The following is a 70,199-nucleotide window of genomic DNA, read 5'->3' as shown; positions in this document are numbered from 1 at the left end:
GACACGAGCAGGTGGAAAGCGTGACCGGTGGCACCGTCCCTGCGAGGGGGACGCAGAGGTGGCGGGGTGGGGGTCTGGCCACATTGCTGCCCGCCTTCGGCCAGCACCGATAGCTCCTGCCTTGTACATCGGCTTTCGCGTTTAATAAAGTTGTGGCCTCTTGGCTTTCACCACAACACAGTTTCCAGTTTTATTTCCCAAGGGTTCGTAGCAAGAGTAACACGCAGTAGTCATAATGTGTCATAAAATAAATATTAGCAAAAGCGCAGGCGAATCTCCTCCAGTTTGGAATTTGCTTGGCGTCGCGTGTCCCCTAATGCACATCTCCAGAAGCAGAAGTTGTCTGCTGATGGAGGAGGTTTGTTTGTTGCACTTAGTTTTGTTTTTTCGCCTTAGTTTTGTTTTTTCCTCAGTCGGCTGGGCTTCCGCCACTGTCACAGCTAATAAAGGTAAGTACCGGTACAGCACTACCTTCCACATTGCCCTAATCACATTGCTCTTGAAATTAAGTCTGTCAGCGCTTCGGCTGTAAACCCGTATTGCGAGAGCTTAATAACTCCACTGTGAACAAAACAAAATTACTTCTAGACTTAAACCTGGTGTGCAAGACTTCTGCCTATGGGGACACATTTTATTTGTTGCAGGGAATACGAAGAGCATGCCCAAAACGGTTAAATAGATCGAATACGCAACCAGAAACACAACGTATGCGTACATGTACACACAGACTAACGTGTACAGGCACACACGTGTAAGTAACCCCCTGTGGTATATTTTACATCCCTACCTACACTGCTTGCGCAGGGAGGAAGTAAGTTCACCAGGAGCCTCTGACTCCCCCCTACCAATCAATTTCTTCACATTTTAGACTCATCTCAGTCTCTACTTCTTTTTTGAGTGTTTTTTCTTTCTCCAAAGAGTAATAAATTTACACTCTCCCACCAAAAAATTACACTGGCCTGAAGCTGAGGCAGCCGAGGTAAAACTCCATCCTAGAGCAGCAGCAGTTGTTTTATGTATCAAAATGTCCCGTCTTTGAAGTTGAGCCTTAATAATGTCTTGCAGGAAAGCCCCAGGGCAGAGCCTTTCTCTGCCACAGACTTCTTGTACAACTTTGGGCAAATCCTTTAGCTCTCTATTCCTCGGCTCCACCATTGAAAAAAATGGGAATAATTAAATTTCTCTACTTCATCAAACAAGTGTAATGATAAATACGCTACAAAATGCTCCGAAATGTCTGTGATGAAGATTACCTGCTGGACGGAGAGATGCAGAGCTAGAAAGGGGACCCTTGTTGCCATTCCAAATTCACGGCATTTTTAAGTTCAGAAGTGGTGTTCTAAACCAGTTTTAAAGATTATCTTCTTAAAATGACACCAATCAAATAGATTCTTCTATAAAAACACTATATATAATTTTTTTTTCCCTTAAATAATAGTGTAGACTGCACGTGTGGTACAACACACAGCTTTGTCACCACAGTTTGGGGTGGCCATGCCAGAGCTGGTGGGGTTTACGTGATGGATCTGAACAGCACTGGTGGAGCTGGTTTGCTCTGTCAGGTCAAGACCTGCACTCCCAACTCAGACGCTAAGTCACACGAAATCCGTTCACCCTCACAAGGAGGGGAAGAAAATAACTGTACCTGGGGTTCCTGGCACCCCAGCACCAGGGTGTCCCCCTTCATCCTCATCTTGCCCTTGCCGGGGAGGCTCTGGTTCCAGAGCAGGAGGAAGGGGAGGATGCACACAAAGGCTCTGGGGCACAGCCCTGGAAGTTCATCCTGTCACTTAGATGGTTGGTGCACCAGGAGTTGACCCCCGCAATGACCATGGCTGTGGGAGTAAAGCTGTAGCTGCAGGAGAGCCTGGGGAAAGGGGTGCTGCCAGAGGCAGAGGATTTCTCTGCCGAAAGGGTGGGTGAAGTTGGGTAATGCTGCAGCCGATGACATGCACAAAGGGAAGGAAAATGGCCGGTGTTTGGATTAAAAAGAAATTAAACACAACATCAACACAAGGTGTAGTTATGCTGATGGGAGTGACCAACACAAAGGGATGAATTGTCCCAGCAGAAGGTGGCTCAGGTTTTTGCCGTCCAACCCACCACCCACTCACTTTCCCTTTGCTTTGCCTCCTTTCTTGGGAGGTCTCTACCCAAATTCTGAGTCTGGGGAAAGCTCACAGCATATATCTTCCTATTGCTCTGTACAAACCCTGCCTACCCTGATCTTGGTCCCTTCAGGACCATGCAATAAGCAATAACATTGGGATCAACCAAAAAGGGTTCCTACAGACGCCCCGACTCCATTTTGGCCAGGGATGGCCACAGCAAAGCAGCATGGTCAGATGGTGGCCATGGACCGAGACGCCTGTATTTGCCGTGTTGGCCATGTATGGGGCACCAGCTGGGAAAGCCTGGGGTGCTGGGGCAGGATCTCCCGGGTGCTGGCTCCTATGAGTCCTCCACGCATCAATCTTAGAGCAGTATGCCGTCATGGATAAATAGCAGCTGTTGCAGTAAGCTCATCGGATAACAGGCACATATATTAAAGTACCTTTAGCACACTTACCAAAACATATATTTAGCTAGGGAAAATAATCCTGCCCTGCCTATAAAAGTCAAAGTTTGCCTTTATAAATAACTCCAGGAACCCTGCACGCCACTGAGGAAATGGCGATGGCGTGCATGCTCAGCCTCCTTCCCCGAAAAGATCTCTGAATAAAATATAAACACGCTGAAATATAAAGAACAGTTTGGTAGAGATAATGAAATCTAGTGAAGCCAGTAATTTACTCTGTAAATCATACAGCTACTTCCTCCTTGCAGTTGCCTACCCTGATTTACATCATGAACCTTATTTCCGAGCTTCTCCCCACTTTGTTGCAAGCACGAGAGAACTAACTACAGCTTCTGTGTGTCTTTGTGACTGGTAAAAAGCATTTATTTATACCTGCAAAATGTCCCGCCCTAAATATGCCACATTAGCTTGATACGCTGCTTCTTTTTTCCAGTCTTCTCTCAGGTCTTTCCGAGAAGGGAAGGCAGGGCAGGCATCCAAAAATGCCAGTTTTGCACCCATTCTTGTTGTCACAGCAGCTGGGAACGGGAGCAGTCCGAGTGCTGGGTCAGTGCCGGCCATGGGGAGCTGCAGAGAGGATCCCCCCGCGCTGCCCGGGGACCGCCAGTCCCCCCCACTGACTCCCCAGCCTCCGGCATCACGCTCTCCCGTTTTATCCATGGCACCAAACCTCATCCCATTAGCACGCAAAGACTCCGAGCCCTCGAACTTGCCCTATATTGCACCGAATATCTTCAGAAGGGGCTGGAAATAACGGGGTGCTGTTGCCTCGCTAACGCCGCCCTGTGCGCAGGAGCCCGTGGAAACCTGCTGTGGGGCAAGCGGCGAGCCCTGCGGGCCAGCGGGCTCAACCCCAGCCTCATCTCTTATTCACGTCTCTCCTTTAAGCCCAACCGCTCCGAGGTGAGGCTGGGTCTCTATGAGTTCCGGCGGATTTGTCTCCCGGTGTCTGCACGTACATTAGGCAGGCGCATTATGCGGACGTATGGCTCTGCCTGGCTCTGCGCAGGAATAGAGACTGCAGGGAAAAAATTATATCTAGATGAGTCTTTATGATGTGTGTGCCTTCGGTATTAAGATCTCTTCAGGCTTTGTATATGCGGTAATATTGCTCTCATTTTAAATTCTCCTAGTAATAATTTTAAGAGAAAATTCCTTGTGACAACTGCTGTTCATTTAAAACTAATGTTTAGCCAGTAATGGGTAATTGTATTAGACTAAAAAAAGCTGCTGTAAAGTCGACTCCAGTCTGATTTTTAATTTACTGCATCATCAGCTACTTTTATGATACTATTTAATCTACTGAAATAAAACTATTGCTCTATAAATATCTCTAACATTCAAGAAAGATTGTTTTTAGCCGTTCTGCTCTTGGGGCTGAGGAGTTGTTAATTATTATATGAATAATTCCCGTGAATACATTTACTTATATTTGTTTTAATTGTCACAATACTCAGAGAAGTAAGGTGTTATTATTTCACCACGAACTCGCTTTTAACCCTTAAACGGGGAAAGGGAAAATGCCCCTCGCTACTTTGCGCCCATATTGAGTTCATAAAATGCATTCTGTGTTTCCATGGGAGGAAGGAAAGAAAAAAAAAAAAAAAGACGCCAAAACAATTTCCATTGATTTTTTTTTTTTCCCGTAAGGACCCACACCTCGCTCAGCCAGGATGCTGGTGCTCGTGGCCGCAGGCGGCACGGCAACCGCAGGGATGCAGGAGCGACCAGGGCGACTCTTCCCAGGAGCCTGGGTTGCGTTTGCAGGACCTTTTCCGAGCGTGTAGCAGCACCGGGAGCCTGATCCTGCTCTCTCCTCCCCGGAGCTGTATTCCTGACAAACGCAGCGGTAGGTTCACCTCCTCAAGTATTAAGAAATCAGCCCCCCAGGGCCTGTTTCAACCCACCCCCCGCCAGCATCGATAGAAAGACCCCCGCTGAGTCGAGTGGGCTTTGGATGGGTCCCCGTAGCCTCCGTGTGGGTATATTCATGCACAGAGAGGAGGTTTGTGAGCTGCCTTGGTATAAATCATAAAAAAAACAAAGTTACAAATAGGGACTTGTATGTTTTTCTTGCTTATTCACTTCCCACAGAAATAACGTGCATCGAGGTCATGCAAAATAGCCTCGGTCTATACCGAGCACCGGTGGCGTTCTCAAAACAATACACTACCAGATTAAAACAGCGTCAAAGACATCGTGCTGCTCATTTCGGATGAAAAAGAAATCTCCATTAGCAAAAAAAAAAAAAAAAATCTATCGCAAGAAGTAATTTGCACCCACCTAGTAACAAAAGGGTGGATCTTTTTTTTTTTTAATTTGCTACTCCTTTTAATAAATAGTAGGTTCTCTCGTAAAGATTACCTGGGAGATAAATGGATCTGTTGGAAGAAAAAAGACTCAGGGTGTGAGCAAAAATGTATATCTGTGGCATGTGAGTTGCTGATTTTTAATGTCCCAAACACATTTATATTATAGCTTTAGGTTTATTTACCCCGGTAAACACTTGATTACCTGCCTGCGACAACTGGGGGAGAAGGCTGTTGTCAAATCTATTATAATACCATCAAGTAATGGTTACAAGATAAAGTAAGGTAAAACAAATAATTCTTAATGCTGTGCAACCACCTATTATTTTATCCAAACAACTTCTGGTTTTGCTATCTCCTTATGGTCAAACGCTTATTCCCTAGAAAGAGAGAAGAAGTCTCTTTTTACCTTGGTAATTAGCTTGTTTGAAAGCTCCCGCAAATTCTTCCTATCATAAATTTTGCATTGCTCCGTGCACAACAATGCACATAAAATTAAATAAACAATTTAATTAATTTAATTAAAATTAAATATTAAACATATTGTGTATAAGAAGCCCATGTCTTTGATTTAATTGGGCAGGAGTACCCAAAGCAGTTTGGGTAACAGTGAAAAATAATTAAAAACAACAAGTATGGTAGCCTCTGGGTACGAAGAGTAGTTGGGAGCTTTCTCCTGAGAAAGGTTTATTTAATTAAAACTAAACTAATCTTTGGAAAACACTTGATAAGCATTTCATAATACAAATCATAATCCAAAAATGAAGCTTACACTTCGTCTACATGATACTGGAAAATAATATTAAATAATTCAATTCTGCCATGAGCTACTTTCCCAGCACACACAGAATAATTCAGCAGACAGCATGTTTACCACCTTTAAATTTTCTGTAACATTTAGTTCATCTAGATAAATATTAGTAAACTGTATGAAGGCATAATGGATCCATAAGTGATAAGGCTGAGAATTAATGCTTTATTTAGACTGCTTATTGCTTCTTGTAGATATAATACCAGACAAGGAAAGCGCAGCTAACTTATTTACAAGTCAAGCTGTGCCTGCGCTGGCAGGTGAGCCATTTGGCTGCGTTCACGTTTTCTAACCTGTTCTTCGACACCTTTCACTCATAATAGAGGATATTATTTCCAGGATCTCATACCAGTGGAGGAGGAATAGATTATTTTATAGGGTGGTGTCTCTATCAATACTTCACGTTGTCAAACGCTAGCGTTTCTGTACCGTCCGGTGATAATTTCAGCTCCCTGAAAAACTTGGATCCTGCCCAAGGTGGCAAACTATTCGCCTGGACATCAAACAGTCTGCCTTGCACAGCCCCTCGCAAGCTGGATTGCAAATGCTGACAGGCTTTATAGGTCATTTCAAAAACAAATGCTTCATTTTAACACCTTACACTGCAGCAGTTCCTACAACAAGCTGCTGATGCCAACTGGCTTTTTCAAAAGCGAACGTATCCAAAGAGATCCTAATTGACACTTTCAGGCAAGTGCCCAGCATAACTGAATGGTACTCAGGTTTCTGGAGAGCGGTTTTAAAGTGACCATATAATTTAAGTGACCTTTGAATATAATCTAAAATGCTACTGTAGAGCCCGATCCCTCTCTCACAGAATGGGCTCCGTCAATAGGGAAACTCCCATTGATGTTAATGAGGGCAGGAGCGGACACTTCCACCCCTGGCTCCCATTGAATTTTCCAGGTTGCTTTTCTTGTGGGAGCTTGTGTTTTGATACATTCCTGGGAAGATCCTGTTAACTGACTTGCAGTTACTTTGCTTCATATCATGCCCACAGCTTTTTAGTGGAGGACCCAGTGATTTAGCAGAGATTTCTGTGGAACAGAGGTACAATAGGGCCCTTTAGAGGGCGTGGGAATTTCCCGCATGTTGATTAACCTCATACTGTAAAAGACCGTAGGCCAAATCCTTCAGTCCTCACACAGACAAAAGTCCACATTGACTTATCCGAAATCTCCCTGCAAACGCTCATTAAAGTCAATGGCATTTTGCCTCCGTAAGGGCTGGGGATTTGGCCCGCTGGTTGTCTTTGCGATTGGGCATCACCAGGAGAAGGGGATTACCACGACACCCAGCCGGCAGCGGGCACTGGCTTGTCCCGGACCTGGGGCACTATCTTCCCCCCAGCCCCAAAAACCCATAACACAACCATACTGTCGGTGCCAGCCCGCCGCTCCAGCCTGCGGTGATGAGCGATGCCCAGCATCACCCCTTGGGCCACCACCTTGACACCCGCGTGGTGCCACCCCACGGAGCCCTGCCACCCAGCTTGCCCCACGGGGCAGGCAGGGTACAAGCCACCAGCCCACGAGGCTCCTGTCCTCCCCGCTGTAGCTGCCATCAAAAAAAAGTCTGGCTTCCACCCCCTCCGGGACAAGATAGCCAGTAATTTAGAACCACCTTAGAGGAGGGTACATCTATCCAGAAAATAATAGAAATATAACCCAAAAAAAAAAAAAAAAAAGGCAGGCTGGTTTCTATTTGTTTGGTTTAGCCGTATCATAGCTCAGACCTTCCTTGCCATTGTGGTTCAATATTTACTGATCGAAAATATAGACTAGCTGCGAGTCACAGCATTTGCCAGAAAGAACGATTATCATCAGAAAGAAATGGGCATTAAAAGAATAGCTCTTCCATTTCCAGCATATAAAACAGACATTCAGAAGAACAAACAGAGCAGAGAAGAAATGATGGTCATTTGCAAGTAAAATATTACTAAACAATATAACGTTGGATTAACTGTTTCATGTATTTATTGTGCAGGAATATATAGAACTTTACATGAGAAACTATCGGTACAAGCAAGAAACAATGCAGCCTTTTAAACAGCTTGCTTTTAAGTTTAACGCTTCTGCACGTATAGCACACGAGCTCGCTGAAGCCTGTGCAGCAACTCCTGTTAACTTCAAAGGGGTCAGGATCGGGCCCCGAGGTTTCCAACTTTTCTCCTGTAATGTCCCTTTCAATAATATTACAGCCCCCCCCGGTCTCGGTAACGTTCATGTGCTTCGGGTGAATGTATGGCTGAGAACGTGGCAAAGAGGCACCCTAAGATGTAATTTGGGGGTGGGGGGGAACGGAGGGGGCTGATCCTGAAAACTGTGGAGAGACTTTTTCTTTCTACATACACTTAAAAAAAAAAAAAAAAAAAGAAAAAGAAAAGGAGGGGATGGAGGGGCAGGATAAAGAAAAAAAAAAAAAAAGAAAAGGAGGCATATATTGAGTCCAGTCCCTGCATTCGTGTGAAGCAAACCATTGAGCCCGCAGCACAGTAGCGAGGGCTGACTGGACCGGACAAAACCTGACTCCATTTATTGTCTTTTGTTGTGGTGGGCCAGGAATGCAGGAGCTGCGGTTATCCTGAATTAGGGCTGGCTCTGGGGATGGCTCTTTGTACTCCCAGGACCTGTGGATTGCTGAAAATTGGCTCAGTTCTGATCTCGGGCTTTGGAGATTTTATTTTTTTTTTCTTCCTTCTAGGGCTATTTAAAATGGTCACGTAATAATTTCAGTAACTCTGTGGCAAGTAATTTATTATGTGGATTTGGAATTTATTTGCTACTCTTACATAAGCTTAAATTGCATTATTTTTATATTCTCTTACCCAAAATACAGCTCCAAAGAAGGATTTCTGACAAACGTGATATGCAGCTCTATTCTAGTACTTGTCCTGGTTTACCCAGAAATCATGCTAAAACATTTGCCACTCGACGCGTGCTTTAACACTGGCAAAAATCGGTACAATGTTAATTCTATTATTTAACTAAATATTAGGGAGTTACTGAGATTTATACCCAACTATTTTATTTTATTCTTTTTATTTAACTGATCTGTTAAATCAGATTTTGCACCTGAATATTTTCCTGGGTCTTATTCCAAATGAAAGAATCTTTGCAGAAACAGAAGCATGAAAAGAATTGCGGTGGCACAGTTGATCACTGCTTTTGATGGCAAGCACGGTAACTGCCTATGGAGATAATTAAAGCACCAGCCGTAGAGATGCATGAGATAAGAACGGAGAAGTTTAGGGCCGGATTAGTGCAACCTTTACTCTGTGTGATGCGAAGGGTTGGGCAGGATGACTCAAGGAGTGGTCTCCAAGTCCACCTTCTTTCCTTCTGTCTATGCACAGGGAAAAGCCCTACTTATTTTTAGCTCTTGAACTCTCCCTGCAAGTGCACTCCATCCAAATTAAATAAAACTCCAAGACTCTTTCAAATTGCTTGGAAACAGATCCCTGAAGCCCTGATTTTCTTTCAGCTTCATACCTGCAAAGTTCCTAGTGATTTCAAGGGTGATTTTGCCAGACGTACGAAAATGATAAGTTCAGTTCTCTGAATTGCTACTGCTGTAAGCGTGGATTTAACAGGAACCCAAAAAAAAAGGGAGTCCTTAAAAAAAAAAAAACCAAACACAATCAGGGTTTGGTCCCTAATATGTAGTAATAACAATAATGATGTCATTCATGTTCAGTCATGTACATGTTTTCATAAATCATTTTTAATAATTTATTGGATATAAAGAAGAGCTTGAAGTGTGACAAGCTTCTGTAATTTTTAATAAAGCTTTCAAGTAACTTCTCAAGCTCAGGGTAGTGAAACCTACTGACTGAGCAATGCGTATCTAAGTACAAAAAATCCACGGCAGAGGTATAAGCCTTCTTGAAAGGCAGGAGCATGGGCTGGATGCTGCCTTCTCCTCTTCTCTCAGCATCGACACTGCAGGGACTGCTCTGGAGCTGGTGTAACCCGGCGTGCACGGGAAGGGAGCCCCCGCTGTCTGCATTCACCTGGTCGCACAGCAGTGAAACCAGCAGAGCTAAGTCACTTTAAACCAGCTCTCCGTTTAGTTTGCTGCCTTCAAAACCAATCCTGCACTCGATATGGGGGGTGGCGAGGGGAGCACCCAGGAATTTCAGGCTGGGGTCAAGAGTTAGTGGATTAAAGGCGATCTGTGGGATCCTGAAGCTTTCTACAGCACCCTGGGTTTTACTCTTTTGGAGAAAAAAATCTTTCATCTGTGCTATTAACCTCCCTGGGATGTCAGAGGTTGTCCCTGCCCTGTGACTGACCGCTTTGCCCCTCGGCCAGTTAGAGGAGCTCAGCATCCCCACCGGGCTCAGCATCCCCACAGGGCTCTGTGCTCAGGAACAACCTCAGGTGGGAGGATTAAGTGCTCGGCACCACGAACTGCAACTGTACCTTCACCTGGACACTCAGAAAGGTACAATATGTAAGGCACAGAAGAATGCTCTACTTTCCGCTGGCGCTGCTGCGCGCCTGTTATTTTTGCCAAGCTTTATCCTATCTACAGCAATAGTCAGGCCGCTAATCTATTGTTGTAGCTCAGGCTGAGCTGGTGCTCGTTTTTAAATTAAACCTCAGGTGAAAGTTGGCAAATCCGCCCGTGTGTATGGTTTGTCTCTGCTCGCAATCTTGCGTGCGTGCACCTCGGCGCAGCGCAGCTCCCCTGACCTCTGCCTGGTGCGGTTTTACTCCTGACAGGCTAGATGTGAATAAAATCATATGGAGCCGTGTTTTTACAGTTCAGCCTTCTGAGTCTCATCCTCCTGCCATTGAAATCAATGGCAAAACTCCCAACTTCGCTAGTCATATCAGATTAGCTTTGTTCCACGGACTGAAACAATCTAATAGATACCAGGTGTCCTCGATAGAGCTTGTGTGGTCTACAAGTAAGTGGAACATGTTTTTAAAAGTCAAATATGAAACAGCTACATCACAGAACCTGTAATAACTCCAAACTGATATTATTATCTATGGGATCAGTAACTAAAATGTAACTCAATGTATATTTATATGATGCATCCTATAACAGACATGTTCTGAGGTAAACTCGGCTGCATGTTAAACCACTACAGAAACGGATCCATATTTATGCTCATTTCCACAAGAAAGCGTGGCCCTCGTGTGTTTTTACTTAAGGGAGAGAGCCCCAAACAACCTTAAATTAATCCAGAAATCCACTTTAAATATACGACCCTGCATGTAAAAGGACCTACAGAAGTTAAAGGCTGCATGTGAAACCTCCAGGCTGCTGCTCAACATTTAGCTCCCTCCTTGCTCCAAGCTGTGAACCTCGACTGCGAAATTCCCCACCTGCTTTTCCAGAGTCATGGAGCCTCACCAGCTCCACCAGCAGCATGGACTGGAGGAGGTGACACAGATGTCCAGACCTGGGCTGCACCAAGACATCCATCCCTGCACAACGGGTGTAGCTGGAAAACCTGCAAGGAATTTCCTTGTGCGTTCTCCAGGTGTGGAGGTGGCCCAGGAGCCTTGCCCAGCTCATAAGAAACTCTCAGTGCCAAGCTCTGCACCAACATGAAATCGCTCTGCCAACGCCAGGGCCTGATCCCAATTCACAGCACCGCAGATAGGGGTCTCAGGGCAGTTCCTGCTTGTTTTGCCCAAGGGAGGACCAGACCTTCCAGACCAGGACCCAGCAGGTCAATAACACAGGAACACAAAAACAGGGAGATCCCCAGGAAAAAATCAGCCCTTCCTGGGGAACAACAACAAAAAAAGATATTGGTCATTTTTCTAATTCAATTAAAGGTCCTCAAACATGGTGAGGTCTACCCCAGTTCCTAGCCAGAACAATATCTCCTGGGGCCAGCTTTTGGGGCTGTTTTCATGCTGGCACTTGAGTCTCCTGCTCTGCTCCTGCCTTGCAATTCCACATCTTGGGGGCAGCTTCCATGCTTGCCCCGAGTACGAGGTTGGTACAGAGCTCTTGTAGGCAACGCTAGCATCTCATGGATGAGGAGCTGGAGTCAGGAGGCTTGCAAAGTTCTTTTTCCCCCCTTTCTGCTAGAGAAGCAGGAGCAAGACTCACATCAAGCCTCTTCCATCCAAAGCACTGACTGCTGTCTCCTCAGGGTTGATGGGCAGCATGTGCTTCCCCCCCAGCCTGGCCTAATGGGAAGCACCTTCCTCAGCTGGGGTCCAGGTGCTGCTGCAACAGCCCGGCTGGAGCAGAGCACTCCAGTATCCCAGGTATGACACTCCTGAGCAACATTTTAGGCAGCTGAAGCTGCCGGTGGCAAGGGCCAAGCCGACAGACCTCTGCAGCAAAACTGCTGCCAGAGTCAGTGCCCAGCTCTGGAAGTCAAAGTCAATTTCTTTTAAAAAAGCTGCACCAGGGCATCAGGAAAACACCAAGCCCCATTAAAGAGGCGTGATCCAATTAGTATTTCATTTGGTATCTGAAAAATCTAGTCTTATCTGTAGTTTTATCTTTTACCAGCCATCCTCTTTCATTAGGGATTCGTCTCCTTAAGAGGCTTAAATACTTGTACTTTTCCAATAAAGATCTTGCAAAGTACGTTCAAGGGTAGCTTATTTTAACATACATCACATTTAACAAGACTTTTACCAGCGCAGAGAGAACGCGTAACTAATTGTTGGAAGATCTGGTCAAGTTTATTGTAACGGGTAACTGTCGGGCAATTATGATTTATTTATTCAGAGGGAGATAAGGCACGCATTGTTCTCTGGAAGAAAAAAAAAACACAGGGCTGACCTTAAAGTTAATATTATTTCCCATGCCTTCTTCAATCATTTCATAACTGAGGGGACCCACCAGAACACACTCCTCATTGGCTCCCCTCACTCCAAATTTTTGGGTTTAAACTTAATCTCTCCCCAGGCTGGCTCCCGGGCCCGGCAAGACCACCCTGCAGGTGCGTCTCCTCCTCCGCTTATTTCTGAAAATGCCTCTTGTCATGAGGGGACACCTGAGAGCGTCAGGGTCCCTCGCATGGTCCCGGAGCCTGCGGCCGGTGCTGGCCCGGGGCTGCAGCAGGGAGCCTGCGGCCGGGGGTAGGGTAAGAAGGGGGGTTCTTTTTAATCTGACAGTCAAAAAAAAGGAAGAGGGGGAAAGAAAAGAGGAAAGAAAAGTTCCCCATTACTGTCACTGTTCCTCGGGTCCCTGCGGTGCTCTCTCGGGGAGCAGCCTGCCCTGGCAATCGGAGAGGCCGGGGAGCGGGCGGGCAACAACTCCGTCGGTACCGGCGGCGGCAGGAGGCGCGGCAGGACCCGGCCCGGCACGGCCCAGCTCGGCACGGCCCCGCTGCGAGCGCAGCCCTTCCCCACACCCTACCCGGGCAAACAGACCCCGGGCCGGGCAGCTGACGGCTAAAATGGGTGGGAGGCGGCCGTGGCCCACCGACGCCAAGGGGGGCCCCGAGCCCAGCACCCCGGGGTGCTGCCTGCCCCCCCTCTTCGTCTATCCCTGTCCCCCCCAGGTCGATGCAGTACCCGGGTGACCGCTGGCAGGCGGGTCTGCCTGGCCACGGGAAACGCTGGGACTTTGCTGGGGACCGGGGAGGGCTCTCCCCGCCCGCCTGGGGGGTGCTCGGATGCAGATGAAGGGGAGCAGCACCCCGTCCTACCCCGGCAGCGCCCGGCCTCGGGGCTGCCTTTACTTCTGGTGGGACCCCGCTGTTCTCCAAGCCCGGCGGCTCCAAGCAGCCCAAAGGAGGATGAAAAAGGGAAAACCGGGGTGGGGGACCAAAACCGAAATGTGCCCCGGCCCGCCTGTACCCCCACATCGCCCTGGCGCGGCGGCTCCTTCCCCTGCCCGAGCCGAGCCGAGCCCAGCCCCGCGGCCGCAGCCCGGGGGCAGAGCGGGGCTGCGCCCGGTGTCCGCCCCTCCGAGCCCTCCACGACCGCCCCGCCGGCACCACCACCGCCACGGGCCGCAGCGGGCTCGGAGCGGTAGCCCCGTCCTCCCCCACGGCTGCGCTGCTGCCGCCGCCGCAGCTGACAAAGTTTTTATTCGCATCCTCGTTATCTCCAAACTGTCAAAGTGACCAAGAACAAACAAACAAGCTCTTTTTAACGTAAGGGTTGCTCACCTGGTGCAGTAAAGATCAGATCTCAGAGCAAAGGACTTCTACTTCCAGCAAAGTCTGGTTCACCGACTTACTCAACCGGAAGAAAGAGCTCCATTACCTAGTTTACATACACTCTTTTAAATCTGTTTCAAAGGCATTTGATGTAGAGCATAAAGATGCACCTTGCGCGCTGCTGTCAACAGCCAGCCCGAGGCTGGGGCTCGGGCGCTACATGTCCAACTCCCCAACACAGGGAAAGTTACAGATTTATATTTTTTTAAACTCAAAACGTATAACTTTTTCTCCTCCAAATTTCATCCCTTCGCCATTCGGCAAAGCTTTTTCCAAAAGTTCTTAGATTTAATCGGAAACCGTTTGAGTTGTGTTTTGATCCGACCGCCGCTCTGCGTTTATTTGTTGTAAGGCAAAATAAAAGTTAAATCGAACCGGTTTCACCGACAAGAAGTCGGAGCTCCGGGGTTGGGGGGGAGGGGGTGCTCCGGGCCGTGCCCCCGTTGCCGGGACCCTCCCGGGGCGCGGCGGCGCGGAGTGAGCTCCCCGCGCTCCCCGCCGGGACGGCCCGCCCCCCCGCCTCCGCCCCGGGACTCCACCGGCGGCTTCGGAGGCAGCTGGGCGGCCCGGGGGTCGGGGGGTAAATCCGGTTCCTACACCCTCCCCCAGCCGCGATCGTCTCCGGACAAACAGCAGCGCCTCGGACCTCACCCGATGGGGATGGAGAGGTGCAGTGTTTGGTAATATTCACTGTAAGACACTATGATATTCACTTGCTTAATTCTGGCGTGGCCTCCAGCACCACGGGGGGGGTGCCGAGGGAGCCCGGGGCCGGGGAAGGACCCCCAGCCCCCCCCTGCTCGGTGCCCGGGGGCAGCACAACTCCCCCCGGCTGGAGCCGAGGCGAGGGCCCCCCGCACCCCGGGCCCTCCGAGCAGAGGGGAGGGGAGCGGAGCCCTCTTGTAAAGCTTCCAGCCGTCGGAGCCCGCAAGATAAACATCATTAGAAATCATTGTAATTGGGATTGTGAAATCTGACCTCTGACCCGCCGGGCTACGTGTCACAACCGTGTCTGCTTTGATTCCTCGAAAGGCGGCACAAAGGAACAAGCTCCGTGACAGGAGGCAGCGGGATATGCGCCCCAGCCCGAGGGGACCGACGGGGGGGACCACGCGTGGCCTTCCCCTCCTCCCCCGCGCCTCATTTGCATATGCAAAGCAGCAGGCCGCCGGGCCGCCCCCGCCCGGGGAGGAGGGGGATCGTCGGGCCGGGGCGGGGGTCCTGGAAGCCGTGGTGATGGGGTCTCGGGTGCTTTGGAGGGAGAAATGGGCGTCGGTGCGTCCTTCCACTAGCGGAGAGGGGTGGGGGGGTCGTCTGTTGGGTGTTGGCTGAGATTCACACCCCACAAACGCGCTGCTGCCCTCCGAGAATCGGGGTATGGGGGGGGCCGACCTTAATTTCCGATGGCAGGGAGGGAGGGGTGGAGAGATACCGCTTTTCCTCCAGGGCTTTTCCTCCTGGGCTTGTGGGTGCCCCCTCCTGGGGCTTGGTCTCCCTGGTCACATCCGCCCCCTCCATCTCTCCGTCCGGGGCCCCGCTGCGTGTCCCTCCGCCTCCCCCCGCCGCTTTGCCCACACCTGATCCCTCCCTGACGGGGAGGACGATGCGGCTCCTGCTCTTCTTACCTCTCGGCTCCTCGCGGCCCACCCAGGGGCTGGTGCTGAGCCCCGGGGGGAGGCACCCCCCGACTGCCGGCCGGAAAGCATCCCCGCGGGGCCATCTGTCCCCGGCACCCACGGGGGACCCAGGTCACTGAGGGAGCCAGCGAGGGCGGACGGGCACCCGTTCCCTCCTATGCCCCGCTCAGCTGCTCTCGCGGAGAAATCCTAAAAGCATAATTACATTAAAAAGCCTGATTTGTTTAAATAATCCTCTTTAGGCTCCCCTTAATCTGTCCTATATTTCCCCCGTCGTCTTTATTCCTGACTTGTCCAGCTCAGCTGAGCTTGGCCGGACACCCCGCGGCTGAAGAATCCCCTCTTCGTCCTCCTCCGGAGCCCCCCACCCTGCGGGCGACCCCCGCGCCCGGGAGCCTGTCCCCGGCCGCAGGTAGGCAGCGGGGCCTGGGGTCTCTCGGTGGGGCGGGGGGGAGGCGGGGAGCCCCCGCAGCCCCGCTCGGCCCAGCGCCGAAAGCATCGCCCGTGTCCCGCGGGTGGGGAAATCAAAGAGGGTCGGTGCCCTGTTCCCTCGGCAGGGCAGGGCCGGATCCGGCTCTCGGGGTGCGTCATTACCCGGTTTTTGAGAAGAAATGACATTTTTCGCCTGAGCAGCTCCAGGGGAGTGCGAGGCGGCGGGTATATGAGAGAGCCAGAGAACTGAGTTGAGACTGGAGCTGGGAGAGGAGCCCAGTCTCTCCACGTCCCCCCGATAACAGCAAGTGAAGGGCGGTCGGGGAGGGCTTTGACCGTGCCCCCCGAGCGCTGCAGCTGCCCCCCCGGCCGGGTGGCCGCTTTCCTCCTCGAGCAGTGCGGATCGCACTTTGAAGGACGGTTTCTTTTCCTCGATGCGGAAGATTTAAGTTTATGTTTCAATTCCATCGGAAAGAAAAGAGGGAGAAAGAAATGCAGAACTTTAGATGGCGCTGTACAACATTTATTTAAACCCTCCGAGTATTCCCGGCTCCTCGGCCTGCAGAGAGGAGCGGAGCAGGGGTGGGATGGGGAGGAGGAGGGGTCCTGCCTCGCCGGCAGCGGGTGCGGAGGGCAGGGGGATCTCGCCGGGCAGGGCAGCCCCGGCCTGCGCTTCCATCCGCGGTCGGTGACAGCTAACTGCAGCGCTAAGCAGAAATAATTAAAAAGCAAATAAAAATGGCAGAGGCCATCTCCCGCTGCCGCTCTGCTCCCCTTCTCCTCGAATAAACGGAAACCCCCAAATGCCTCTGACGGGGCGAGGAGGTGGGGGGAGCTGCGGAGTTGACAGGAGCTGCAGGCGGTGCCGGCCGGGTGTGCTGCTGCTCGCCCACCTCCGCGCCCCGGCCCGCCCGGGCCCGTTCCCCCGGGGCACGGCCTCGGCGTTGCCCCATCCGCCGGGGCAGGGGGGGATGCAGGAGAGGAGCTCCCCTGGCTCGGTTCTCACCCCAGCTCCAGCTCTGCCCGCTTCTCCCCTGCGCCCCGCCGGCTGCGGGCGTCGGGGAAGGATTCGGAGGAGCAGAAAGAAAGAGAAAGGAGAGGAAAAGCCGACAGACGGCCCCGTCGGGGGGCCCGGCCGCTCTCCACCCGCTCCGGCGCCCGGTCTCCGCAGGAGCGGCGGTGAGAGGAGCCCCAGCGCCCGCCCTCGGCTCCGCGGGGCCCCACGCAAGGCCCCCGTGGGCGCCAGGCCCGGGCACGGCGGCCCTCGAAGGCCCGAGGACAAAACCACGGGCACGGCCCGGCCCCGGCCCGTCGGTGCCCCCGGTCCGACGGCGAAGAGAGCCGCTCCCGGGACGGGAGGCAGCCGAACTGAAGCGGGGTGGGTGGAAAAGCGGAGCGGGGGCGGCCGGCTGGGGGTCCCGCCGACCCTCCGCGACCCGGCGCTCCCCACGCACACGGGCAAACGCGAGAGGAGGGCAGGGAGCGGGGAGCGGTGGCGGCAGCGCCCGGTACCGAGCGGCGATCGCTCCGGTCGCCTCCTCGCCGCGGCCCGGACGAAGAGCTCCTCGCCGGACAGTCGGTACGGGAGCAGACCCTCTCGGAGCGAGGCAAGGAGCTGTCAGGCAAATCCCTTTTCAACACATCCCGGAGCTCTGAACGTCCAGACGGTTTCAGGCATTTTGTTCCTGCAGGAGCTGGTGACATATTATTACCATTATTACGAGGTGGGGTTTTTTTATCTCTAGTTGAAAAAGGGAAATGCGGGAGGAGAAGCGCGACGGCAACAGCCAAAGAGAATTAATTTTTTAAGAGGGTAGAAAAATAAAAATGAAACAAAAAAAATATCGAAGGTCTCGGACAGGGTTTTAAACAGGGAACGAGCGCTGTGAAAATTGCTGCACTGATCCATCGAAAACAAAACCTAATTACGCCACCGAAATGGCACTATATACGCAGCATATTGTGTATGTATATATATATTTATTTTTTATATTTATGTATATATATATATACACGCAAACATCCATACACTAAAATAAAGAATTAGAGACAGCCTGGATCCTGAACACAGTCTACACTTTATTTCAGACTACAGATTTCTGAACATAATAAAATCTTTGGCTTGTAGCGGCGGGTTCAGTCTCGCAGTCTGTGGATCAGAATTAATTTTTTTTCCTCGGGAAAAAAAAAATAAAAGAGACAGAAATTCACACACAAAAAAAAATAAGATCAAACGAAAGATCAGGAAAGTCGGACATTTACTGTAAAACAAGAGCAACGGACATCGAGAAAAAAAATGAAAAGGAAAGCAAACAAAACGAACAAACGAACAAAAGAGACTGGAAGAGAGAGAGAGAAGGGGAGAGAGAAACTGTCCAGCAAATAGAGATCGCTACACATATTTCTTACCTGAAATTAAATATATACAAGGTCATATGCTGTTTGGCTATATAGAGATAATTTTTTTTTTTTGTAAGTGTTCATATTTTATTTTTTTTTTCTTAATCGGAGTCCTTATACTATGGATAGACAATAGATCTGCTTTTAAATAGCACCTGTCCGCCTCCCGGCCGGCGGGCCGGCGCCGCGGCGCAGGGCTGGGGGGGCCGCGCCGCCTCACTCGCTCTCCTCTTTGTCCTGCACGGTGGTGGTGGAGTGGTTGTAGAGTCCCTGGGCCATGAGGTGCAGCGCCAGCCCGTTCTTGATGCCCGTCGCCTTCTTGATCTTGGCCCGTTTGTTCTGGAACCAGATCTTGATCTGGGACTCGTTGAGGCTGAGCTCCTGGGCCAGGCTCTGCCGCCGCTGCTCCGTGATGTACCGGTTCGCCTGGAACTCCGCCTTCAGCCGCTGCAGCTGCTCGGCCGTGAACGCCGTCCGCGGCCGCTTGTCCTCCTTCTCCGTCTTCTTCTTCTTCAGCTTCCTGGTGCGGGGGCCTGCGGGCAGGGCACACACACGCCGCTGGGCAGGGCCGCGCCGCCGACCGACCGACAGACCGACCGCCGCCCCCGCCCCGCCGGCCGCCGGAAAAATGGCCGACGGGCGAATTTCTGCCGGTCCCGTGTGTGCCCCCCCCATCCCACACACCCCCCCCCCACCTCAACCCCGGCACGGCGGAGGGAAGGATGGGCAAGGAGAGGGGAGGCCGGGGCCGAGCCGACACCCGCATCCCCCCGCCGAGCTGTCCCCGCCGAAGGGAGAGGCTCGGTCCCGCTCGCCCCCCGCCCCGACACACGTCGGGGCGCCGCTCCGCTCGCCCTGCCGGGACGAGCCGCGCTCCCGCTGCCCGGCCCTGGGCCGGGACCTGCGGGGTGGGCAGCGGCTCGGCCGGGAAGCGCGGGGGACGAGGGTCCCCGCGGCCCGGCACCGGCGAGCCGCCGGGAGCAGCAGCCTGCCCGGGGGCTGCCTCGGTCTCTTTTTGTGGGGGCAACAGCCCCCTCCGCAAGGCCAGCCCAGCCCCGGGGGGCCTTTCTACGCCGCCACCCCGGAGCCCCGCCGCTGCCCGGGTCGTCCGGGCTCTCCGGCGGCCGATCCTTGCCGGTGACCCCCGGCCCCGCCTGCAGCTCCCTCCATGAACCCCCTCCGAAAGCGGTGCCCCCCATCCACCCCGCCTCCCCGTCCCCAGGCCGGGATGGGGCCAGGTGAAGTGCCACAGGGCTCGCCAGGGGAAGAAGCCCGGCACCGGGGCGCGTCCAGGGGGGACAGCGCCCGGTCGGGGGGCTACCCCCGGTCCTCTGCACGTCAGCCCGGCCCGGGGGGGAGCGGTGAGGGGAGGCAGCGCTGGAGAAAAGGATCTGGCAAAATCCCCCGACAGCTGCCGGGCTCGGCGGGCGGCCCCGGGCCCGCAGCCCCCCGCCAGCAGCAGCCGCAGCCGGCGAGGCCTCCCGGCCGCCGAGTAGGCCGAATGCTCTTCTCCCGGCGCAGCCCTTCCCCAGAGCGGGGGATTTTCCCCGCGGCTCGGCGGGGAGAAGGATGGGGCCCGGCGGGATGCTGCCGGGCTCGGCCGGCGGAGGGGCGGAGGGCACGGGGAGTGAATGGCTTTGCCCCGGCACCTTGCAGCGGGGAGCCGGCGCCTCCGACCGCCGCAGCTCGCTCGTCCCCGGAGCCGGGAGAAGCTGCCGGGGCCGGGTGGGCAGCTCTGAGCACAACAAAGAGAGCGGCCGAGCCCAGCTAGCCTCCCCTCGCCCTTCTCCCCTCCGAGCCGGGGCGAGCAGGGAGCTTCGGGGAGGATGTGCAGAAATAATCCTCTGCCCGAAGAAAGGGGAGGAAAAGAAATAAAGGCGCAAGTGTAAAACGCCTGGCGCACGGCGGCCCTGGGAATCGGTAGCAAAACACCCGTGGCCGGGCCGGCCGGGAGCGAGGGCCGCGCCGTCTGACAGCTCTATCACTCCATCAATCACCCGAGTCAATCAAAGTGGCTTTTCTGAGTTTCAAGTCGCTGGACGTGTCAATAACGGGGGATGGAGATGGCTCGAGCCGATCGCGCCGCGTTGACCGCCAGCGGGGAGCAGCCAGGCCGGGCAGCGCGGAGCGGGGCCGGGCACCGCCGCCTTCCCCGCGCCCCGTGCCGGCACCGGGCAGCCCACCCACCCCGGCCCCGGGCCGCGCCGGCGGATCCCTGGCTGCTGGCCTGGGGTGTCGCGGGGGGAACCCTCTCTCCTCGCCCTCCGCTTCTTTCAAAAAAAAAAAAAATTACAATTAAAAATAGAAACTAACGGTGATAAAATAAGGGGCTGCCGGGGTCGCTTGGGAGAGGGGAAACAGCGTGGAAAGGGGCGGCAGAACGGGGCCGGGGGCCGGCAGGGCCGAGCAGGCGGCTCTCACCCGGGCGGCCCCGGGCAGAGGCACGTCCCCCCCGCCTCGAGAGCCGGGCCCCAAACGGCGGCAGGGAGCACCGGCTCCCGCGGCAATGCGCGGCCTAAGGGCCTGCCCGGCTCTGCCTCACTGCCGAGGCCCCCATGAACAGCCCCTCCGCCACCTTCCGAATAAAAAACCCCTTTTTCTTCACCCTCCGAGAAAACACGCACCACCACCACTCCCCGCGCACCTCCAGTAGCCGCTCAACATGTGTCTCAGGTCTCTTCCCCCTCCCCCGCCACCCCCGAAAGGCCACCAGCACCCAGAAAAAAAATAAAAGAAAGGGAGAAAAAGCCCCCAAACGAGGGAACGGCCGAATCCACTGCCTATTTTTTTTTTCCTTTTTTTTTTCGCAGCGCTCCCACCCCCGGCCGCCGCGCTGCGGAACACCCGGGGCTGCGGCAAAGGAGGGGAGGGCAGGGTGGCGGGGGGGGCACGGCAAAGGGGGTCGCTCCGCATCGAAACGCGGCCGAATCGGGGCCCGGCGTCACATTCAAATTTGGGAGAATCGGAGGAAGGAAGGAGGGGGGGTGGTAGGGTGGGGTGGGGGGGGGTGGGGGGGGACGCGTTTCCTCTCGCCCCGGGTGACCCAGGGCACCCCCCACACACACCCCTACGCGAGGTCCTCAGCAGGCCGGGAGCCAAAGCACGGGGTGGGGTGGGGGGGGAAGGGAAGGGGAGGAGGGGGGGGGGGGCGACCTTGTCACGATTTTAACAGCTCCCAGATGCGCCGCGGTTCCTTACCCGAGGACGGTCTGTCTGAATACCTAGTGCAGTAGACCCAGGCAGGCCACACCAGCGGCTGTTGCGAGTCGGGCTTTATAACAGGTCCTCCATTATTAGAGCCCATGAGGAGGATGGCGGGGCTGCCGTGCTCCCCGTACTTCGCCGGGTGAGTCTCGCCCCCGTCGGCGGGGGGCTTGGCCGCCCCCGACGCCGCCGCCGCCGCTACCGCCGCGGCGGGGCTGGCTTTGGCGGCGGCGGCGGCTGCGGGCGGCGGCGGCGGCGCGGAGCCGTCGGGACGGCAGTTCGAGTCCGGGCAGAGGAGGGAGGGCGGGTTGGGCGGCCGGGCCAGCAGCGGGTTGACGTTTTCTCTACCTGAGCTCTGCCCCCGGTCTCCGTCCCGCTCCCGGCTGCCTCCTCCTCCTCCGCCGCCGCCGGCCGGGGCGGGCGGCTCCTTCTTGCAGCCGAAGTCCGGCCTCAGGATGTTGTCGATGAAAAAGTTGGTGGTGCGGTGGGGCGGCGGCGGCGGGGGCGGCGGGTGGCGGCGGCGGGGCAGGGGCAGGGGGCAGGGGGCGGCGGGGGAGGCGGGCGCGGGGCTGGGGGAGACGGGGAGGCTCTCGCCATCGCTGCCGCTGCCGCTGCTCGCCGGGCCGGGCGCCGCGTCTCTGTGGCCGTGCCCCTCCGGCGGCTCTTCCATGCTCAGCCCCCGCCACGGAGATCGCTGCCTCTTTTCCCCCCCACCCACCCCGGCTTTTACGCCCACCCCACTTTGCCGGTGGGTGGCGGGGTGGAAATGGGGGAGGAAAAATTTAAAAAAAAAAAAAAGAGGAAAAAAAAAAGACAAAAAGAAAAAAAGAATAAAATCCACTTGTTGGGCTGGAGCTGAGATATTATTTTTTTCCTCTCCCCCTCGCACGGCTGGATCCAAAACCAGGGAGACACTCGAGGGCTTCTTTCCCCCTTCTCCCGATCAGCTTATATTTCCACCACCAAAAAAAAAAAAAAAAAGAAGAACCAAAAAAAAAAAACCCACCAAACCCAAAAAGGTCTGCGGCGACACCGCGCCTCCCTCCCCCCCCCCCCAAAAAAAAAAACCCAAAAAAACCACCAAAACACCCGCCCCCCCGAAAACCCGTCAAAATCTGCCCATCTCCCGCCGGCGCGGCGGCTCCGCGCTGCCCCGCTGTCACGCTGCGCTCTGCCCACGCCGCGGGCTGCCGGAGCCCGTCCCCGCCGGCCCCGGTGCTGCACGGCCCGGGGAGTAAATTTATTTTTTTAAATATTTTTTTTTCCCTTTTTTTTGGGGGGGTGGGGGTTGGTTTGTTTTTTTTCCTTCTGAAAAAAAAAAATAAATTAAAAAAAAAAAAAAAAAGGCCAAATCTCTGACAGCTCCGGTCCGTGCAACAAACTCTCCCTAAAAAATCCCTCAGCCACACTTTTTTCACTCGCACCGGAAGCACGTGAGGCGGCCCCGCACGTGGGGGCGGCCAATGGGGCGCCGCCGCCGCCGCTGACGCCCCGCCGCCGCGCCCAATGGGCGCCCGCCGGGCCGCCGCCATAAAAACCCGCGTGGGGACGGGACGGGGCGGACGGGACGGGGCGGGCAGCGGCGCGACGGGGCGGGGGGGAGCCGCGCCCGCACCCCCACGCGTGTCCCTCTGTGTGTGTCGTGTGCTCCCCCCCCCCACACACACCAGCCCCGCAAGCAATTTCTTCCAGCCGCCCCGTGAGCCGCCGCGGGTGGCGGGGGTTCGGTCACCGGCCGCTTTCCTTATGCCCCCCCCCCCGGACCCCCAATAATACCCACCCTCCCCTTAAAAAAATAAAATAAAAATCAGTGGGTGCTCGTTTTCCTCTCTCTTATTATTTTCTCTTCCCCCGCGGCGGGGGAGATGCCGGGGGGTTGCCCGGCATCAAAACTTTATTTTTTGGACGAATAAAAAATAATAATAATGAATAAATAAATAAATAATAATAAAGGCAGGAGCCGCTGGCGGGGTGAGCTGGGCTCAGGGCTGCAGCCGCTCGGCTGGTTTATTCCTTTATTGGGGTTATTTGTTGGGTTTTTTTTCGGGATATGAAGCAGATCAGCCGCCAGCTCACAGCTGAATTCGTATCGTGTTTCCTCGTCTGCTTTTTGATGTCTGTTTGTTTGTTTGGGTTCGGTTTGTTGCTTTTTTTTTTTTTCTCCTTTTTTTTTTCCCCCTGGTATTTTCTTTTCTTTCCCCGGCAGAGAGCGAGCACCTCGGGACGCGTGTTGAGCCAGAAGGGAAAATTTAAGGATTGTAAAGGGTGGGAAGAAAAAGGCACTTTTTGAGGACTGCCGCGGCTTTCTAAAAAAAATAATTTACAGGGAAAAAAAAAATTAAAAAAATAAGACTGCGTGGCTGCAGTTTTGATTTTGTTGGACTGCTGGGGGCCGCAGCCCGGCGCCACAAGGCGGGCGGCTCTCCCGCCGCCGGTGCCTTCTCCCCGCCGTCCCGGGAGCTCCCGGTCTGCTCCGTGGGAGGGGAGTGTCGGTGCTCACACGAAGGGCCACGGTGGGGGGTGAAGGGCTCCACGACACCTCAGGATTTGCACGACGTGGGGGTCCCGGCGGGTGCCCGGAGCCACGGCCGCTGCCCGGCCGGCCGCAGGCACCTGCTCCGGGCTGGAGCCGCACTCCAGCCCGCCGCCCTTTCCCAAGGCTGCGGGAAGGGGAGTTCCGGGTTTTTTCTCCTCCTGACCTAATCCAAACCCCTCGTTTTCCCCCGTCAAAACAGCGGCCGGGCCGCGGGGAGGCCGCGGGGCCCCGTGTACCGCTCCGCGCCGCTCCGCGGGGCCGGGCCGCGTCACGTGCCGCCGCCTATATCTCCTCTATATGCATGGGTGCGTGCTCAAAATAAACCTATAGATATCTATCTGCACGTGTCTATATCTGCGCCTCTCTTTGCGGGCTGAGCTGCGGTGCCGGCCGCGGCGGGGTGCGCTCCCCTCGGCGGGAGCGGCCCGGGGGAAGCGGCCGGGCCGGCGGCTCGGCTTTCGGGAGGCCACCGGCACCGGGAATGGAAGGAGACACCTCCGGGGGTGCCCGGCAGCAGCTCCCCGTGTGTGTGCCAGCACCTCCGAAGCACGCTCGGTTATTTTCCGTACCGGGGAAACGTTACCGAATTGTTACCTTCAGCCGCACAATAATCCCCTAAAATAATAGCTGGCGGAGCACAATCAGCCCTGGAATCAAGAGCTTCATCCGCAATTAAATGAATGTTAAACCCCCCCTGCATTCACAATATCATATCATTTACTCGCACCGAAATTGGGTTTATTTATATTTAAGTTAGCAAAATTGAAATCTTTATCCCAAAAGCGAGCGTGGGTACTTAATTAAATTCTAATTAGGACACTATCAATATCCCATTTAGCCACGTAGCCTTTGTGAGCCGCGGTCCCTTTCAGAGCTGTAAATGGGGGCTCGCTGCCTTATCTCTCCTGCAAGAGACGCCTTGAGAAGGGCTGCAAAAGATAATTTATAGGTTTTAATTACTCTTCATTCCGCCTGATCAGCTTGGCGTTCATCACAGGACGGCGAATAAAACCTGGTCAAAAGCACTGTCACTATTCCCTGGCAAGACGCTTAATCAAAGTAAGCAGGGCCATATTACACGCTGCGAGCTTCTTCACGTAATTTCCCAGCTGCTGATAAAGCTAGTTGAATAATGCTGCAGTCCTTCGGAGACACCATTTACAGAAATGACTTTATTGACGGCTTAACGTCGGTAATTCATTTTACCTTTCATGTATTGGGAGCCCGGATTTGTTACAGTAATAGGATGATAAATGTCCTGGCGGCCCTATAGCTTTTATTATTGAATACAATACACACACCCATCCTTAAATGTTCCAAAATTGGGTAACAAAAGGGAGAGAGAGAGAAATCGAAGCCTTTAACTATTTAATTTGCCTTCCTGAGCGCGCGGAGAGGGGGGGTGGGGGGGCGGGAAGTGTGTGTATATGTGCGTGTGTGTGTATGTGCGTGTGTGTGTGTGTGTGCTGGGGGGGGGGGATTATTTCATCCGGTGTCCTCCCTTCTTCTAGAAACTGTTCTGGATTTTAAAAGCTTCTCTATAAATTGAGTAGGTTTGTGTACGGAGGGGGTGGGGGATCGACTGGATGAATGAGGAGGGGTTAAAGGAAAAGACGATGTATATTTCCAGGCTGGATATTTTTTCCACCGCGACCCTTCCTATCTAAATAGATAAATATTACTCGCCGGCTAGCAGATAGTTACAGTAATCGGGGTAATATGTCTACACCGTGTCTTAAGGACGGAAGCTTAAATAAAAAATAAGCCTTTCTTAGGAAAAAGTTCCCTCTGCAGCTTTTGGGTGCCGCTGGGTTTGGAGGCGCCCGTCGGGGGGGCCCGACCCTGCCGAGCCCCTCTCACGCTGCCGTCGGGGGGTCCCGGTCCCGCCGAGCCGTCGGTGCGTCCAGCGGGGCCGGCGCACCCAGCTCTCCCCGGGAAGGGCTCCGGTGTCCGGGGCCGGTCTGCGGCGCTCGCTGCCCCTCGAGAGTGCCCCGGTGGGGTCTCTTGCGGGGTGATGTTCCCACCGGCTCTCGGCGCTGGGGCTCGGGTTCACCCATCCTGGCGTGGGGAGGGAGAAAATGAAATCCGGGAGGCGGAGAGCATCCGAGGGCCGGCGGGGCCGGGGAACCGTGCTGGGACCCCCGGTGCCCGCCGTCGAGCTGCGGGGAGGGCGCCCGCATTGCTCCCGCCGCACGACAGCAGCTGCGGCGCCCGCAACCTCTTCGAAAATCGGGGAAATAATTGCTCCGATTTCGTTGTATTTGCTGTCTTTTTTTTTTTCTTCCTTCTTCTTTTTCTTCTTCTTCTTCTTCTATTTTTCTTCTTTTTGAGGAAGGCCACCGAAGGGAGGAAGTTTTAAAATTGAAATTAAAATTAAAATCGGATACAAAATCCTTAGCAATATTTTTTTTTTTCCTCGGCGCCCTTATAGGAAGGAGGAAGTATAGAAACGTGGTTAATATACGCTGTGGTAATCCTATTTCTAGGTCTAGATCAGATCTCATTGGGGCCTTTGCTGAAGGACATAAATGAGTTGTTCTAATACAATAGATTTCATCCTTCCTACAGGGACTGGCTGACCAGAGGTTTTGTTAAAAGTGAATGCGAATAGATTTCTGCTACAAGTGCAGCATTATTATTATGAGCTGTAAGGTCAGACTATACATTCCGGGTCCCCAAAGCCTATAGACCCTGGGAAATGCGCGGGATATACCACGTCATTGTACCTGACAGTCTCTTCAATAGACTAATTCAATTATCGCTTGGGGATTCAGTCTTCATTGAAAGCAATAATAGCAGTGTAATTCGTTGGTAAATAGGTATTGGAAGCAGCCCCGCTCGAAACTTTTTTCGGGGCACAGGTTTACATCTCCGGGATTCCAAATCTCTCCCGCTCCAAGCGCGGGGAGCGGGGAGGGAGGAAGGGGAGGTTTTTATCGAAGAGGAGGGACGGGCTGTGGGGGGACCCCGGCGCGGGCGGCGCAGCGGCAGCTCCCGCACCCCGGCCCGGGCGGGCAGCGCGGCCGCCCCGCTCCCCCGAGAAGTTCCCGGGGCGCCGGGGATGTTGTGCCCTGGTGTCCTGGTGTACAGTTATGAATCAATTACCATCCAGGACCACCCCCACCCCAGCCCGGCAGCCCGGCTCGCAAGTCACAGGGAACTGCAGGAAAGATTTAGTTTTATTTACTTCATTGTCTGTCCCCACTTCCCGAGGGGGACGGAGGCGAAAACACCCTGCAGAAGTTTCTGGGGAGGGCAGAGAAAACTGTCTTTCTTATTCTTAGTGGTATTATTGGTTTGTTTCTTTTCCTACAAGGAAAAAAAAAAAGAAAGAAAGAAAGAAACGAAAAGAACGGGAGAGATAAAAGGAAAAAAAATAAAAGGAAATACAAAAATGAAAAGCAAAAGAAAAGAGGAAAGGGAAAGAAAAAAGGAAAAGAAAAAGAAAAAAGGAAAGTGAAAGGAAAAGGGAAAAAAAGGAAAAGAAGATACAAAATGGAAAATAAAAATAAAATGAAAATAAAAAAGAAGATGAGGGAAGAAAAAAGAAAAAGGCAAAGAAAAAAGAAGAGGAAAAAGAAATAGGACAGAAAACCAGAAAAGACAGGAAAAATAGATAAGAAGCATAGAAATCAGGAAAATAAAAATGAGAAAGAAAAAGAAAAAAGAAGCAGGAAGAAAGAAGAAAAGAAAAGAAAAGAAAAGAAAAGAAAAGAAAAGAAAAGAAAAGAAAAGAAAAGAAAAGAAAAGAAAAGAAAAGAAAAGAAAAGAAAAGAAAAGAAAAGAAAAGAAAAGAAAAGAAAAGAAAAGAAAAGAAAAAAGAAAAGAAAAGAAAAGAAAAGAAAAGAAAAGAAAAGAAAAGAAAAGAAAAGAAAAGAAAAGAAAAGAAAAGAAAAGAAAAGAAAAGAAAAGAAAAGAAAAGAAAAGAAAAGAAAAGAAAAGAAAAGAAAAGAAAAGAAAAAGAAAAGAAAAGAAAAGAGAAAAGAAAAAAGAGAGAAGGAAACAAGGAAAGAAAGGAGAGAAGAAAGGAGAGAGAAGAGCTCGCTTCTTTCCAGTGGCCTGGCTGCAAACCCCTTTCCATCTGCTTCCCAAGCCCCCTCCCGCCTCCCACCCACCTCTGCAGCCCACCCTACCTCTCTGCGAGCAGCACAAGTCACCTGGATCGGCTGCCTTAAAAACGTCCCGGCTCCCGGAGCTGTTTCTGGCTCTCCGGCCGGGGGAGGAATACATCCGAGAAGGGCAGCGACATCCTCTCGACAGGCGAGCAGTCCGAGCGCCTTGCTCCAGCCCTGTCTGCCTCCTGACAATCTGGTTTAAGTTACAGTGGATGTTTCTGAGCGCTGGTTTACCCCACTGCGGGGCAGATACTCCTGTCCCCTCGCTAAAGACGTTACCAAAAGGGGCTGAAAGTTTGTGGCAGGGTCGGGGTCCGCACCCGGCTCCGCTCCACCGGGCTGGTCCCGGCGTGCGCCTCCTTCCCCCCCTCGCAGGGTGTCGGGCTGGCTCGAACCCCATTTACATTTTTAAATATGTTTCCAATTTCCTCCGTCTCTCTCTACCTACGTCTCGCCCTGCTTCTGTCTCCGCTCTGGGAGCCGTGCAGCCCGGGGAAGAGTCGGGGATATTTTCGCCGCCCGGGGCCGGGGCTCTGGCGAGAGGGAGCGGGGCGGGGGGGGGTCTCCCTGCCCGGGCAGGGTGCCGGGGGTCGGCGTTGGGAACGGCCCCCCGAAGACGTTCCCCACCTCGAGTGGGTGCAGGGTGCTTCATGGCGGCAAAGCCTTGCCCTTCCCCGGCTGTTGGATTTTTGGCTGACAAAGGGGCACCCGCGGGACGGCCGCCCACCCGTGGGTGTGGGTGCTGGGAGGGTGCGCGTCCGGCTCCACGCAGACCCGCCGTGTCTCCCAACCCACGCGGTGTAGCGCTTCTCTGCGTGTATTTGCGTGCGAGGGTTTGTGCGTGCAATTCTGCGTGGGTGCAGCGGGCGTGTAAGGGAATATTCCCCTGCACACACGCGTGTGCAAATAGATGTAGTTGTTCGAGGGTGCTCACGGCCACGACACCCCCCCCCGCCCCCGTCCCCGGGTTCCCCATCAGCCCGAGAACCGCCCCGAGGGGCTCCTCCTGCGCCCGGGAGCAGGGGGACAGTCGCCGTGGGAAGTTTGCTCAACTCTCTGCGTGGAAGGAAGGATGCTCCCCGGGGTCCTCTCCCCGGCTTTCAGGTGCACGCCTCCAGCAATGACTTGTGCAGATACAGCCCCGGGGTGGGGGGGAGGAAGAGGGAAGAGGATCCAGCCTTTATTTTTTTTACTCCGAGGTCTAAACAGCAGCACCGGGGCCGAGGGACATGGGTGTCACCATTTCTCCCCTCCCAGTCTGCCGGCAGATCAGGGTTTTCTCCTTACCAGTGCCTCGGAGGAGAGTCGGGCCCCGTTCCCCTCACCCCAGCGAGCCCTCTCTGTCATTTCACACCCCCGCCATCTCCGGGACATGGCTCCGGGCCGGGGCCCGGGCCCGGGAGGCGATGCCGGGGTGTGTGTGGAGGTCCCGGCCTGCGCCGGGCCAGGGTGCAAACACTGGGGAAGTTTAAGACAGGGAGAAAGAAGGGGGGGGGGGTGAAGAGAAATCCTTTGTGTTTTTGTCCTCCTTTGTTCCGGAATTAACTTGACCGGTGGGGCTGGGAAGCAGCACGATTTCGATTTGAAAAACCAAGGGAGCGGGGGGCTCTTTTGATGCTCATCGGGGAAAGCGATGCTCGGGGAGGTGGCTGGAGGCGCAGGCACCGGCGCCGGGGTCTCTCTGCCGTGGCTCACAGCAAAAATTCGTTGAAGGCACTATTTCTGCCTTGCACGGGAACTTTCGGCGCTAATTAGCCATGTTGCTCCTCCGAGCCGGGCTTGCTCCTCTCTGCTCATCCGTTCCCAGGGAGAGAAAACACTGTGTGTAGGGCTAAAACGCAGCAAGACAAAATAATCATCTTTAAAAGTACGTGTTGGCTTGTGGGGGGGCAGGGAAAGGGGCAGAGAGTAGAGCAAAATAAGTCTATTGCCTGGAGAAATGATGCAATGTTACTGCTGCCCAGTGGCAGTAACCGGAATTGGGTCATTTTAGGGACAAACGTCGGCAAAATTCAAGTCACGTCCACTTTTGATATAAGGATGTGTCCTCTTTAAAAATTGTTATGCAAAAGAGTCTCGTACGTGATCTTCTTGCGATAAAAAGCGGCAAGCCAAATATTGGAGCCCGAGTCAATAATGTATGAACAGATTAAGCAACCTTTCTCCCAGGCAATTATTTCAGCAATTGAAAACCTCGCTCGCTCCAAATTTCGAAAATAATAATAACAATAATAGCAAAAGTAAATAAAGCCCAGCGCAAGTGCTATGGTCTCTTGCTCTTTGCCCCTTGCTCGGGAAGGGTGGGCGGGTTGGTTGTTGGTTTGTTTTTTTTTTCCAGTTGGGGAGAGTAGCTGAGAAGGTATTTAAAACAGCAGCAGCCTGAAAATCACAACAATTCATAATAATCTATGGATCGCGGGAGTAAATAGGCATATCGCAGGGACACCGGCCTGCCTGTATTTATTTGTCTTTAAAGCTCCGGGTAAATTAAGTTTCCGGCTGTGTAATTCTAACAAAAGGTGATAGAAAACGCACTGGGGGAGTAATAGACGGTGGCACCAGGGATCAGAGGGGGAATGGGTTTAATGCTGATTTATCTGCCGAGGGCCGGGGCGCGCCGCCGCCTCCGCGGGAGCAAGGCGAGCAGCTCCGCGGGTGCGTGGGCTCCGCGGGTGCGCGGGCTCGGCTTGGGGAGAGGGGGGCGGCCGGGCCGAGCGGAGCCCCGGGCACGGCCCGGAGCGGCAGCTTGTGGAGGAGCCGCTGCCGGGAGGCGGCTTGTCCCTGCGCTCCTCCTCGGGGGGCCGCTTCCCTGCGTGGGGAGGGACGCGCGTCCCGTCCCCGACCCGTCGTCCCCCCGGCCCCGGCCCGGATCGCCTGGAGATCACGGGGGGGAAATTAATTCGGCTACAGGAGGCGAGCGGCGGGTGCGGGCAGGGGGGCTGGCAGGAGGGAGCCGGCTGCCTTTGCCCTCCCAGCGAAGGGCAGAAGGCAAAGAGCTGGGAGGGGTGGCCCGGAGACATCCTTGTCTCTGAAGTCGCCGCAAAGCTTTGAGAGAGAAAACGCTCCGTCACTTGCTGCAGGCTACTTTTTTTTACCCCTCTTTTTACTTTGCATCCCTTGCCCTGTGGCTGCCGGGCGCTGCTGGCCGTGCAGCGGGCAGGTTTTCCTTTGCCTGCTTATCTCTGGCTGCATGTTAAAAAACTTTCCCCCTTCTTCACCAGTTCTGATCTTGGTCTTGAATTTGGCCGATGGTGCAGTGGCAACACCTAGCCATTTGTTTCAGTTGCACAAAAGCAGAGAGCGGGTCAAAAACAAATAAACCCAACTTTCTGGAGGCAGGCTGGCAGAGACTGGGGTCTGCACCCTCCAGGAGAAACCATTCCCAGGACTGAAGCGAGGGACAGGACTCTGGACCCATTTGGGGTCTGGGTGGCAGGAAGATGAAAAATTATTTTGGGAGCAATGATTTCTCCTGCTGCGTACAACTGAAGAGGTCTTGAAGAAGGACCAAGATGTAGGAGCACCCAGCCCCACCGACCTGCTACAGCCGAGAACCTTTTCCAAGACATGCCAGAGTACAATAGAAATACTCTGCTAGCATGGCACTTCACCTGCACACCCAGCCCTGCAGCCAAATCCCACATCCCTCTCCAGACAGCAGCCTTACATTCCTGAGCTAGACAAATGATGAAAAAGTTCCAGTTACCGTCTAATGAAAGGCCTCCATCTCCCTTCCCCCAGAGGTTTCCGATGCACATATAATTAGCTCTCAATATTTCATGAATATGGGGTTTTACTAATTCCTTTTCACTCAGGAGATTTCGCATTCGCCGTTTTACCCTCTCTGTCATTTTGCACAAAGCTGTGGCTGTGGGAAGGGTGGTTATGGGTTGGGGTGGGTTCTTCTAGCTGGATACACAACATCCCTCAGCTGCCCGAGGCCTCAGCCCAGACATCCTGAGAGACACAGATCCCAAATGAAGGACCACAGCTTTTTTTTTTTTTTTTTTTTTTTGTGCAGAAAATTAAATGTGCTGTGGGATTTCTTTCCTTTGGGGCAAGCATTTCTTTGGATGTGTAGAAATTCAGGAACAGGCCTTCTGCTTCTGAGTTATAGCGTGTTTTGGAACGAGATTGGTATTTTCTGACCAAAGAGAGCAGTCATCTTAGACAAACCAGGAGGTAGAAGTCAATATTAATATCATCAAGAAATGTCCCACTAAATCTTGGTGATCTTCCACAATAACAGCTCCAAATCATCTGATTACTACACAATCATATTAGTAAGAACAACTCTCAGCTCCCTATCTGTGTAATGAAGGGAAAAACTAACCCAGCATCATCTTCTTTAGCATCATCTTTTTTTTTCTTTTTTTTTTCCCCACCTGGTTCACTGGCAAGCAGTGAGGTAAAGGTTCGTGTGTTCATAGTCTGCATGGAAAAAAAATTGGGAGTCTTATCTGCCTCCTCCAGTAGCAGACCTGCGACTATGAGGAGGCTCTGGGCGCAGATGCCGAGGATGCCCTTCGCGTTCAGTGCTGCAGCACGGTTGGTCGGGTCTGCCACGAAGCCACCCTTTCCATGGTGATTCCCCTACTAGAGCTGCCTGGGTGTTGCAGAAGGTCTGACCCTGTCACCCACGTGTCACCCTGGCATCCAACATCCTCTTGCCTCTGCAAATAGTTGCACTAGGCAGAAATCTGCTGGCCTCTGTGTGAAAAAAAAGACTTTAATCTTGTTCTTCAGAGGCTGAAGAGGACCTTCAGCTGCCGCAGGGCAGGCTTTGCTGGGCCAGTTGTGCAGCAATAGCCATCCTTCCTCTAATCATGCCATAGATATTGACTACATCTTTCTTTTTTTTTTTCTTGTCCTGCTCGGTCCGAATGTACGTGCCGCGAGTAAAGTGATGTAACAATAGCTTGGTCCCGTGGGAGTTTTCCTAAACACGCTGCAAGAACAAAGTTTGGTCCTTTCTGTTCAAGCAGATTTAGACTAATGGGCTTTTCACCACACCGCCTTAGTGCCAAACACTGGCATTTGCAATGCAGTAGACGAGTTTCTGTAAAGGCAACCCCCCAACCAGAAACAGCTCATTAAAATTCCCATTATCCCCATAACTTGTTTATTATTAATTTAAATGACTGTCTTGTGATTTGTAAGAAGGAAAACAAGTCCTAAAACAAACGATACTTAGAATCACTGAGCCTGGTGGGCAATGGATTTTATTTGCCACACATTTTTAGTTGGATGTTAAAAGAGGTTTCCCAGTTTACAGTAACTGCTGTCTCTCTATGTGGTCCATTGAAGGATAGCTTTGTTTTCTCACATTAAACTTTGTGAGTCACTAGTTACTGTGCTTTGCCTATTTCTTAACAACAACTTTACACTTATATGGGCCTTTTCCACCCTACAATTCTCTAGTCGTTTACTAGGAAGCCAAGGGGAGCTGGTGAAAGGCAGAGGAGTTCCCTGAGTGACTGACAAGGCTGCAGGATCAGGACCTGCAGGCGTTTTGCTGAGCTCTGAGTCACGTTCAACAGGATTTTTCCCTGTGTCAGGGACAGCCAGTTCATTCCCATAATGTCTGTCTGTGGGTGTGCCACAGCGGGATTTTTCTGTACTCATCAATCCCTGGGGGTGTCAGCACAGGTAGTGAAACTCCATAGGAGTCAGCACGTTTGGAAGTATCACTTCCCAGGCCTATGCTGCCTACAGGGAACATCTCCGAAGCTGAAAATATCTCCTTTATCTCTCTCAGGAGTAACCTGCAGCAGAAGCAGGACCCTAAGGGAAAAAGGGATTATCCATGGCTGCTCTGGGCTGAGACGGCCAGCGCTGAGACCCTGGCCAGCTGCGGGCACCGCTGCACTGTGCCCCATGGTGCCCACGGACCCCGAGGGATCCAAAACCACGTAGACACTGCTCTGGTGTGCTGGGAACATATGGCAGAAGGGCTCCCAGAGACGACTGCTCCTGTTTTTACTGTTTCCTGCTGCGCTGTGATTATTCTTTAATCTGGTTTTCAGTGTGCACTCTTTGCCGTTTGTCCCACAACTTCAGAAGCCAACACAGTTTTTAATCCACTGGTGATTTACTGATGCACAGCTCTCACCCGTGCGGTGAGGAAATGCCACGGGTGCAACCTCACGGGCCAGATTCTCACCTGGAGTAAATGATAGCGAAGAGGGGGCTTCGGCAAATGGGTCCGTCCCAGCTCCGGTGCCCGGAGCACAGGCTCACCGGAGCGCACATCGCCGGGGCTCGGCGCTCGCTGCACATGGAAAGAGCCCGGCCCCGTTCCTGGGGTTATTAATGCCTTTTTTGTCCAAATGCTGGTTTCCAGAGACATCTTGTGGCTCTCGCCAGCTATCACAGCTGAACTGCTCCACATCCCAGCACGCTGCTCCTCCCGCAGTGCTGGGTAGCCAAGCTGCTCCCGGAACTACTTGCTGTTTGCACCCTGATTAGACTTTTTTTTTTTTTACTTTTTTTTACTCCTCGATGAGTATTTTCGGCTTTGTGGGACTCCCCTTCTCACATACAGCTCAGGTCAGGGTACGGGCGTAAGCATCAGTCTTGCAGAAGGGAAGACCTCTGCAGAAGTGTCACTGGTGTGAGAGCCCTCCCAGGCTGGTGTCACCGCAGGAGATGACTGTTTGCTCCCTACGCAGCACCCAGTGGTGCTGCATCAGCAGCTAATCCAGCACAGGGTTGTTTTTGCTAGCTCCTTTGATGACAATGCTACAAAGGCAAAGAATTATAAAGCAAAAGTACTTTCTGTGAAAACAGGGGAAGGGCAGGGGCTGCGGGTTGGCTGTGCATCCCTGTGCACTGCAGATGGGAGGGCTGTCTCCAGCCCTTGCGGCAGAGACTTCCAGGAGCAACTTCTCAGCTGAAGTTGGAGGGACAAACCCCATGGGTGTGTGAAAGGTGATCCTTTTCGGAGAGGAGATGACAGGAAGCAAATCGCAGGGGTTGGAACCCATGACCATGAAGGTCCCGTCCATCCCCATGTTGGCTGCACAGGCAGCGGTGCAAAAGCAAAGCGCTCCCTGACAGCAGAGAACGAGGCACTGCTGGGCTTTTAAAACCTTTCCAGAAATAATGCATTAGCAATAATTATTCACTAGATAAAAAAAAAGGGCATTTAAACCAGTCGATGTCAACAGAACTTTTCCAGACCTGTAAAGGTCTACTTTAGCCAGCAAGCCCATCATTTTGTCTACCAGGGTGGCTTGTACCAGCAAGCATGGGCAGCCTCGCATCCCAAGCACATGCAGTGCTGCCAGCCAACTCCTCACTCACAGCCACACGGCGCAGGAGGGAGCTGCCAGGTTCAGGCAGGGAAATGAAGGCTGTTCCTCAAGCCTCAGGCACCCCAAGGATCGCTGCAGTGCCACGCTACGCAGGATCTGTCTGTCCAACACCCAGTTAACCCTCTTTCCTTTCGATGGGGAGATAGCAGCCATGGCTATGGTGTCTGAGCTGGCAGATTTCTTGTCTCCATCTAGCCGGGGATTCCCTTCCCATTGCACAAAGAAACCTTCATAGACGGGGGTGATTTTTAATGTGTATCCCACAGCCACACAGGCTCTTGCTGGGTCCAAGCCATCTATGCAATCTTTCCCACTGGTGTATAATTTTCTTGGCACTTTCCTTGCAACAGGTGGGCTGCAATATAAGGAAACGTAATGTGACTGCTTCACTCTTGACTAAGAAGAAAGATTTACTGCAGAAGACACATTGCTTACAGTTTTATGGAGATTTCTTATCTAAAGCCATGTAACACCCTATGGCGGGGGTCCACAACCTTAAGAAAGTCTCAGACCATCCAAACAAATGTTTTCAAGCAGGAAAGGAGCCAAGTTACCATGTCTGTGTGCAACATCAGGACGCTGGGCTGGGAACCGTAACTGAGATCACATGGTGTTATAACCCTGTTTCGCCTGTCTGAGGTCCAAGGAACTTTACGTAATTCATCCAGCCCTGGAGGAGAGGAGATATCGCAGATGAAAAATGACTTCCCAGGTGCCCTGGACAATGTGCTGGCTGTGCTGGCTCAGACACCCTGCTGCGCTCTGTCCTCAAGCTAATCATCGGCGTCTCCATCCAAGAGGTGGTCAAACCCATAGCGCAGCCTCGTAACAGCAGCTATGGACTTGAGCACGGAAGTGGGTGAAGAGATCTGTCTCCTGGCCTCTTACGGATGCGAGACACCACATGGAGAGGAGAAGCAGCCTGGTAGAGACACGGATGACCTGCGTTGCTGCTTGAGATGGTTTTCCTGCAGGGGGTCACAGTTCGGTACAGTGGAAACGTCTGCAGCAAGAACTGGCCCCTCCGTCACGGCTACGGGTGCAACAGCAGCGCCGCAAAGCAACAAGCACGTCGTGAGTTACGACCACTAAATAGCAAGGCAACACTAATAAATCTTAATCCGAAGGCTGATAAACTGTAAAACACAACATAAAATATGATGCATGCGTTGGGCTTGAGCTGGCGAGCCTCTGATCTCTTCCCACGGGGGCAAATTCTGGCTGGGTTTTACTGACGGAGCTCAAAGCGGGCCAGCTGCAGTCACCCAGGCTAAAGCCGGCCCCATGGCTCTTATGTAAATAATTCCTAGTTATTAATAACTTTTATAGTTGATACATGGGACTGAATGGCGTGTGCTTTTTCAGTGAGGATAAGCCATTCAATCACATAAAGCCTTGCCTAAGAGATGTTGCTAGATGAATCATTTAGCTTGATTGAGGGCTGTGTAAGTGATATATTAAAGATGTGCCAAGCAACATTCCTTGATGGGGAAAATTATGTGTTTTCTGGCAGATTCATAAGCTGAGGAATTCATCTGTGGGTTGTTAAGGAGATTATTGTCTGGTATGTGTGTATATACGTGGGAATGGGAATACCAGTCAGTCCAGTTTAATAGACATCCGAAATAATCTGATATTCCTGAAATGAAACCGTCAACCTGGGCTGATGCTGGGTAAACTTTTGACTCCTCAAATCAAACTGATCCTTTCTGTAACTCTTATGCCAAGGAAGAATTTTGTCCGTGGGCTTCAGAGACTGGAGCTGGGTGGGACACAACCAGCAGAGCTGACTCTGGGAACATGTTCCCCTTAATGTCAAGAATATCGCTTGCTAGGACCGCTTAAAGAAATGCTAAATATTTCTATAACTGTAGCTAAGTTTAGGATCAAGCAAAAAGTGCAATAGTCATGGCGTCCAGTTCAATTCCTCTTATCTTGATCGATACATCAAAAAAATTCCAACAACAATCCTCTTTCATTTAAGGTGATCCAAGCCGGGACTTAACGCCAACTAACTCCAAGGAGGAAAAATTAATTCTAACTCCACAAGAAATGTTTGGTGCTTGTGATGCCATCCCAGTGCAAGCCCAAGTGCCTCCAGCTGCTCAACCATTCTTTCAGGAAGGTGTCCATCCAGGCTGGCAGGGCTGGGGACAGGGTCTGGCCGGGGGTGACATCCAACCTCATGCTGCCACCAAAACAGCAGCTTCCCGAGGGAAGCACAAGACAGCTGAACTGGTGGCAGTTTGCCATCCGCCAACACTTGCATCAAGGGCAGCTGAAAGGAGAAAAAAACATGATCAGAGAACACATTTTTCAAAACATACATCTTTTTAAACCTTTTTTTTTTTCTTTTCACTTTGCTGGAAATCCAGTGTGTCCCTCTGCCCCTTGCTCCCACGCTTTGCCTTTTCTGCTGAATTCTTTCTTTCTCTACATGCTCAGTATGGTCACGGTTTGGGTTTCCATTCAGTTCTTTGGGCTACCTTTTAAAAACTACTTGTTTCAGTTTTATGCAAATCTGTATCTCTGATTCTGAAGTTCACGTTTTAGACATTAAGACAACACTGAAAACAGCGGTGTGCCGTACAATCTGAGCTTTGTGTTTATCGCTTTCATCAGTGACCTAACTTCATATCACTTCCAAAGCAGAGTTGATTTCTTGTCTTGTGATCTGTTTTTTTAGAATTTCCTGGTTTATAGTTTTTACTTTTCCATGCCTTCACATCGTACTGTAATTTTACCATCCTCTAGTGAAGGATTTTAAGTCACTGCTTAGTTTCTGTCCTGTATCCTCCATCCAAGGACACACGGCACTCGTGCCTCCCCTGAACAGTCGGAAAACGAGGGGAAATCCCACCTTGGCGTGTTTCTCCCTAATATTTTGCCTCCCTGTTTTATTCTGCTTCTGCCCCCTGTGCCCGGGCTGCAGCCGATGACTGGAGGGGCTCTCCTCTGCTCTGGCTTGGAGAGTGCTGTTCTCCCCGGAGATGAGAGAGACAATAATTAATACTATTAACCATGTGTCACGGGCAAACCCAGCTTAGGAAGAGCCCAGAGAACTTGCAGATGGGGAGCTTATGGTCTCATCAATCAGCTGAATAAGCAAATGAGAGAGGCAGGCTCTTAAGCCCATTTACTCCGTGACTCGGTACTCCGCAGTACTCAAGTACTTTGGCTGTCTCTCTGTGTGCTTTATAAGGTTATTGTGGCCATTATGTATCTCACCTTCATATCACCCATTATGGCTTTGAGAGATTTTTAAAATGAACTTCAAAGAATGCCTAGAGTTGCTTAACGCTGTTGAGGAAACTTTAATAGCCTGTAGCTTATGCGAGGTTTAATCCGCAGGGAAGCAGGCTGCGCTCGGGTACGGCTCCCAGACATCTCGCCTTACGCCAGGAGGATGGGCATGGTTTGATACTGCTCCAACAGAAAAACAAATCCTGGTATGGATGCAGCCATGGCCACCGAAGGGAAATTTTTCTGGCTTATGGCATGGAGAGGACGCAAGGTGCAGATAACAATGTTGGATGTGCCTGGCTGCGGGCTGTCTGCACAGGGCTCTGCCAGCTGGGGGTGAACAAGCCTTAGGTGACAGGTATTTCTTTATGGCGATATAAATATAAACATACTGATTAAAGGCTTCATGTCTGGAAGGCTATGACTATCTTAATGTCTTCCCAAGCGATACTTGGTCCTTTTCCACCATCACAAGGGTGATGATGCTGATGCTCCCTGCACCTCTCTTCCCAGCAGAACATAACCCAAAGGACAATCAAGTTCAATTAAACATATCAAACTGCCCAGCGTTCAACTTGGTAAAGAAACTAGTAGTACTGTCCCAGCTAGTCTCCAAAAAGCCTCTGCTGATCTAAGGAGCCCGAAGTCCTCAGCTGGCTGAACCAGATAATATCTTTCAGCTACTTGTTGGGAGCACGCATTCCTCGGGAAAGCTATGATAAACCCAGCACTTAACAAGGCTCACAAACCAACTAAACAGCTGTGGGAGACATTTGGTGCGTTCGACAGTAAAGACAGGAATGCTTTGAAGACTGGGCTTGTAAGGCAGAGCTCTGTCAAGTAGCTCCGGAGCAACCCGGCAAGCGGCCGAGGCGTATGGAGCAAGCTCAGCCTTTACGACTCCGCAGCCCCGCGACTCCCCTCCCGGCCGGCGTGCCCGTGATTTATCCACCCCACACCCCCGGGCTGCTTTGCTCCTTCTCGCTCCCTGCATTTTCCAGGCCTCTGTTTCACATTAACTCATCAGCAGGTTGCAAAGTCAGCGTGCCCGGGGAGAAGCTTTTTAAGAGAAACCCTGCAGATCGTCATCTCTTTGCCACAGAAGGAAGCGGGAGGGAGGAGGTCGCCTCCTGCTCCTTCTAGCCTTCAGCTTCTCCATCGAGTGGATGAGAACAGCCTTCTTTCCTTGATACACACGGAAGAAGCACAAGAGAGAAGGGGTCTCTGGGCTAGTCAAAGTCACTGATGGCTTTATGTTTTTATAAATTGTTTCTGTTATTCAGAGAGTGCTGAAGAGCACGGGAGACAATATAGCCCCGGCGATACCAGGCATCTACCTGGATCTGTCATAGTCAGTGAGTGCAGCAATACACAATTTTTTGTATTTTTTTAAATATTTTTTTTTACAAGATATAGTATCATGCCACCTTCCCTCAAAGATCAAGGACTGAAACCGTTTCATCTTAACACAGGGCAGGAAGACGCTGGGTTCCCACCCACGTTCCCACCTTGCCAGGTTTCCATGTCTGCTGCTGGGAGGTGATGAGCATTTTCTGTGCCCACGGCCACGGGGCACGTGCCAGGGAACTTGCAGCATCAGAGCCGGAGGGGAGAGGCTGGGCTCGGGTTATCCTCCTGCAGAGGCTCAGAGACTGAAGAACATCCAGGTCTTTCAGAAAAATATCTATGTTTCTCTGAACTGTTACCCCTAAAATGAGGTCTTTCACTCTCACCTCGTTAGAGGTGATGGATTAGTTCACTGAGCCGATTAGTAATCAGTGGGGTTTAGAAATATCTGTTTTTTCCGAAGACTGGTGGCGACTCACAGCACTAACTGGAGAATCACAAATGGCTACACCTTTTTCGTTTGCAAAATACACTTTCAGTAAAGCTCACGGATCACCTCTGAGACCCTTTCCTGCAAAAGCAGCAAAGAACGAGGTACTGGTCGGCTGTGTAACACCTCTGGGAAATCTTTAGCAATATTTGGAATTCTCATGATACATAGTTAAGCATCAGAACCACGAATTTCATCTTTCCAGAGGGAAAGATTTAAGCAACATCACACAAAAAAAAACAACCAACAAACCTTTCCTCGTCTATCCAGGACTTTTTCCATACATTTCAGCACCTGTCTAGCGGAAGAGGCAGGGCACACGCTTATGTACCTGTTTGCAACGAAGGTCTACGGAGGACCTGAGGTGGGTCCACACTGCAGCCTGATGGCCAAGTGTCCCTAAAGCCCCGGGGGACCGCAGAGGGGACGGGAAGCTGCGCAGCTTGCAGTCAGTCCGGCGCCGCACCACAAGGTGGGGATGCTACAATGCGGAATGGCAGGCGGCTCCGGGCAGGGCTAATTGCATTCATCTCTGTATGATATGAAGCTTCTAATAGCCAAAAGCCAAGCCGTCACTCCGTCACTTAGCCCCATACACCTTGCTCCGCACCCTGGGAAGTTACTTTACACAGCATCTCCTGCATAATCACAGCAATAAAGGCTTTAGAAAATGTTGGTGCAGGTACAATTTGGTCCTGGGGGCCCCCAGAGCTTTTTCTATCGCCTGGAGAACCAGCATCAAGGCTGCTGCTGGGCTGGGGTGAGCCGGCAAGACACAGCAAGGCTCAGGGGAGAGAGGGAAAATCAGATATTCCTCCTTTTTTTTTTCATGCAAGAGCAAGGTGACACCACCGTCACAGAAAGGTGATGGATTTCAAGCAATTAAGGGAACCTCTTGCTGTAGAGGCTGAGCTGGGCTGGAAAACTCAGCGCTTCGTGCTCCCGCTCAGTTTTACCCGGTTTCCAAAGAGGCAGATGCCACAGTGAGAGGAATTCCTGCACAGAGGCAGTGGATGATTGCTCCTTAAAAATTGTAAGACAAGTTGTGGAGCCCTGCCCTGTAGGGCAGGGTGCTGCCAGCGGGTGACAGGGAGGTGTTTCCCTCTTGTGCATTGACCGTCATTGACCATGCCTGCTTTCAAAGACCTGCTGCTGGGACTGCCAGCAAAAGTGAGGCAGGTTCAGGGCTCTGCCTGGGATTTTCCCCAGCAGCGGTGGGCACCCTGCCCTGCCTTCACCCCCACAGGCATCACGGGCTCCCATGGATTTCAGACTGGGCGAGCATACTTCCCACCAGCTGGGAACGGGACGTCTGACATAACAAACATGGGCAAACAGTAGCTGCGATGCTTCTTGGATCTAGCAAAGTATTTGACAGCTTAGAAAAGCGAAGTGGGAACCTGATTATAGCCTTCAAATAGGCAAGAGGTTATTATGAAGAGGGCAGCAGTCAATTGCTCTCCATAGCTACCAAGGGGAGGACAAAAGGAATGAGCTCAATGTTTAACAGAGCTCAGTCATAGGCATTTGGGGAAAAATATATCCTCTCTAACCGTGAAGGTAATTACACATTAGGACAGGTTATCTTCAGACGGCTGGAAGTCTTTGAGCTTTAAGAGTAGATCACACAAACGTATGTCAGGAATCATCTTAAGACCTCCCCAATATTTTTTGCTTTTGTGATTTTAAGGTTGCTCTGCCCCAGGTCTTGCCTTCCCATCTCATATCCCCGGGGACAAAGCTTGCCAGAGAGGATCTCTGTGTCTGGGGAGGGTTTTCCCTTGTCACCACCCATCTACACATGGTCCTGGGAGCCTTTTTGACATCACTGGAGGTGTCTCAGCCTCTCCATCCAATTCTGTTAGTTCATACATTGCCCCAGCCCATCCTCACTTTGCTGCCCAGGAGTTCCCTCTGCTCGGAACATCCCAGGTCCTTGCCCCTCTACCTGCAGGCGCAGGCTTGGGTTTCATTTCAAGGTTTCTCTGTACAGACCTGTTCCTTACTGGACTAGGAGTGCATAGGGGAAAGCACTAAGCCTTCGTCTTGTCTTAGTGCGGCCAGTGGGGACTTTGCTTTTGCTATAAAGGAGCACAGGATGGGGCATGGCCTTCCCCAAGCATCAGTTTAGCATCAGCCTTGGCCACCCCACTAAAGGTGTGAGGGCGAGCATGATCCCCCAGCTCTGTGTAACCAACTGATTTCAGCCCAGGGTTAAAACAGGCTTAGGAACAGTGAAAACTTTCCCCGAATCAGGGCTTCATGGAGCAGATGGGCACCCCCAGGACCATGGGGACAACATCACCCTGGGGCAACTGGACTGGGATTGCTCAGCCAAAGGAAGTAGATGGTGAAAGCTGGCAGGATTCAAGCAGTGACAGCGTGAGTTCATTGAAAAAAGAAATATGCCGAGAAACAGCAGATACCTGTCAGTAACATCCAGCCAGATCAGGAAATCCCCGAGCTGAGAATGACTAGATGTTCAGAAAACGGTTAGGAAACATCATAAATACATTTTTATAGCCCAATCTTCTACTCTTTCCTAGGCACACGCTTTTGGCAAACCTCAGGCAGGGTAGTGGGCTACCTAAGGCTTTAGGCCAATGTGTCCACTCATATCCTTCTGTCAAGAGGGGGGCTGAATGGGACTGACCCCTAGTCATCAAGTTACAGGATTTATTCCTCTAAATGAGCTGGTTTTCCTCCCACAGGCCCCAGTGGGAGGTGGCTGTTTCACCCTTCTGACAACACATGATCTTTGCTTAGTTGCCTTTCAGAGATGGTAGGACGTGGTCCACAGATCCCCAGGCTGAACTCTGCAGGAAAAGAAAGTGGATGAGCGCTGCAATAATTTACTACTGTCCCTGGCCATTTTTAACCCAGCCGAAGAGCTGGCAGCTGACATTCGACAGTAGTGGCTCTGAAGAGGAAGGCAGTGCTCTGCCGAGGGGAAGCGAGCAGAGTTACAGCCCAGAGTGAATCAGACGGGGTCAATGAGGAGAGCTTGAAGGCACAAGAAATAGGATGGGGGATGTAGCAGAAAGGTCATGAATATTTTCACACTGATAAAATGTCCATAGTTTGGGTTTTTATTGTTGGGATGTGATAGAAAAGTTGCATTCAAACAGCAAGGAAGAAAGTTAGCTCTGCCTGCAATTTTATCTATACACAGCTGAGGAGATGAAGGTGTTCGTCTGTGACTGCTTTATCTCTGGGTCCATCCATCCCCAGATGAAACATCATGTTCAGCGGTTTATTCTTTATCTCTCTATTCTTTCTCTCACTTGTGTGGTATGAAACAGTAACGTCATGGCTGGAATTAGTGTCATTGGCAGGAGCTGGAATTTCTTTGCCATATCGCTGTAAAGCTATCCCAGGCAATTTATATAGGTCAGAAAATTAAAGGTACTTTTTCAACAGAGAACTCTGCCAAGGAGGGGCTGCTGTGAGCATGTACAAAGAAAGGGCACCCTCAGGTTGAGGGGCACTGGCAGGTCTGAGCTGCACCTGCCTGAGACGGTCGCCATCCCTGGGAAGTCCTGTCCCACCCAAGGCCAGACATTGCCACGAGGGGCCACAGGGCTACAGCTCATCCCCTCCAGAAACCTGGGGCTTGCGCAGATCCCAAACAGCCTGGTTTCCCCCAGCCCTGGTTCTATCCCACAGTGAGCAAATCTCTGAGGAAACCTGACAGGAGCGGTAGGACTTTGCTTCTGGCTCGACTTGGCCAACTGAGGGAAGAGGATGCTGAGGGCAGAATGAACCCATTTGCGTGGTGACTGCTGCAGGGCTCTTGTCATTGTTATAAAAGTTCAATTATTGCTCCCTTCCTTCGAGCTGCCATGAGGAGGTTTTATTGTTAAATGTACAAAAAATCAATAATGGAAATATGTCAGGAAATATGTCCGCTTGCACAAAGCAGAACATGACTTGATGTGACTTCCTTACAGCTGGGCTGGCCAAGAGACCAGCAGCAATGTGGTGGGTTTGAAGAGCTTCCTCACAGCGGCCGGCCATGGCCGGGCAGCACGTGTGGGTGGATGTGAGTAACCACCACTCACTGCGGCAGGAGCGGAGCTCAGAAAGTCTTTTTCACTGAAATGTCCCTCATGCCTCTATGCCAAACGTGGCCAGGTCCACTGTGGCTTCGTGGCTTCATGCCAGGGAAACCCCAGCCCGTGGAAAGCTGCTGGGATGTTTCCAGCCTCCGTGTTGCAGCCTCCCACCCTGGGCTGCAAGATGCGGCAAGTGAAAGCCACAGCTTCAAGCCATAAACCCAGAGCAAATCTCAGCATGGCAGCTGCGCGGACACGAGCAGGCAAGTCATTTGACAGAGAGCATTTGACAGGGAAAGAGACAAGCTGCTGCTGAAAAACAACGGCAAGTTCAGTTCTCCTTCAGCTCAGGCCAAGTGGCACCGAGCTAAATCGCAGTTAGAGACCGTGCTGTGGCCAGTGCTTTGAAAAGTGCCTGGCTGTAACTTGTGCTCGTGCCTGAGTTTGACCTAAAGGGTATAAAATGGCAAGTCTGAAGACTGTGCCTCAAGGCGGCCATTTGCAAATGAGCCCAAGTTGTCACCTATGGCTGAAAGCAGTTGCTGGTGTTCAAGAGTGTCATTTATGAGGGAGGATTTATGCTATGAGGTCACCTTTTTTGGTTTGGGGTTGTCTTTTTTTTTGTTTACAAGACAGCCTCAAAAAGCCAGAAAATAATCCTTCAACTGTGCTGCTAGTTTATTTTCAATTCTTACCATTGTGGCACTGCAAAACTTACCAAATTCCACTGCATTGTGGCAAAGAGCTCACTGTGCGTCTGTGGATTTGTAAACCTGCGATGGACTTTCTCAGGTGTCCTGGTTTCAGCTGGGATAGACTTAATTTTCTTTCTAGGAGCTGCTCTGTTTTGGGTTTAGTAAGAGAATAATGCTGATAACACATATTGTTTTAGCTGCTGCTAAGTAATGTTTACATTAAATCAAGAGCTTTTTCAGCTTCCCATGGAAGCTGAGAGGGAGCACAGACAGGACAAGCTGGCCAAAGCAGTATTCCATACCATGGATGTCACGCTCAATATATAAAGGGGGGTTGGCTGGGGGCAGGAATCCACAGTCACTGCTTGGGCTGGGCAATCAGGTGGTGAGAGTGACTTGTGTTGTATCACTTTATTTTGTGTATTATTCTTACTATTATTGTTATTTTCCTTTTCCATTAATGTTCTATCAAGCTGTCTTTACCTCAACCCATGAGTTTGGGTTTTTTTCTTTCCTCTCCTTTTCTCCCTCTTCTCCCTGTCGTTCTGGGGGGGAGGAAGGGGGAATGAGTGTGGTCCAAGTTGCTGGCTGGGGTCAAACCACGACACCAGGGAAACAGCGTTCCAGAGCAGCCGCTGCGCTGGTGGGAGCCTGGCAGAGGTCTCCTGTGCTCCCAGCTCACGCCTCGGACACTCACGAAAACTTAATGATGTGAAGGAGCACAGAAGGAAAACGAATCTTAATTGCTCCAAAGAAGCAAAGGGCTGCAGAGCTGCTCAGAGGAGCCACTTACCCGGAGGTAGCACCAAGCAGGTGCCACGCTCACCCCATGTCCCGAAAAGAGAACTGTTTTGTGGGTTTTTTTCCTTACTTCTCGCTATCTCTTTTTTTCTGACGGAAAACAAGACTTTAGCGAATGTCCCACCAGTGACTTCTGCTCATCTCAGCTCTTTTTCTTCCTCACGCGGGGCCCGAGGCCGCTCAGGACAGTGATCACAGAGGGTTTCCTCCTCTATCAAAACTCTCAGCAGCTAAACGGGGAGAGAACAAGGAATACCGGCAAAATGTAAATTTTACTTATTTCTTTGCACCCCAAATCCTTGTCCTTTCTGCAGCTCCAGTAGAAATGCTTTTCTCCTACCGCCTTATTGATTATCCCTGCAGGACTGAGGGATACCCAAACCGCAGCCACGATCACCCGGTCAGCATCGCACTCTTGCTGTCCAGTGACAGACAGAAATGCCCATCAGACAGACCTTGGTGTTAGAAATCCAATGGGACTTGCTTTGTCTTTGCTGAAAATTGGATTATAAGTTATACCCCTTTGTAGCCAGATTTTTCATGGTGTGCCTGTAAAGGTGCATCTTCATCCCTTAGCCTCTTTGTGCCCTTTGCACCTAACTAAAATGTATTTCAAGGAAGTTTTCTATTTTGATATTATTTTAAAGCAAAAAGGGTCTTGGCAGGGCAGGCAGTATAAAAAAATAATAGTGTACTAATGAAGAGTGGGAGGGAAGGTCATTCGCCTGTTATTTGTAGCACAATACTTGATAAGAGGTCGTTAGTCATTCAAAGCCACTGAATGACTTTAATTAAAATTTGAGCTTTAAGAGCTGGGTACAGTCTACTGAACAGCCTTTCAGGGCAAAAAGACAGAGACAGGGAGGGAAGGAGAGCGGGAGTTGACCAAAATGACAATGAGCTTAATTAAAGCCAGGAGGAACGCTGGCAAACTCTCATTTCCGGGCTCCCCGGTTGTGTTTTTATCCTGATGCTCCAGACCTGCATCTTCCTCTGGTCCACCTGGCGCAGAGGCCACGGGTCTGGGCACCACAGGCTTTGGGGGCACGTTCCTGGGCTCTTCCCCATGGGACTGTGTGATTCAGCAGTCTGTGTAAGACACATTTTTTTTTTTTCCCAAAAAAATATTCTGTATTTTTTTAAAGTAATTGCATTTTTTAGAATGATTTTTCATTTGGAGACTTTATGCTATGTCCTCAGCCCAGGACAGAGCTGGGAGGTATAATTGAGCCTTTCACTGGGGAAAAATAAAGACAGGAGAACAGGAGCGTGTGCCTGGGATTCTCAAGGTCAGACTTCACAAAGGTGTTGAAGTTTCCTGGCATTTTTCCCTTCATTGTCCACATAATCCTGCCTGGTGGCCATACAGCAGCTGGTTCTCCTTGCACCGGGTCCAGGATGGTGACAGGGCAGAATCGGTGCCAGCGCAAAAGGGCAGCTGGTGCAGTAGGGGGAAAAACCTTGCGAAGAACTATAACCAAATTTAAGTTTAAAGAGAAGGAAATCAGCTTTTGAAAGGAAGAAGACAGTTCTGCACTGTTCAAGGGTAAATTTGGGACTTCCCCGCCCCAGCTTCTCTCTCTAGGGTCACATCTCCAGCACCTCTGCTTGCACTGGGGTGCTGAGACCTGTGGACATCTGTGCTCTGAACAGCCGCGAGGCAGACACGGCCGCGCTAGACTCTGAGAATAAAGCAAGGGGTTTTGTCCCCCGCTATCTGGTATATTCAACATATCATACTTAAGTAACGTGAGCTTGCTGCCAGCCTGGGGCACTGCCACAGGACTGGGATGTGTTTATGTCCTAGGACAGGAGATATTTCTACATGTTTTTTCTAAATATTTCTCCTTTGTGTGCGTGTGTGTGCGTGTGTGACAAATGAACCTCAAAGGCACTTATTGGTACATCGAGAACCCAGTCTTTGTGTGGAGGCTCCACACTGCATCACCCACCGTGAGCTGCCAGCTGTTGTCTTCTCCCCGCACTGGGTCACTGGTGTGACGGAGAGCTTTCCAGGGATATCATTTATGTGTCAACAAGCTTTAGGGCTCGCTGAGGGCTTTATCTACACCAAACAAGACAAAAGGGCCCATGTCTTGCCCCATCGCCCCTGTTGGTACCAGGGGACAGAGCCGAGAGCCAGGTACGGTGGTGTCCTCCCTCCTCCTGCCACCAGCTGCTCAAGCTCATCCCCAGCTAGATGCTGCGTGCGGACCACCAAGGAAGAGCTTGTTGGCGTGATGTATCCTCTCCTGGTGAGGCCATGCCACTGGAGACATCACATGAGACATTGCCATGTACCAATTTAGGATTTTCCTTGCCAGCAGTTATATCATCTCTACTAACAACGTTGCTAGGCTGACAAAACACTATCTGAAACAAAAGTTTTCTTGGCTCAGGTTTCCATCAGGAGGTGCGATGGCTTTTTGCTCTCCAGCCAGCATATCTCCACCAGAAACACATTGCACTATAGACCAGGCCCTACTGCTATTGCAGAAAGCAGCCAACTTAGACCAGTGCCTAACTTTCCATCTGGTTGTCATTAGTCTGGATCTTCATGCTCTCAAGCTGGAGAATGAAATCTGTGACCTTGATCCACTTTCTTTTCATTTTGCTTTAGGATTTTGCTATTCTTGTTGGTCTGGGGAAAAGTTTTGGGACAAATTCTCAAAGGCTGCTTCTAATTCAGAGTTTCAGGCTCCCTAGGAAGGGAAAGCAATGGACAGTTATAGAAAAATGTACACCCAAGTCTCTACGCAGAGTTGAGATCCCCCTTGGATCATATTCATCAAATATCTGGCCCTTGACTGGTTGAGGGAATGAACTCTGAAGGTCAGACGACATTCGGAAACTTGAGCTCATTTCTGCTTTGGTCATTTTTTTCCTTAATGATGTGAGCTACCGGACTGTCTCTCTCCATAAAAGAACACCTTTCTCTAGCTTGCCCTGTCGGGCTAACATATAATGCATTTATTTCTGGCACATACATTTATTGGCATGTTGACCTCTTTTTTAATATTCTTCCCACCTCAAGCCACTCCATCAATCCGCAGTCCTTAAGCAGAGACTTTTCAATGCACCACAAAAGAGAAGTCAGGTTATTTTTTTTTCTTTACCTGAAGCGGGGCCATCTCTCCCAGGTTTCTTCAGCCCTATTCAAAGGTTCATGCCAAGCCAATCTGAATTCCCTTTCAAAACTCAAACTGTGTTTAATGGGAAAGGTATGATTTCATAAGCAGATCTGTGCAAGACTGATGCTGTGCAGACAAAATCCTATAATGATTAACATGTGGCACCTTGGTCCAATTCTCTCAGCTATGCGCTTACATCGCAGTGAGAACTGCTTCACCAGCTTGCTTGCTTGGTGCAATTTAATTAAAAAAATTAGGATAGCCAGAAACCCACTGTAATTGTCACATGCTTTTATTGACACCGGGATCTCTAAGTTTTCACTTCTTTCTAACATTTTTGGTGAGGGAAGAGTCTTGAAGCCTCATCCCGAGGTCTCTGTAAATCCCTTTCAGATGTGGCTGGGAGGGGAGCGGGAGCCAGGCTGCCTGGCTCAGCCTCCCACCGGCTGGGCTGACCTCCCTTATCAACCCTCGCCCAGCCCAGTGCTGGCAAACACGCCAAGCCCCCACACACGAGCCCGGCCGCTTGCTTTCAGCCATGAAATGTGGGTGCCGAGTCAGCCAAGGATCCCATTGGAGCCTCACCAAGAAGGAAGGGGCATCTGAGGCACCGGCCATGTCCTTCAGTGGCCCCCAGGAGGGGGCTTTGAGGAGCATCAAGGAGGGCTTTGGGGACCACCACAGCTCCAGGGGGTCTTCTAGTCAACATCCTCCAGCTCTTAGAATCATAGAATCATAGAATGTGTTGGGTCGGAAGGGACCTTTAAAGGTCATCTAGTCCAACCCCCCTGCAGCAAGCAGGGACATCTTCAACTAGATTAGGTTTCTCAGAGCCTCATCAAGCCTGGCCTTGAATGTCTCCAGGGATGGGGCATCTACCACCTCTCTGGGCAAACTGTGCCAGTGTCTCACCACTCTCATTGTAAAGAACTTCTTCCTAATGTCTAATCTAAACCTACCCTGCTCTAGTTTAAAAACATTGCCCCTCGTCCTGTCGCTACATGCCCTTGCAAACAGCCCCTCTCCAGCTTTCCTGCAGGTCCCCTTTAGGTACTGGAAGGCCGCTATAAGGTCTCCCCGGAGCCTTCTCTTCTCCAGGCTGAACAACCCCAACTCTCTCAGATCTCTTCTGCCCCATCAACCACAACGGCAGGTACAGAAACACTCCACATCGGTTCCGTGACTGCATCTCCTCTCACAGCTTTCTCCGGTCCTGTCTGACGTCTCCCAAAAGCTGCCGTTTGACACCAGCACCCTCTGAGCGAGGCCCTGAATCTGCACATGCCTTGGGAAGGTTAAACAATCGGCCGCACGGACATTTGCGCTCGCCCAGATCATTCAAACACAACGGTGAATTAAAATCAGTGGCTTCTCTGTCGAATTTCTTGCCGCCATCAAGAGTGCTGCATTGAATTAAAGATATCTGACTCATTAATAACGGCAAATAATGACAAGTGGATCTTATTATTTTATTGGACTAGAGTTAAATATTTGACCGGTAATGAAAACCTACTTTTAACTGATTTCTCCCTTTCCTCCTCAGTCTGTTTCTGTTAAAGTACATATACATGTGTGGTTTTGGTGTTTGTTTTTGCTTAAATTGTGCCTTCTGCCAGGTTCTCTGGTGGATAGAACAGAAGGAATTTATTAAGAACCATGCATTTTTATTTCAGTGATTACCATACCTTTATTGAACCAGCCTTCAATGACACTTGGCTGTTCTTTGCTCTACCACCACTGCCCACCACCATCGCCATATGGACCTATCTTCCTAGGCAACACGTAGGGGACACGGAGAGGCTGTGGCATCCAAAGCCCTTTTGTTTCTGTCAAAACTCTGCTCAAACACCCTGCGAGAGCAGCAGTACTCCTGAATTAATGGTGTCGAAGGCTCCAGCCGCTCTGCCCAAGCCTTTTGGGTCTTTAACTCTTGTGTAAATGTGAGAATCCCAGAAACCTGCTGCTTCCAGTTACTTTTGAAAAAAAAAACAAAAAAACAAAGAAAAGGCAGTTTAATGGGAAAGGTTGGAATTAGAGAAGAATCAAGGCCGTGGGGCAAATTCTACTTTTATTCGTCAAAACGCATCAGCTCTGCTTGATTTGTCATTGGCAGTGTAGCAGCAGGAAGGGAATTCCCAGCTCATTCCCAAAAGAAGCTGTGTGTTGATTATGGAAAGAGGCACAAAAGCCTGAAGGTCAGTATAAAAGAATTTTTTTTTTGCTTAGTAAGACTTGCCCACGCCTCGGGCAAGTTAGCCACTGGCAAGATCCAAGCATCGTGTACTTCCCCAGGCATGTGGACACTTGTACCCAGTTTCTTAGAAAGAAGAAAAGCGTGCAAAGAAAAAGCTTCAGTCACTCCTGCTACTAGCATTAGTTTTGCAAGATGCTCAGAGGAGAATGCCAAATCAGGGCTTTGCTTTGGTTCCTGTGTGGGAAAGAAACGGTGACGGCACTTGCATGGTAGCAAGCGTGAACTGTGAGGAGCACCATCCTACCACCGGCACGTGAGAAGGAAAGTCCAAATGTTTCACGAGCACCCCAGTCCTACCGCATCACCCGTGACACAGCCTTACAGATGGCCCCGCGTACACCGACACGTCCCAGGACTGACACGCTAAGCCAGCAGCACCCGCTGCTCCGTCCTCTCCCAGCCCCTCGCCACTTTGACGAGGATCCCTGCTCTGCCCGGATGGATGCTCCACCCCACTCTCGCCATCCCTCACCGGTTTCTTGCTCCCTTTCCCCGGGATATTTCCTGAGGCAAACACCTTCACGCTGAGAAATAGTGGAGAATCAAAAGAATGGATTAAGAATCAGTTATTGTTGCTGAAGACAATAATGGAGAAGCAGCAATCAGTTATCAGCCCTCATTAAAGCAAAACAACCCATACTGGTCTCAAGGTGAGATCTGTGGGGAGCAATGCACTGGTTGCAAACTGGCTGCGGTTTCTTGTTGGTGCCTTGGAGGATGGCAATAAAGCTCCCAGTAAAGTGCCTTTCCCTTTTCTGTCGCTTTCTTTTTTTTTCCTGCATACGCTGATGCTGGGGGTTTCGCACTCGAGCTTATCATTTCCTAGCAAGAGATTGAGCAAGCTCAGCCCCGCGTAGCTGTTACTGGCAAGCAGGAAAGTCACTGAAAGGTAATCAAGGTTTTTTTGCAGAGCCGTGCTGAGCAGACGGGAGCAGCGCGATCGTGTCAGCACCCAGCGACGCTGCACAGGAGGACAGCAAAGGGACGTGAGAAAGGAGGGCAAGTGATGGAGGAAGGAAATTCAAGGGAAAAAGCCCTGACTTTGCGTCTCTGAAACACCCAGTGTCACCATAGCAATTACGGGAGATGATTTGAAGAGCAGGGCTGGTTGTTGCTCTCTAGGGACAGCAGAAAAATGGGAGGCAGGGGTGTCTGGAGCATTTTCAGTGGCTGAGCTTTAATGCCTAGCGCTGCACACATGTTTTACAGGACAGTTGCTTTGAGTTAATTCTGTATGGACTGCTGTCAGTGATGGTTTCAAGTCTGTGTACATAGCTGCTCACACATGTGTTTGCTCTCCGCATTCATTGCATAAGGGGCACGGGGTGGTTACAGGTTAATGGATTTTCAAGCTGAAGTGTTTGCCAGTAGCATTCAGGACATGGAAATTTGGGCCAGAAACCTTATCAGAGACAAACCATCCTGTGGCGTCCTTCAGTGGAAGCCCAAGTATTAGCTCCTTAATTTGTTTACCTTGAGATAAATCCAGAGTAACGCATCGATGTGCAGGCAATTAATTGGGATGTGCCCCAGTGCAAGGACAATACTCAATAATAAACCTCTTTAGGAATGTCCTTCTGAACGATCTGCTGACTACCTGCCTAGCTTAACATCTAAAACTACAACGACTCTGAATCTCACATAATCCCAGAGATTTTCCAGAAAAATAAAGGAGATGAGGGCTGGTTGAGGACCTTCCTGCCTGGCTGGGTTGGTTGTGGGGCTCACACCTGGGCAGAGGGGACCACAGCAGCGCTTGCAGCATCATTTGACGTGGCTGATAGCTGCTTAGCGAATCTAAACTGACCCTGGGATTTTAAAAGCCCAAGGGATGGGGGAAAGTGAGGACGTGGCTACACTATGACCTGTGCTTAAGGAAGTCTTTCGACCTTGTTGAAAGCGTGGGCTGAACCAAAGGATCCCAGCTACGAGGAGCATTAGGGAGCAGCTGATCTCTCCCTACGTGCAGAGCGAGCCCTGGGAGATGCCTCCCTTCAGCCATAATTGCGCTGTTTATAGCAGACCATTAACAGATCTAACCCTTTCTTTGCAAGGCTGGCTTTTGCACATCTCCTTATCCTTCCTGTTTCTAAGCTGGTTTGGGATACATCCAGTCTCTGGGATCAGATCTTACTTGAGTAGGGGACAACTGTCTTCAAGGTGAGGAGCAAGACACCACACGGGGACCTTGAGAACAGAGTTGCCTGTCAGGAACAGCTGCCTTGCAGAGCATATTTTTTGGCTTTGAGGGTGGCCTGCTTAGCCAACCCTGACTATTTCACCATGCTGCGGAGGCTGTCCTGGTATTAATTCACCTCAAAGAACAGGTTGAAGTCATTAAAATATTTTGCAGGTGGTTCCTTGAATTCATGGTGCAGCTGGATCCAGCCTAAAGCCGGGGGGGGAGAAGGAAAGAAGGAGAAGAGGCAAGTTCTGATGAAACACAAATTAACATAACTCATAGAAGGGAAAGAAAATCTGGTTTCAATCTCTACAACAAAGCCAAGCAACACATCAAGCTAGAAAGGAGAAATGTCAGCCAGGCAGCGCTGGGGATTTTATTGCTTTAGCACAAGTGCTTCTCCATGGTCCCAGGAGTGCCCAGGTGCTACCGCAGCAGCTGGACCCCCTGAGCACGGCTCTGGGCATGCAGGGACATGGCAGGCTTCCCAAAAAACCTCCTGCTCCCGTACGGGTCCGGGGTCAAGCTTTGTTTTGATGTCCTGGGACAAATCACAGTTGTTTATATCTTGCGTATTGGTCTCAGTCTCTCTTCTGTGTGGAAACTCTCCAGGTACCACATCATTTCTTGCCCTTAGAGCTGGGTTCACTTTTTTTCAGGGGTGCCGGCCAGGGCTGAGCTGGGCAGTCAGTGGGACACTCACAAGGGAGACCCCAAACTTGGCACCTCCATGAGCTCTGCTGGCAGGCAGATCACTCACAACCTGCTTTGGCATCCTCTGAATTCCTCAGTGCCTCCCGATGCCCACAGGCATCAAAGCCCTTGGTCTTTCCTTGGGGAGAACAAGACATTTTAGCATAAACACCATTGTACTGGAGAGTTGTACTGGGTCTGACTGGGATGGAGGTAGCGTTCTCCACAGCAGCCCATATGGTGTTGTGCTTTGGATTTGAGGCTAAAGCAGTGTTGGTGACACACCGATGTTTTGGCTCTCGGTGAGCAGTGCTTGCACAGCACCAAGGCTGGGAGTAGGCTGGGGGTGGACAAGAGGCTAGGAGAGGACACAGCCGGGGCAGCTGACCCAAACAGACCACAAGGATATTCCACACCATATGACGTCAAGCTAAGCAATAAAAGTTCAGGGAAAGAAGGAGGAAGAGGATGTGTGAACTGAGGGCTCCCCAGTTCAAGAGGGACAGGGAACTACTGGAGCGAGTCCAGCGTAGGGCAACCAAGATGATTATGGGACTGGAGCACCTCCCTTATGAGGAAAGGCTGAAAGAGCTGGGACTCTTTAGCCTGGAGAAGAGAAGGTTGAGGGGGGACCTGATAAATGTTTACAAGTATCTAAAGGGTGGGTTTAAGGAGGACGGAGCCAGGCTCTTTTCAATGGTTCCCAGCGACAGGACAAGGGGCAATGGGCACAAGCTGGAACATAGGAAGTTCCGTTCAAATACACGGAAAAACTTCTTTACGGTGAGGGTGACAGAGCACTGGAACAGGCTGCCCAGGGAGGTTGTGGAGTCCCCTTCTCTGGAGATTTTCAAGACCCGCCTGGATGCAGCCCTGAGGGATGTGCTTTAGGCAATCCTGCTCTAGCAGGGGAGTTGGACTAGATGATCTCTAGAGGTCCCTTCCAACTCTGAAGATTCCGTGATTCCGTGATTCCGTGATTCCGTGTTTGTGGTCAGGGCGTTTGTCAGCCCAAAGAACCATCACGCGTGCTTCCCGTGAGGCCCTGCTTCCCAGGAAGTGGCTGCCTATCTGCCTGCCAATGGGAAGTGGAGAATAAATTCCTCTTTCTGCTTTGCTTGCAAGTGCAGCCTTTGCTTTCCTTATTAAGTTATCATCATATTGACCCACGAATCTGCTCACCTTCCTTTTATTTTCTCCCCATACTTTGGGAGAGCGGACTGAGTGAGCAGCTGGGTGGGTTTTTAGCTGATGGCCAGGGTCAGCCTACCACAAGAACTGACCAGTATGTCAAATTTCACCAACCTTGTTCATTCCAAAAAGAGAAAGAGACTGAAAAATCAGATAAAATAGGAAAAACAAACAAACAAACAAAACCAAGCTAGTTTACGAATCAGCCTACCCCTGCAGAAGCAATTGTACAGCTGATGGCTTTGTGGTGTGCATCTATCAGCTGTGTCCCTGGTCAAACCACGGCTATTTGTTTCTGTGGAAGAGCAGTGTGGGCTGTGGGCAGGATTACTTTCTGGTTTTTTGAAGCCAATCTGCAGAAACATGAGTGCAGGTGTTGGGATAAATGGTAGACTGTCACCTTTTCTGGTTGCCACTCTCACTTCAGTCTAGAGGCAACAGCAGAAATGGAGGTTGCTGCCCTGACTTACCTGACATAGGGCTTGTTCTTCTTCACTTGTTCACTTCTTCTTGTCCTTGGAGGGGCATCAAAGTCCTCTGAATCTTCTGTTCATTTGTGCCTAAGACAGTCTGCAATCAAATAGATGAGTTTGAAAAATTACCATAAGATAAATGGAGAAACACCTCTGGGGTAGGATGTCATCTCATTTGGGAAAAAAAAAAGACTTTGAAAAATCACAAATTCAGTTCTTTCAGGATAAACGCTTGTTCTGAAGAGGATAACATCTGTCCAAGCTCCCTGGCAGTATCACTGCTGGGAAGGGCTGTGTTTAGCTAATGCCAGGTTGGCGTTTGGCGTTATGTCTCTTTGTTCTGTCATGAGCTTTTGGTGGTGGCAGATGCCTGCAGCTGACAACTGCAGTGAGAGGAGATGAGAAAGGTAGCGGGGACATCCAGGGACCAGTTGCTTCCCTTTCCCTCCCTCAGCAGTTACCCACAGGCCCGTGACTTTGAGGCAGTTGCGGTCTTTTTATAAAACTTGATTCAGATGGGGTGCGCCTTTGCAATGAGAGCATGAGGAGGACCTTCTGCCTGGCACGAGCTGCCAACACCAGAGCACAGGAAGGGAAGGGCTGCGATGAGCTGGAGGACTTCAGATTCTTCATCAAGATGTTGGCAGAGCATTTCAGGGGAGGCAGAACGAGCAGCAGGAGGGAGAGGGGCCAGGGCTTCCTAGCAGAGAGCCCGGGGGGTGAGGCTGATGGCCCACCAGACGCGCTGCATAATGTGCTGGAAATCACTATTCTATTAATAATCCCATTGTTTCAGCAAACCATCAACCTAGGGAGACTGCACTGAATCAGCGCTTTCTTTTCTTTTTTCCCTTCTTGATTTAGTAACCCCGATTGCACAATCCGAGCGCAATCAGAGCTGCAGCCAGTGATGCTGCAGTGAGAAATGAAAGACGGCAGAAAACAGGGTGGGGGCAGCGTCAGCGGGCGCACGCAAAGGCTGAGCCAGCATGTCGATACACGATCTCTGACATCCACGGCATGGCCGAGACCCCCGGCAACGCGTGCACGGGGAGATCTGCCGCCTGTTTGCAGAGGCTGACATCCAGATGGAAGCACACCACGAGGCTCCCGGGCAGCCAGATGTTCACCTGACTGATGGGAATGTGGCAGCACGTGGAGCTGCACGGGGCTACATCAACGAGAAATAAGGGGAGAATTAAATTTAACCAGCTGTGTAGGCAACTGCAGCTGGCGGGGAAAGTTGGGCGGGATCATGACCTTCCAAAAATAGCTAAGTGGATTTTGAACTGGATTTTGAACCCTGAAGCAGTGCAGATCAGGACTGTCAAAACTGAGGGTCTCTCACCCCTGCTTTTGCACCCGTGTCACCTGGGCCATTGAGAATGGCATGACCATGAGAGGTGGGAAAACATAGCCCTGAACTTCTTTCTCAGGGAAGGAGGGCACAAAGATCTCATTGAACCTTTTGTCTTTTAGAATGGCTTTTGAGAACTACAGCTTCCAGCTTCTTTTTAATGCTTTTGAAGTAAAATGGATTTGCCTGCAATGGTTGTTAAAAGCCTCTCTGCTGTAAATCTACTCTCTGCGTGCACCTGAATCACATCCATCCCTATAAACATCCACTTGGCAACAAAAGTGCAGTCATGCCCAGCTCATCACCTGGCCCAGCAAGAGTAGATGGCTTCAGGCTTGCACAGAGTGGTCAGCTGAGCCACCCAAACCATTAGAAATGGGCTGGATACGAGCCCGCACCCCAATGGGGAGGCGATCCATGAAGGGACAGGACGCACAGGTAGTTACTACGGCTCGGCTGATGCGTGGAGACCTCTCAAGCCACCCTAATTCAAGGGGGTATCTGAGCCCTTCACAATGAAGTTAATTATCCTGATTCCTAGGCAGTATGTAGAAGAATATATGATAACGAAGGACTCCTCTTCCTCCCTGCTGGTGTCAAACCAAATCACAGCTGCACAAGCATGTTTGAAAGGAGAACGCAGAAGTGGATTTAAAAATCCCCAGACGTTTTTGGTTTAAGCCCTTAAGACATCTATACATCAGGTGCAGAACGGAGCGCTTCACTCAGCGCTGGGCTGTCACGGCGTGGATTTCCAGCTCACGTCTACCTGGAGCTTACTCCACGCGTCCTTCCATGGCCATGCCAAGTGGCGAGGACCCAGCAGCCCTGCCGATGGGCACAGACCTGCAGCCCAGGAGAAGACCGTGTGACGGGGAATGGCCTGCACCTCAGAGAGGACAGCACACAGCGGGGGCAGCGTGGGTATGGAGGGCTCTGCCCGGCACCTACCGACGGCTCTCGCCTGCGGGCTTGGGTGAGTCATTTCGCTCCGCAAAATCAAAATCCACCCTGGCAGAAATGGAGATGCCAAAACGCCAAATGAGGTGAGGTCTCCATGGGTGGGTTTTACAGAACGCGAGCAAAGAAGTGGTGAGGTGATAGGAATTGGGTCTGTGGAAAATGGGTCAGGGAGAAAGCAGGGGCTGGAGGGAGTCTCAGCAAGGAAACTGCAAGTGTCTTTCTCCATTACATCCCAAACCCATTCGGGCTTCAGAATCCCCCACCTCACCATCATTTGCTTGTCTTTACAAGTAGTCCTGATTCTTTCCTTCCCCACACTTCAGTCACGCACAACCACCAAATCGGCATCTTGGTGCAAGTTAACGTGTTTTTCACTACCATGCAGTGCTTCACGTCCCTCCCAGGGGATGGATCTCCAAACTAATGTTGAACCTGGGATCTTCTTGGCTAAGTGAGAGTGGTTTACTTGTGTTAGGAGCAAAAAAGCCACCTAATGCCCAAGCCCACTAAAGTGCAGAGATGTGGAATAACTCAGGGTTGAACCCCTTGCAGGATGCTGCCTGAGGCTCCGTGGACACGGTGTCCCCAAATGAGCGCACAAGAGCAGCTGAGCAACTTAGCTGTGGGATTTTTTTGAGGAACTGTTTGAATTACCACATCAGAGTTCTCACAAGTCTATAAAAACTGAGCAGATAGGAAAAGCATATCAGAAAGCATATCAAATCAGGAGGCAGATAGGAAGTCCCTTCATTTCTCTATTGTCCATAGTCTGACGAGGCTTTAGATCAGCCACAAGAAATTTGTCATGAAAATTAAAGACAGATATGGGGAAGATGGAAATTCAAGCGATATGAACACTTTCAGTATTTCAGACAAGATTGGGTTTGCCTCAGCTACTACTACAACCTTTCAGATAAGTGGTAAGGTTTCTTTTTATTAAATGGATTGATATGGATTTTATCTGGTCTACGAAGAAAGCAGCGCATAAAAATGAAATACTGTATTTATACTGTATATTAAGTGCTTTTTACAGTGATTTTGCTACTAAATTAACTGACCATTTATAAATAGAAGTATTCTAGAAAGTGTCCTTTCTAGCCCAAATCTGATGCTGAGCATCAGAAAAAAATTAGTTTTTTCCTGTTTTAGAGAATGCCTAATTTCACTGAGTAAAACTTTCATGTCTTAATAATTAAGATACCGAAATCAACAGATCAAACAAAAAAATGTAAGTTTATGAGTTTTTAGCTGAATATAAATACTTCATTGCTGACTAAACCATTCTACTGTAGAACTAATTAAATCATTGTACTCTTTAAAAGCTAAGACTTGAAATTTCTGATTACATTACTTTGAAAAAAACCCAATTAAGGGTAACTTACTGAATGTCTGAAGTAGGCATTAATGCTTCTGAAACACTTTTTTCTCCCTAAAAGCCCAAATTTGACAAAGTGGTTTATTTCTTTTACACTTGCTGGCAACAATTCGTTTTAAATGTTACGACTTGTTTTCATTTGTTCTGCAGTTCAGTTTATTATTGATTTTTCATTTGTTTCGATGTACACGTGCCCCGCTGTTGGAATCACATGTACGCGGCGCTCTGGATGGAGAGGGCACGCGCTGCTTTGAGCAACCTTCTTCAAAGGTGGCTAAAAGCGATGGGAACAGGGAGTTCGTTGACACAGAAAGGGAAGAGCTACCACATTCCTGCTGCTATAGGCTGGATTAAGGCTTGATGGAAGGGAGCTGGTTAAATAAGCTAAGGAAGAGAGGGCCAACTGAGCTGCAGTGCAAAGGCCGGGCGGGAGGAAGGCAGCTGCCCTGCCTCCAGGACCTGCCGGTCTCGCAGAGGGACCTTGTGGCTCCCCGTCGCGGGAAAACACCGCTAATTTATCATGGCCAAGCCTGAAACACCTGGAAGCGACCAGAATTTGTAGCGGGAGAGATGTGACAGGGTGTCTACCCTGCTTCTGTTGGTTTTTAGAGCCTCGAAGCCAGAGAAAGCCATCCCCGTGCTGTGCCCGGGCGGTCCTCGGCGCCTACCTGCTGCTGCTGACGGCTGGCCAGGTGCTGCTGGCGTACAAAGGTAATGCTGCAACCTGACCGCGGGCTTGCCATCAAACGGCAGCGTTGCTGGGTGCTCTCAGGGGGCACGGGCGAGCGGGGATGAGCACACCAACAGGAAACCTCGGGGGGAGCGCAGACGCTCCTCTGCAGACCACAAGCCAAAGCAGCCGCTGCAGGAAACCGTTCTCCCACCCTCTATGTGTGCTTTGCATTTGCAAAAACACTCCTGGCTGCGGCAAGGACGGGCACATGAAAACCACCTCCCTGGGTCAAACGGTGGTGGTGTTTAATCCCAGGTGTCCTCCACAGGTGCCAAGGAGCTGCTCTGCAGAACAGGCATTTCCAAGCTGGATCGGGCAGGGAATATTCACTGCATGGGCCTTTTGTTTCCTCAGTGTTTAAGATGCAGAGAGAGATATTGAAATTTCAAGAACTAAATACCTCCTATACAGAAGAGATTCTGGAAAGCTCATTTGCCAGCAAACTGCTTTTGGAGAGAAACTCTTCAGAGAAGAACGTGGGACATGAAGAAAACTGGAGGAGAAGCTTAGAAGAGGAAATCACCATAATTAAAAGCAGCAATGCAAACCTGATGATGATGATGAACAACATCACCCTGATTGCAGGTATGGTTCCATTTCTCCGTGCTGTTTGTACAGCAGGGAGAGCTGGTTCTTCAGCACAATGGCAAAGCTGGGCCAAAAACATAGTTCAGATGAACAAATAAATGAGCCAAGATTTGTTCTTGCTGTCAGTTACTGATGCCCCAGTGCCCAGGGTTGGATGCTGGTTCCAGTGTCCTAGCTGGGGAGCTGGACATACCTGGAGAAGCTGGAATACAGCCCCACGCAGCCCTCCCAGACCCCATTGCAGCTGCACACACAGCTTGGGCTGCTCTCCCCTCCCACAACTTGTAGACTTGGGCTCTGGGTGCCCTCTGAAAGGGTGGTGTCTTCAGTCCAGACCTCAAGCCTATCAACCCCAAACTGGTATGTCCTTCATCAAGTGCTGACTACTGAAAAATATCCATTAAATATTTATTTCAGGACGTCCTGGACGCAAAGGAGATCCTGGTCCACCAGGTATGTTGGTAAATGAGCCATAAACAACTTTTCCTCTTTTTCTCTTTCTTTTTTTCCCCTAAGAAACCTGAAGTCAGGATATGGGATTTCAGTACTTAGACCCAGATCCTACCCCATGTGCAGACACCCAGTGCCCTGGCTATAGGGAGACTTGCTGCACCTTTTGATTGATCCCCCAGGAGCCTCGGCTTGCCCAAGTGCTCCAGCAGAGGTCAGTGACCACCACGCGAGAGCATTTTGGCTTTGCCTCCTCAAAGCTACCCCACCAGAAAACCTAGGGGTGATGGAAGAACTGTACCTGGTTGTTATCCGCAATAACCATCCCAAATCCCCATGTGAGACAAGAGAGGACCAGTGAGCCGGTTTATGTGCATCCCACAACCAGTGGATAGCTGGGCTTTCTGCCCCAGACATAGAAAGTCCTGCTGCCCAGCTCACTCCAGGACAACTCAAGGCAACCTCCCCAAACCTTGCTCTATAGGGCACCAGCTGAAGAGTGCGTGTAACAAACACTGACAGATTTGGGACCTTTTTCCACCCTGTCACTGGGGAAATGACCACACAGACTCAGGAATGAGCTGCGTGCAAGTTCTCCCCTCCACAGCCATGAACAAGCTGTGCCCTGGGTACCTGGGGGTTTGGGGTAGAACTACACCCGCTGCAGGAGATAAATGTCTGCCCGCTGTGAGGATGCAGCAAGTCCTGATCTAACGTTGGCTCTGCTTTGAGCAGAGGTTGGACTAGGCAAAGTCCAGAGAAACCAGAGTTTCTATGAAACTGTGATGATGATCTAAGATGCAACCCTTGTTAGGTCAGGTCTGTATCTCATCCATCCCTAGTTCTTGGCTACACTGATGAGCTTTTCTGAAGAAAAAAAATTAATACTTTTTTTTTTAAAAAATCATGTTTTCATATCTCCCTGGCTGCACTTACAACATTGAAACAGCACCTCCCGCCAAGCACTGTTATTATACATCAGAGCCCAATCGTTTAGTGCATTTTCAGGAAAGATCTCCCCAAAGGTCCCCACGAGCTGGGCTTGGCTGAAGGACAGCTGGCCCCTGCCCAGCCACGCACTCCATGGACTTTGCTCAAGCGGTTGTGCTGGTCCCTGCCAGCTGAAAATTGGCCTCAGTGGTGACAGAAGGCACATGCACAAAGGATGATTAAAAAATTCATCTCTTCTTCTTAGCCATTACTGCGAATAGATGATGTGTGTCAGCTGATATATGTATTTTACTTCTCAGGGCTACAGGGACCACCGGGGACAAAGGGAGACCAAGGAATCCAAGGTAAGGCTTTTCTGACACCTGAATTACTTCTGTGGATGAACATAAAGCGGCTTTATGGATGGTTTTATGGGCAATCTTGTCCTCAGTCAAGGTGTAAGTCAGTAGGAACGTCATTGGAGTTGAAGGAAATAAGCCTATGCAAAATTGATGTGAACAAAAGCAGAACTTGGCTGGAAAAATTCTTATTTTAAAAGTCAACTTGCACCGGTCATGGTGGTCCGATTCCTCACTGCCCCCAGCACCACTTTCAAGTGCACAGAGAGCAGAGTGTGGCTCATGCCTGCAGCTGAGCTGCGTGGCCTGCGGCTGACGTTCACTAGACACGACACCCCACGGGGCATCAGAAAAGTGGTGCTGTTCTTGCAGGCTTACGTGGACTGCAGGGTGAGAAGGGGAGCAAAGGAGATCCTGGTCCTGCCGGCCCACGTGGTGAACCAGGGGTGAGAGGAGAAAAAGGAGAAGTGGGGCTTGCAGGTAAGACTTCTTCACTGTCTCAACATTTTTAAGATTCTCCCATGTATTCTTGTTTAAACTCGTTCCACTTAAAACACCAGAAGAAGTCTTTATAGGTCAGATATTTCATAAAAATCCGGCTGAGTCAACGAGGGAGCTGATCTGAAGGGATTTCATTTTGTGCCATGCTCCAGCAAAGCTCCCAAAGAAGGTCTGGGGGAAGAGGACATGCAAAATGTTGCACCATGGAAGTGTCTTTATAGAGCAACCTTTGTCTAATGAAAGCCACAGGTATTCAATTATCAGCCTATCCCAGTTTATAGCAGCGATGTTTGCAGTGGGATTTTCATGGTATAAAATAACACAATATAATTTATACGCACAAGCATGTGGATGTTAGTCCTCACTTTAGCAAAACCTATTTCTGAGAGCTTTGTATCTTATATAAGCCTTTTATACACCTTAAGTAGGAGAGTTAGGCACCGTGTTTCTCCCATGTAACGTTCATTAGTGGGAATCTCCTGCATAGTGGTTATTCAGTGGTCTCCCGAGGGCTGCACCCAGAGAGGAAAGGCTGAAAGCGGGATAGCAAAAGAGGGTTTGTGTGGTGCAGACCAGGGAGGATGGCTGGACAGGCTGATTAGAGCTTCCTCAGATCTTCCATCAGATCCCACATGCTCCAGTGCACTCATTAGCACAAGTTGCTCCAGAAGAGAAGCGTGAAAGTAGGAGGAATATCAAAAGGTGAGGAGATTGGGACAATTCTGGAGCAGAAAGATGAAGGAGATGTCACTCTTTAAATGAGTCACTTTCAATTCAGCTCTTTCGGAGCATGCTGATCACCTGTTCGAAGAAGAGAAGGCTATGGGGAGATGTGGGAATTCCCCAGAAGCATAGGAGTGGGATATGCTGTCCTTGTCTCCACTGTGCTGAGGAGAACGGAAGGGTTCAGACTGCAGTAGGAGATATTTAGCTAGAGAAGAAAACATTCTAGAGGTAGGGATAGTTTGGGGAATAGACTAGGGAAGTATCACGGCACCACTGCAAGGCTTTAAGAGCAGGTCAGGCAAACATTTGGCCAGACAGTCTGACAAAGCCAGTGGTGGTTCAGACAGACTTGTGAGGTACCATCCAGCCCTGTCCTCCTACAGCTTTACAGGAACGGTACTAATGGTAAACGTGGGTGTGAGGCCAAGCCCTGCTACTGCTGCAGCTAGACGGAGGTGCTCCACTGGCAACAAATCTGGTTTGTTTTTGTTTGCTTTTGTTGTTTTTTTTTTTTAATTTACAAACATGTGCTGTGCTGTTTGGTAGGTCTCCAAGGACAGAAAGGCGAAATGGGCAAGCAGGGAGACCCTGGGCCTCGTGGACCCATGGGTCCTCAGGGACACCAAGGAATCCCCGGACTGCCGGGTTTCAATGGTAAGTGCAGAGGACACTGCGCGAGCCACCATCAGCACACACGTGCCGTGGTGGAGGGCTGCCCTAGCTGAAGTGTTTGGCTCAGCCTCTTAGCACAGATGTTACGATGTTGTTACAGGTAGCACGGGGGAGCCTGGACATCCTGGGCAGAAAGGAGAGCCAGGTAAGCAGTACAGAAGGTGCAGTTTCTTCTATACATAAGACACAAATCTCTTTTAGATGGTGCTTCATGACAAGAAAACTGCAGCCAGTCTAGATCCCAGCATGGGTAAGAGAAGATGATGATAAGATGAAGAAACCATGCCAACGTTATGCAAACCTATCCCACAGTCTCATCTGGACCCCACTCACTGTACAGAAGCATGAGAGGGAAAGAAGTGTCCTGTACTGTGGAGGTCCCTGTCCTCCTACCTGACATGTCTGCACACACAAGGGCAGAAATTGGCTGCTCTTTTTGGAAAGCCCTTGTGCCTCTCAAGGTTGACAGTCTTCAAGGACCTGGGTCCTTACAGCCTTTCACTTCAGGCCATCACTCACCGCACTGCTAAGATTAGCGCTGTCAGGGGAGGATTGCACTTCGGAGAGACCCAGCCTTTGTTTTGCCTTCAGAGGGTTAACTCAATCTGCACAGTGCAGGGGATGGTGATTGCACTGTCTTTCTTTTTTTCTCCTTCGTATGTTGTGTTGCATTTCACATGTGCTGCTTTTGCTCAACCTCAAGGCGTAACTGGACAACGTGGACCCGTGGGAAGTCCTGGTCTCGAAGGCAGACCTGGTCAGAAAGGTGACAAGGGGGACCACGGGCCCAGTGGTAGTCCAGGTACAACGCTACTCAAACCTGTAACTCACTGACCTCCTACTCTGGCCTCGCTTTGTGTGATAGCTTTGCCCTTACCAATTTGTTTTTAATTTTAGGAATACCAGGCATTGCTGGACTCAAAGGTGAAAAGGGAGACAAAGGAGTAACAGGTACTTTACATATAACATATGTAAATAATAAATTAAACAGGTTTGGGGTTGACAACACACACCATGCAGACACTGCAAAGGGAGCTACAACAGCAAGGAGATTTGTTGAGTCCTGTTCTTGGAGCCCCAACACATCCCAGTGTGCCATGGTGGTCCTGGCCCTCTGCCAGACTGCCGAGGGGGTAGCTGCTCACTGGAGGGGCTGTTTCAACCGCCTGTGACGTGCATGAGGAGGTGATGTTGCCTGCATTTTTGTATAAATAGAAAATGCACAAACAAGGCAGCAGTTTAAAATGAAACAAACAACAGCCTCCCTACCCTGGAGCTAAAGAGAGTTTTACTGGCCGTAAATATGATGGGGAAGGATATTCACTAGCAGGCATCTCTCCTGGCCTCCTCTGTAGCCTTGCAGGAAGAGGTATCTTCAGAGGTCAACCTGGAGCGCGTAGCCTAGGCTTTTTCTTTGACCTTCTGTCTGAAGAAGTCCACCTGTCTGTCCCAGGCACCCAAACGATAGGGTGACGGGCTGCAGTACAAGCCTATTCCGGTGTATCTCTCTTGAATCAACCTTTTTAACCCTGAATTTATATAGTGCACACAACCTCTGATCTCCATCAGGAGGTGACAACAGTTCAATGCACCCTTCTGCATTCACTGATACCTGGATGATAGGGATGGGAGTCACCTGGCCCAACATTGTGTGCTTACATCTCTAGGCTCTCTATATGGTCAGTAAAGACCCACCTGGACGGTGGTCTATCCCATCAGTGGAGTTTAGGATATGAAATAAATGACCAGAAGTTGACCTCCAGGAGAAGACGACTCTCCAATGCCCGTATTTCCTGTATTGACAAGGTCTGCACCAAGTATAATGGGAAACAAGACACCCGCTTCAGAAATAGATGCCTATAGTGTAGATAGCTAAACAAGACAAGTAGAAACCCATCATAAATACTAGTTTGTATAACCTTTTATAAATTTACAAATATCTGTCATACACTTTTGTTTGCTTGTTTTCATGTTCTTAGGTCCTCCAGGGCAAAAGGGAATGAAGGGAGACCAGGGCCTGCCAGGTAATCCCTTGTTTGACAACATGACTTACTCTGATGATGCAAAGCACTTTAAATGCCACGTTCCACCTCTCTGCATCAATGTGAAATGCTCGTCATGGTCTTTCCTTGGGAAGGGACAAAAGCAATGACTTTCTTGCTTTCCACTCAGGCATCCCAGGCCTAACTGGTGCAAAAGGAAGCAAGGGTGATAGTGGCAGTCATGGTCCGAAAGGAGATCCAGGAGTAAAAGGTGCCAAGGGAGACCCTGGATTACCTGGTAAGGCTGTTTGCCACGGGCTCTGTGGAGCTGATGGTGCATTTGAGTTTGGCACTGTACGTCACAGACTGGCACAAGATGCTCTGGGGCAGGTTTATGCAGCTCATTTGGAGGAACTCAACAGACAGATCAGTCTTCCCAGGAGGTCAATGTGCAGAGCGTCACATTTTACGCCTTGGGAGCTGTGCTAAAAGACACGCAATTGAACAGATGCATTAGGTTTTCTCAAGTCCCTGATCTCACAGAAGACTGGAACAATCCACGCTCCTCTTTGCTTTGTACAGAGATGTCCTGCAGCATACCACGCCGCTAGGATAAATCCCATGTAAATGTGGCAGTCAGGAACACAGAATCAGAAAAAACAGGGCTATTTAACTACACCTGTCTAATTGTAGGACTCAAGAACAGATAGTTCAAAAGGGCCAACACTGCACCTACTCCCCATCCTTACTCCCCCTCTTTTCCAGTCACAGAATGCTTCCAAAAACCCTAAGACCTGCAGTGAAAAAAACCCCAAACTGTAGTTACAACAGGCCATGGGAAGCAACCAGTTCTCCAGATACTTTTTAATTGTTCGCACAGAAGAGTACAAGAGTCCTCAGAAATAAAATAAACTAGAGCCTACGTGGGGCTCCTCCCTGCACTCCTCTTCTGGAACTTTGCCTATGGAGGAGGGGAAAAGTGTAACTGGGGTGACCCCAGGTTAGGGACTGCCCTCTGGGTGGGTCTCATATCCTGTCCGCACAAAGAGACAGCAATGTCTGCTTTGTGGAGGTAGCTTTTGGGGGAAGAGCTCATTGGGTTTTTTCAAACACACCTGCTCTCAAGACCAGGAGGCTACACAGAAATGTGTGGGACTGTTGGGAGTGGCTTTCTGCTGTCCTGTGGCAGCACCTAGAGAACAAGCCCCATGATGTAGATCTTCCTGCAAATACTTTAGGAGATACCTTGCCTGCTTCTGGAGAACCCAAAGGCTATAGGTAGTGATGGGAATAAGATACATTTCCCATGAGTGAGTGGATGGGATTTTGCAAGTGGCCCTTTTCTTGGGGCACATGTAAGGAAGCCTTTGCTATATGTTATCTAACTTTTCTTGCCATGTTTCTTTTACATACTCTTAGTCACTTCAGAGGGTCCATTCCACAAGGGGATGGAGCCCTCGTATCTCTGACTCACCCAACTATTCAGGAAAAGTTAATAAATGGATTTTCCCCCAAACAGCTGACAAATATTCACTTGTGTTTTAATTTTGAACAGGTTCCCCAGGAACAAAAGGGAGCAAAGGTGAAAAGGGACAAGGTACTGCGCTTTTATTACTTCTTCTCTCACTTGCTTTCTGGTACCAAAACTATCTGAGATCAGGATCAGTGTGCCCTCTGTGCACATTGTGTAACCCACAACACAGCTACCAGAACCAAGGGGTCTGTGTGCTGAACTGCAGCCTGGTGTCTCCAGACCCAGAAGAGAACCCTGAATTGTTCCAATTTGAGCTACCAGTAGCTTCTGGTCCCACTCTGGCTACAGCTGTGGACATGGGAACATTCATCCAGTTTCAGTGGTCACTGCTTCCATCTTTCACTGTGCTTTTTCCCTCGTGCCCGTATGACCAGTAAAGTTATTTTCTTCTCCTCTGAACTTTCAGGCAGCTACAATTCTCTTATACGAATCGCAGAAGGGGGCAGGAGGGGCCGCGTGGAAATCTTTCACCAAGGGTCCTGGGGGACAATATGTGACGATGGCTGGAGCACGCAAGATGCGACTGTGGTCTGCCGAATGTTGGGATACAGCCGTGCTCTCTCTGCCTTCACAGCCTCACCAGGTGAGTCCACAACAGCCTCCCAACTCCCCGGGCCTGGCATGGGAGCTTACACACACCCAGAAAGCACCACAGCAAGGTTCTCTATACAAGCAGTATGAGAGCAAAGAGGATGTCCCCAAAAGGGCAGCTCATTCCCTTTGGGATGAGGGAGCTGCATGTCAGGTGCTGCTTGAACTGTGCCCAAAGGCTTGATTTCCAACAAGCCAACCATGCAACCCAACGCACACCTGCTATCCACAGGGGTCTCTAGGAAAAAAAAAGCATACTCCTCTTTCTTTTGTCCAACATTTGTTTGTTTGTTTGTTTGTTTGTTTGTTTAATTCATCTTCCAAAGGCTCTGGACAAATTTGGCTGGATGACGTGAATTGCAGAGGGAGCGAATACTCAATTTTTGACTGTCCAAAGCCCAACTGGGGTGTGCACAACTGCTCGCACAACGAGGATGCTGGGGTGGAGTGCGCGTGATGGGACACGGAGGCTGCCCCGGGAACCGCTGCCCCCCTCGCTCTCTACGGGGCTCTTGTTCATAACGCAAACCCAATTTTGTCAGGCTGTGCTTGTAATCTCTTTAACAGGTCATAAAAGTATTGACACAGAAAGTTGAATTTTCCATAAATCGATAACGGTTACAAGAGCCACGGGTAACCTGAGACATCCCAGATGTCATGAAACAACCGTAGCTCAGGCATCTGAGCCAGTTCACAGCTTTTCCAGCTACCTGACATCAGCTCATCTGCAGTAGCTCACATGTGTGTGACCTCTAACTCCACAGGGGAGGAGAGATGGTCCACTTTAGCTTAGTGCAGTAAGAGAGAACAGGATAAGCATGCAGAAATGGGCAGTTACTGCAGCTGAGCTGAGTCTTCATCACAGTACAGTTCTGAACCTGAGCCTAAAACCCCCAGTGAAGTGCATACACCCAGTACAGGAGACGCTCAGAAATCATTAGATGATCTCTGTGTGTTCAAATTAAATGTTCTCCAGAAACAATGCTGATCACAGGTTAAAGTGCAAAAATAAGTGCCTGGGATCTAGGTGCCGCACTATCCTGGTTTAGCGCAGACCTTGTTTTTGACCTTGGCCAAGTCCCCTGGCTTCTCTCTCAGTGTTTCCTAACCTGTCCCCGGGAGCAACACCCCTGACCTTTTCTGGTGTATAAAGCTGAGCTTTTCATACCTTTAGAAACTCGATGCTCCAGTAAAGTGAAGGGATGATGAATAAAAGCAATAATGGGAAAGTATCAGCTAATTAAACTTCCAGAGTGAAAATATGGACCCTAAACCAAAGGCTTCTACATTGACTTAGTCTTTTGAGTCCTAGGTTATAACTACTTCACAGGGACTATAACAACTGAAAGGCTTCTCTTTCTTAAGACCCAGGTCTTCCCCTTTTCCACCAGCT

At 50.7% G+C, this 70,199-nt stretch overlaps 2 protein-coding genes across 2 annotated transcripts; one reads left to right on the top strand and one right to left on the bottom strand.

Moving 5' to 3' along the window:
• Positions 1 to 17,979: 17,979 nt before the first annotated feature.
• Positions 17,980 to 22,465, bottom strand: EN1 (engrailed homeobox 1). The gene is made up of 2 exons (XM_074594583.1): positions 21,518 to 22,465; positions 17,980 to 18,852 (listed from the first exon to the last, which is right to left on the bottom strand). The coding sequence occupies exons 1-2, from the start codon at positions 22,191 to 22,193 to the stop codon at positions 18,536 to 18,538; spliced, it is 993 nt and encodes a 330-aa protein (XP_074450684.1). The 5' UTR covers positions 22,194 to 22,465; the 3' UTR covers positions 17,980 to 18,535.
• Positions 22,466 to 59,170: 36,705 nt separating this feature from the next.
• Positions 59,171 to 69,397, top strand: MARCO (macrophage receptor with collagenous structure). Its single transcript, XM_074594715.1, has 15 exons — positions 59,171 to 59,285; positions 60,350 to 60,451; positions 60,828 to 61,058; positions 61,479 to 61,514; positions 62,762 to 62,806; positions 63,173 to 63,280; positions 64,574 to 64,681; positions 64,800 to 64,844; positions 65,403 to 65,501; positions 65,597 to 65,650; positions 66,679 to 66,723; positions 66,872 to 66,979; positions 68,237 to 68,278; positions 68,622 to 68,798; positions 69,133 to 69,397. Exons 1-15 carry the CDS (start codon positions 59,171 to 59,173, stop codon positions 69,261 to 69,263), a joined length of 1,446 nt encoding a protein of 481 aa, XP_074450816.1. The 3' UTR covers positions 69,264 to 69,397.
• The last annotated feature ends 802 nt before the right edge of the window (positions 69,398 to 70,199 follow it).

This window comes from Larus michahellis, chromosome 7, assembly GCF_964199755.1.
Source record: "Larus michahellis chromosome 7, bLarMic1.1, whole genome shotgun sequence".
Classification (NCBI taxonomy): domain Eukaryota; kingdom Metazoa; phylum Chordata; class Aves; order Charadriiformes; family Laridae; genus Larus; species Larus michahellis.
Note: the sequence above shows the minus strand (reverse complement) of the source record. Positions and strands in the feature narration are given on the sequence as shown.

Coding starts and splice junctions, on each gene's coding strand:
- EN1 (XM_074594583.1), bottom strand. CDS start 22,193: ATGGAAGAGCCGCCGGAGGGGCACGGCCACAGAGACGCGGCGCCCGGC. Junction 18,853..21,517: donor TTCAGACAGACCGTCCTCGG/GTAAGGAACCGC, acceptor CCCTGCCCGCAG/GCCCCCGCACCAGGAAGCTG.
- MARCO (XM_074594715.1), top strand. CDS start 59,171: ATGAAAATTAAAGACAGATATGGGGAAGATGGAAATTCAAGCGATATG. Junction 64,845..65,402: donor TGGGCAGAAAGGAGAGCCAG/GTAAGCAGTACA, acceptor CTCAACCTCAAG/GCGTAACTGGACAACGTGGA. Junction 68,799..69,132: donor TGCCTTCACAGCCTCACCAG/GTGAGTCCACAA, acceptor CATCTTCCAAAG/GCTCTGGACAAATTTGGCTG.